The 69,209-nt window shown below is 44.1% G+C and overlaps 4 protein-coding genes across 12 annotated transcripts in view; 1 reads left to right on the plus strand and 3 right to left on the minus strand.

Annotated features, from left to right (window-relative positions):
• LOC112880601 (microfibrillar-associated protein 1-like) overlaps positions 1 to 1,492 on the plus strand; it is a 9,140-nt gene extending 7,648 nt beyond the window's left edge. The window contains exons 4-5 of one of the 3 annotated variants that reach the window (XR_003226368.1): positions 161 to 241; positions 984 to 1,492. The gene's annotated coding sequence lies outside the window, so the exon portion shown is untranslated. Of the gene's footprint in view, positions 1 to 160; positions 242 to 978 lie in introns of all 3 variants that reach the window. The other 2 variants (XM_025945311.1, XM_025945312.1) reach the window with 2 other exon arrangements.
• Positions 1,493 to 17,689: 16,197 nt separating this feature from the next.
• LOC112880561 (18 kDa seed maturation protein-like) lies at positions 17,690 to 18,617 on the minus strand. The gene has a single exon (XM_025945250.1). The coding sequence runs from the start codon at positions 18,434 to 18,436 to the stop codon at positions 18,017 to 18,019; it is 420 nt and encodes a 139-aa protein (XP_025801035.1). The 5' UTR covers positions 18,437 to 18,617; the 3' UTR covers positions 17,690 to 18,016.
• Positions 18,618 to 18,835: 218 nt separating this feature from the next.
• On the minus strand, positions 18,836 to 23,911 carry LOC112880560 (enoyl-[acyl-carrier-protein] reductase [NADH] 2, chloroplastic). 7 transcript variants are annotated; one of them, XM_025945245.1, is made up of 12 exons: positions 23,388 to 23,911; positions 22,749 to 22,999; positions 21,697 to 21,806; positions 21,561 to 21,616; positions 21,237 to 21,444; positions 21,059 to 21,133; positions 20,860 to 20,971; positions 20,139 to 20,190; positions 20,005 to 20,056; positions 19,864 to 19,921; positions 19,523 to 19,621; positions 18,990 to 19,426 (listed from the first exon to the last, which is right to left on the minus strand). In XM_025945245.1, exons 2-12 carry the CDS (start codon positions 22,993 to 22,995, stop codon positions 19,248 to 19,250), a joined length of 1,248 nt encoding a protein of 415 aa, XP_025801030.1. In that variant the 5' UTR covers positions 22,996 to 22,999; positions 23,388 to 23,911; the 3' UTR covers positions 18,990 to 19,247. The 7 variants fall into 7 exon arrangements, with proteins under 7 accessions (XP_025801034.1, XP_025801030.1, XP_025801028.1 ...); XM_025945243.1 differs by having other exon boundaries at positions 22,749 to 23,022; XM_025945244.1 differs by having other exon boundaries at positions 22,749 to 23,038.
• A 22,935-nt stretch (positions 23,912 to 46,846) lies between these two features.
• Positions 46,847 to 49,946, minus strand: LOC112879333 (glucan endo-1,3-beta-glucosidase 5). Its single transcript, XM_025943569.1, has 2 exons — positions 49,382 to 49,946; positions 46,847 to 48,152 (listed from the first exon to the last, which is right to left on the minus strand). Exons 1-2 carry the CDS (start codon positions 49,723 to 49,725, stop codon positions 47,021 to 47,023), a joined length of 1,476 nt encoding a protein of 491 aa, XP_025799354.1. The 5' UTR covers positions 49,726 to 49,946; the 3' UTR covers positions 46,847 to 47,020.
• Between the last annotated feature and the right edge of the window lie 19,263 nt (positions 49,947 to 69,209).

A 69,209-nucleotide genomic window follows, 5' to 3' on the forward strand; every position in this document is an offset into this window, starting at 1 on the left:
TTTCATCATTCCTGTATTGTTCATCAATTCCATTTTCCAAGTTGAAGATGTGAAATCAATTATCATCTCCTCTTGTTGTAATTTAGTATAGAAGAATGAGTTGATAATCAATATTAGAGAGAATTGTGGATGTGAAGTAATGTCGATATATTTTAAGCAGTGTTTCAAAGGCGAGAAGGCGAACCAAGGCGAGCTGGGTATGCCTGGATGCCTAGGCGGCAAGGCATAACCGTTCCCCAAGGTGAGCTGGGTGTGCCCAGATGCCTAGCGTTGAAAACTGATTTTAAGTACAAAAGGAGTACTTCACACAAGACACGCGTACACAGTCACAAGACATTTGTTAGGGCTTCAAACGACTGGTATGCAGCATATTGAATGGAAGGAAAAACACTAACATTTTCATGCCAACTTACAGATGTATACAGCTGTTAGTGTTATAGCCAAATGACGAGAGATGGGGGAGGATAGTGTTTGATTGAAGTGCCTGAGCTGATATAGAACGATATTTCTGTGCTGCCATAATAGACTGAATTGATCAGATTGTGTGTTAATGGGGCTGTATTGAATTCAGTCAGATTCAGATATACATGACAGATGTCATACTCATCTGTGCCTAGGTCTTCAAAAATACTACGGGCCAATTGCATTCTTACCCTACTCTCTATCTCAACTATTTAGCAGACATTGGAATACGAGTAGGCTACTTGCATTGGTCAATGTTTCATATCTGTACTTTTTTTTGGCATAGTAAAGCTGTATCGTTCTACATGGTAGTTAAAACGATATGCGATGCCACTCCATATCTCAGTTGGCTTATGGCAGCCGGATGTCATGGCATTTATGGAATAAACTTGAGGCGAGTCATTTCTTGAGAAATCCTGAGCTAGGTAGCTAGTACAGCAGAGGCACCGGGCATTTGGGGCAACATGTATTTTATTGTTTTTGGATGTTTGTGATTATATGTGTCTTTCTTTGCAGTGCAGATGGTTGTGGTATTATGACTCGCGATGACTGATGTTCTCTTCAAGATCGACCCTGAACTAAATGTGATGGAAAGGACAAGCGATTGAGTTGGAGCTGAAGGAGACTACTTTTGTTGATTTGGAGTTGTAAGTCGATCCTTTCTATGCCTGAACAATGCGACTACGACTGGTGAGTCAAACAATGTGGCGACACGAGAACTTCCCCACATGGGTTTGCCACTGTCAACCTAATTAGGCCCTTTGTATTAAATACTTTACCTTGATCTATCTAGGTTGCTTGCAGCGGAAATATTCGCAGTGTCTGATCGATTCAGTGTTGCCCAGCAGCCGTGCTTTTTTTTTTAATCTTGCTGGGAACAATAGAAATAATGTCCTTAAAAAAATAGTGATACTGAAAGCAACGCTTCATAGTGTTCCTTCGGTGTGTGTTTGTGTGTGTGACTAATCACCAGCACCAGTGGATAACTGCCTTTTCATATGGACGTTCGAATGAAGACATTTTTATTTTTGGTTTTCTGTGCGAAACATGGAAAACTGTGCTCTGTATATCCCGTGTGCTCGTGTAATACGTGAACATGAGCAGTGCCAGTAATCAATGACCTGTCTTCTCGTCGATGAAGAGCTAGGATGTGAGTATTTTTCAGAATGTGTTCATCTATTAATAGGGTTTCTCGAGAATTTTCTAGATTTTTCTGACGATTATTCTTTTTTTAGAGCTAAATCTATTTATTGGAAAGTTCTAAAAATCTATCTTTCGAATTCCAAGGATTTTATTTGGAATCCTCGTGACCCAAATTACCTCCTGAGTTTTTCTCGAAATTTTTAGAATTCCTCTGGATATATTTTTCGTGGTTTAAAAATTTTTTTCTAGACTTTTCTATATTTATTTTAAACTTAAAAATATGTTTTGAAAAATATTTATATTTTGATATCAAATTCTTATTGTAGTCGGATCGAGCTGTATCTTTGTTGCACATCCTTTTAACCTTGTCCACTTCGAATCCTTAAGATGCCCTATCGAGCTCTCGATTCTCTAACCTTTCTCCCCGGTCAAGTCATGCTTGAAAAGATGCCTCGTGGCTCATCCTTAGTGTTTTTCCGACAACGTTTGATCACCGTCAGCTCCAACGACTTGGCCTGATCTCTTCCTTCTCTTTTCGTGCTTTCGAATAACTGAAAGTACGCCTAGAGGGGGGGGTGAATAGGCGTTTGTCGCTTAAAACCTGCACACAAAAATCTCAGCCTGAGGCTGCCTGGCGGACTGTCCGCTGGGCACTTCCAACGTCCGCTGGGAGGTCTCGGGAATCGAATGCAATCTTTCGAAGAATAAAACTTGTATACCAAAATCCACTTGAATAGAAAAACTGTAAAACAAGTGAGAAACACTAAATGCGGAAGAAATCTAGCTCAAAGTAAGTACACAAGTAGATCGGGCAAGAATACTAGATGAAGGTAAGAATAACAAAAACACTAGAATGAAATAAGATAATCAAGAACAAAAGATACAAGATTTTCACCCGAGGTTCGAATCCACTCAAGGATTCTACGTCCCCGTTGAGAAGTCCACAAAGAACCGGGTTCCTCTCAACCCTTTCCTCTCTCAAGCAACCACAAAGGTCAAACTTGAGCTTTTCACTAGCAACAAGGGTAATACAAACTTCTCAATCCAACCACACCACGAGTTGGTTGTTCTTGAGCACCTCTAACCGTCTAGGAGGCAAGCTCCAAGAGTAATAGATGTGGAAAGCGATGGAGAGTGCCAAGAGATGCCCAAGAGAGATGAATCTTTTGGGAAGAACTTGAATCTTGCTTGGATCTTGCTCAAACCCAACCCTAGACCAAAGATTTGGAGTGGGGAAGCTAGGATTTCACTTTGGGGAGCTTTTGAGTGCTTAGAATGTGCTTGAGACTCGGTTTCACAGGTTAGGCAAGAGCTTTTTGCGTTTGGGGGTCGTGGGGTATAAATATCACCTCACTGGAAACTAGCCGTTAGGCTGATTTCTAGTGACCTGGCGGACTGTCCGCCAGGAGCACTCGGGTTTGGGCAGTTTAAGTGACTTGGCGGACTGTCCGCTGTCCGCCAGGCCTGTGGACTGTCCGCCAGGAGCTCTCGGATTTGCATAAATTGCTACAAGGCTTACTCTCCGGATTTGATTTATTGGTGATCTTCCACACACTTTCCACATCCTCTTATAGTACGGTATACCTAAACTCAAGAAAACATAAAACAACTAAATTTCTCCGCTTGCAACTCTTTTCTTGATCCGGTACCGTTCTCCAACTTTGAATAGTCGTCAAGATTCACTCCTTTTCTTTTCTCCTTTTTGGTTTCTTTGACCCCTGCTCATTATACTCAATTGAAACATTAGATACTCATTTAGGTTGTTATTAATCACCAAAATAGGTCATTAGGCCTAGATGCACTTTCAATCTCCCCCTTTTTGGTGATTGATGACAACCCAAATGAACCAATAAAAACAATGAATTCAATAGAGCTTGAGGAAATATATATGTGATGAGCTCCCCCTAAATCCATGCATCCAGAAGATATTCATGAACTCCATTTCATAATGAGCATACCAAATAAAGTTATAGCACCATGATGAGATATAACCAAGATTAGATAAACAAGGATAAGCAATAAGTTCACAATCATAGCATAGCAGAATCCATAAATAAGTTATTACAAACCAACTTAGTTCAAATACGAGATAAGCAATAAACACATAGTCTCACATACATCCAAATATCCAAATAAATTTTTGACGGCACTCAAGCTCACCGTGACTCCAAATAAGTTTTTGACGGCACTCAAGCTCACTGTGACTCTAAGAACACATGCTAGGATACAATCTTTTCTCCCCCTTTGGCATCAAGCACCAAAAAGAGAAAAGACAAATGGAAGCTAGGAGCAGCAATCAATCATCATCCGCATCATCATCATCATCATCATCATCATCATCATCATCATCATCATCATCATCATCATCATGCTCCCACTCAGCTGGAAAGTCCCTAGGAGGAGAAGGTGGAAATGCGGGCCAATCCGTCTCCTCAAAGCCAAGGTGGCGCTCAATCCGATTGATGCTCTGCTGATTTGCCCGAGCGTGAGCGCGAACTACATCATTGGTGTTGCGGCATACTTTGAAGAGAGCTTTCAAGACATGAATAAAAGCATTGCCTTTCTTGCGAGGACGAGTCCTAGAAGAGGAAGGCATCGCTGAAGTGGAGGGCATATCCATAGTGGGCTGGGGTGGAGAGTGAGCAGATGGTGGAGACTCTCCTTCAGGTGGAAATTCTTGCTCCTTGGGAGGCTGTGGACAGTATGGTGCATGGACCGTGTCATATCCAAACTCCATTCCCGTCACGGCATTAATCATCCTTTGGATGTATGGAGCATAGATAACTGGATTACTGCCATGATAGAGCATCTACCGCAACTCCGTCCAGAAAAAGTGAAAGACACTGAAGGGCGGGTAATCAAAATCCATAGCCAAGAGAAGCAACTTGACCGTACCATGAATCTTGGTGCGATCACCCCTCTTGGGAGTCAAGGTCTCCCGGAATATCCTGTTCATGATCTCCATATATGGACGTAGTCCATGAGTCGTCGCTAAATCCAGATCCTCATCCCGATAGAGAGTCATAAGAGCTTCATCCATTGGATTGATTTCATCGTGTCATCTAGAGTGTCATCAAGCTTGAGGATAGTGGCAAATTGCTTGTATGAAACCCAGAAAGCACGCCCTTGAAGATTGAAGTGAATAAAGGAATTCTTGCCCTCACCTTCAAACCAAGCAGTGGAGCAAAATTGAGCAACTAGCTCATTGTTCCAATTTTGATTGAGGGCCAAGAATTCATAGAGGCGTTTCTTCTCCCATTCTCTTATGACCAAGTCAAAGGTTGGATTATTTTTCTCACCCATTTCAACCCAATTGATGTACTTGGAGACGGTGATAGCATTCTTCTTCTCAATAAAGACAGATATGTACCAACCAGCTTGAAATTTGCTCCAAAATCTCCTATCCGTGATGTACTTCTCATAATCATAAAGATTTTCCCTTCTTTCTTTGAAGACTACACCTCCTTGCTTTGTGGTGTAATCAATTCTCTTCACTCCAACCTCACCGAAGTTGATCCTAGTATACTCCGGTCTGTGCATAATGTACTTTCGGTAGGGTTGAAGTGGGGGATAGTCATCAAAAAGAGGAACCGATTCTTGAGGTCCAGCTTCATGTGGAGGAGCAGCCCTTTGACCTCTACGGCTCGATGCCTCATGGCTAGAACCACCCATTTGGCTAGCACGACTAAGCGGAATTTTGCGAGTTGGCTTCTTGGGGCGCTTGGGTGGAGGAACGACTTCCACTTCTTCAATTTCATCCGAATTTGAGTCGGAAACAGGATCATGCATGAATTTGGTCCGCCTCTCATGCACCATCTGGACATGTATAGGAAGCATAGTGCTTGATTAGAAGAAATGAAAGAATAAATGTTAACAAACATAGGAGTAGGCGGGAAAAAACAGAACAGACCCTTCCTGGCGGACTGTCCGCCAGGAGGGTTCGGTTTTGAACCTTCCCGCGAAATCACGCGATGTTAAGCACTAGTTTGTTGAGGCTCATACTTTGTAGGCATGTTCTAGATGATAACGGAAGTCTAGAAACAAATTTTGAACAACTTGGGATGAATAGATTTGGAGATCGGGTTGAATCAAAGTTTTAGGCATGAAATGAGCATGGACAAGTGAACTTTAAACCTAGTCATCCATTCTTCAAGATTTTTAAGGAATATCATGCTCTACCTAGCAGGAATCCATAGCTAAGAACATTCCTCAAGATATGCATCGAGTAGAGAGATCGATGGAAGATTGCATATACCTTGTTCTTGCCCTAGGTTGAACAAAAGAGATTCCAATGGATGGAAATCAAAGGGAGTAGGTCCTTGCAGCTCGTAGAGGAGCTTCCCTTGCCGTGGAGGGGTCGAGGTCTTGGTTCCATGGACAATGGAGGTGGTGTCCGTGGGGAAGAAGAGAGAGTGAGTGAGAGAGAGGAGAAGGTGTTGTGCTGTGTGTATGAGGGTGAGGAGAGAATGAGCAGCCACATAGAGGGAAGAGGACCTCTTGGACTCTCACCCACGGACATGAGGTAGTGGGACCACAAAAAGAGACGTTGGATATTAAGAAATCAGGCCGCCCTGCTGGCTGAGCCCGAAGCCTCCTGGCGGACTGTCCGCTAGGAGCTCTCAGCCAGCGAATTCTCTCCACTCTCACGTAACCTATCCAATTATTCAAATAACCTAGAGAGAGATTGGATGTATATGATTTAAGATATTTGGGATATAATACATGGTTTTTCAAGAGAACATCACATAAAATGACCATGTTAACCAACTCGATCCAAACGATCAAGAAAATACAAGATTTTCACAAACAAGGCATATAATATTTTGAAAATCACTTTTTGTTAAAAGGTTTACCATTAGACAAGCAGGTGTGCAACACTTCATTCCAAATTTCTAGAATTAATGATGTTTAGCTTATTCCTTAATGCATAAAATCTTTTCTCATCTAAGGGTTTGGTGAAGATATCGGCAACTTGGTCGTTTGTTCTCACATGAAAGATCTCTATGTCTCCTTTAAGGTTATGATCTCTCAAGAAATGATGCCGGATATCTATGTGCTTGGTTCTAGAATGCTCACATGGATTTTTGGCTATTTAATGGCGCTCTCATTGTCACATAGGAGAGGAACACGGTTAAAGGTATAACCGTAATCCTTTAGAGTTTGTCGCATCCACAAGAGTTGAGCACAACAATGTGCGGCTGCAACATACTCCGCTTCGGCCGTGGAAAGAGCTACGGAATTTTATTTCTTGGATGCCCATGATACAAGGGACTTACCCAAAAATTGGCAAGTCCCGGATGTGCTTTTCCTATCAATTTTGCATCCGGCATAATCCGCATCAGAATAGCCAACTAGTTTGAAATTTGAACCTTTTGGATACCAAAGACCTAGGTGAGATGTATGAACTAAATATCTCATGATTCTTTTAGCAGCTCTTAAATGGCATTCCTTAGGGTTTGATTGAAATCTTGCACATAAACAAACGTTAAGCATAATATCGGGCCTAGATGCACAAAGGTAAAGCAGTGAGCCAATCATGGATCGATATACCTTTTGATCCACGGATTTACCTCCAATGTCAAGATCAAGGTGTCCATTTGTGCCCATGGGGGTCTTGATTGGCTTTGCATGCTCCATGTTAAACTTGTTGAGTATGTCATGTGTGTACTTGGTTTGGCATAGGAATGTCCCTTCCTTGAGTTGCTTGACTTTAAATCCTAGGAAGAAGTTCAACTCTCCCATCATAGACATCTCAAATCGCTTGATCATTGTTTGACTAAACTCATCACAACAACCTTTGTTAGTAGAACCAAATATAATATCATCGACATATATTTGGAAAACAAATAAATCATCACCGGCTCTTCTAGTGAATAAGGTGGAGTCGGCTTTTCCAATTTTAAAACCATTTTTAGTGAGAAAATCCCTAAGGCATTCATACCATGCTCCAGGAGCTTGCTTAAGTCCATAGAGCGCCTTATGGAGTTTGTAAACATGGTTAGGATATGCTTCTTCCTCAAACCCCGGTGGTTGCTCTACATATACCTCTTCCTTGATTGGGCCATTCAAAAATGCACTTTTGACATCCATTTGATAGAGCTTAAAGTTATGGTGAGTAGCATGAGCAACAAGAATGCGAATTGACTCAAGCCTAGGTATGGGTGCAAAAGTTTGATCAAAATCCAAATCTTTAACTTGTGAATAACCTTTTGCCACAAGCCGTGCTTTGTTTCGTGTCACCACACCATGTTCATCTTGTTTGTTGCGGAACACCCACTTGGTTCCAACAACATTTTGCTTGGGTCGCTCCACCAATGACCACACATCATTTCTTTTGAAGTAGTTGAGTTCCTCTTGCATGGCCATTACCCAATCCGCATCTTGTAGAGCATCTTCCACCTTAAGAGGTTCAAGAAAAAAAACAAAGGAGTAATGTTCACAAAAAGTAGCAACACGAGAATGAGTAGTTACTCCCTTTGCAATGTCACCAAGGATGTTGTCTACGGGGTGATCCCGTTGAACACTTTGGTGCACCCTATGAAGTGGCACTTGATTTCTTGACTCCTCTTGTTCGTCATCCTTTTCTTCTTCATCTTGTTCAACACCTCCCTCTTGATCATTGCCATCTTCTTGATGATCGCTATCTTGAGTTGGAGGAGATGCCTTGTTTGAAAATTGTTGACCTTGATCATTGCTTGATTCTTGAGGACGTACATCTCCAATTGACATGTTCCTTAAGGCTGTACTTGGAGCTTCTTCATCATCTAATTCATCAAGATCAACTTGCTCTCCTTGAGAGCCATTAGTCTCATCAAACACCACATCACATGAGATTTCAACACATCCGGAGATTTTGTTGAATACTCGATATGCATGTGAGTTTGAATCATAACCAAGTAAAAAACTTTCCATAGTTTTAGGAGCAAACTTAGAACTCTTAGCTTTCTTATTGAGAATATAACATTTGCTCCCAAAAATTCTAAAGTATGAAACATTAGGTTTGTTACCGGTGAGAAGCTCATAGGGAGTTTTCTTTAGTAGACGATGAAGATATAGTCGGTTGATGTCATGACAAGCGGTGTTGACCGCTTCCGCCCAAAACCGGTCGGAAGTCTTGTACTCATCAAGCATTATCCTTGCCATCTCAATGAGCGTGCGGTTCTTACTCTCCGCCACCCCATTTTGTTGAGGTGCATAGGGAGCGGAGAACTCATGCTTGATTCCTTCTTCATCCAAGAAGTCATCTACTTGAGTGTTCTTGAACTTGCTCCCGTTGTCGTTTCTAATCTTCTTGATTCTTAAGTTGAACTCATTTTGAGCTCTCCTTAAGAATTTCTTGAGAACCCCTTTAGTTTCACTTTTATCATGCAAAAAGAATACCAAAGTGAAACGTGTATAATCATCAACAATGACTAAGCCATATTTGTTACCGCCGATGCTTATGTAGGCAATAGGACCAAACAAGTCCATATGAAGTAGTTCCAATGGTCTACTTGTTGTCATGATGTTCTTGGCGGGATGGCTTGACCCAACTTACTTTCCCGCTTGACATGCTCCACAAGGCCTATCTTTCTCAAACACAACGTTGGTTAGTCCAATGACATGATCACCTTTTAGGAGCTTGTGAAGATTTTTCATACCAACATGGGCTAGGCGGCGGCGCCACAACCAACCCATTTTGGACTTTGTGATTAAGCATGTATCAAGTTGAGCTTTATCTTTAGTGAAGTCCACTACATAAAGCTTTCCCTTTAATACACCCTTAAATGCAATTGAACCATCACTTCTCCTAGAGACGATCACACCCTCATCAGTAAAAATACAATTATAGCCCATGTTACAAAGTTGTGATACAGATAATAAGTTGTAGTCCAAGGTTTCAACAAGAAAAACTTTTGAAATGAAGTGTTCGGAAGATATAGCAATGTTACCGACACCCAATACTCTTCCTTGGCTGTTGTCGCCAAAGGAGATTAAGTCGGTCGGATCGTCATTCTCTTCATAAGTTGAGAACATGTTTCTCTCTCCGGTCATGTGGTTAGTGCATCCACTATCAATGATCCACTTCGATCCACCGGAGGCATAGCCCTGCAAAACAAATTTAGGCTTTGTTTTTAGGTACCCAAATTTGCTTGGGTCCTCTCACATTAGTCACAAGTGATTTGGGCACCCACACACAAGTCTTTGGACTCTTGCGGTGTGTCCCAACATATTTAGCAAAGACTCTACCAAACTTGTTCCTCATAATTACATATGATGCATTAAACTCATGGAAATGCATAATAGGAAGTTTTGATGTAGTAGAGAAAGTGGGACGGGAGGCCGGAAATCTGCCACCTGAGGGTTCCTGGCGGACTGTCCGCTGGGTCCTGTCGGACTGTCCGCCAGGCACTCTCGGTTGCCTAGTACCGGAAGCAATTTTCCCACTTGTTGCTTCCCTTACAAACTTAGGGAACTCATGCCCATTGATCTTGACTCTTGCATTATGCTTTTCAAAATGTTGAAAACCAATACCATCCTTGATGTTGGGGCGTCTTGAGTTCAAGTATGCACCTCTTGCATATTTGAGTTTTTCCTCCTCAAGATCCTTCTTCTTTTGTTGTGCCTCACCTTCTAAGGATGTGATCTTAACTTTCAAGCTTTCAATCAACTTTACATTAGTAGCACAAGCATCAACATCAATATCCTTGCATCTAATGCATGATTGTGCTATGGTGAGACTAATTGATGGGTCATGTTGAGATATTGAGGTATTGGACAAGAGAGTGTCAAATTGCAATTCAAGGCTTTTGTTTAAGAAAATAAGTTCATCTTGAAGTGCAACATTTGCACTCTTGAGACTAGTGTTAGTCTCCTTGCTTTCCACAAGTTCCTTGTCCAAGGCCTTACATTTTTCTTCTTGCTTAGTTATAAGCTCCTTGAGTTCAAGGTTTCTCTTATTTTCAAGAATGAGCAAGTCCTCTTGTTTCTCAAGGAGGTCATTCTTCTCATTTAACTCTTCCATGAGTTCGTTAAACTTAGCAATGGCATTTTTATCTAAATTCTTGAGCATGGCAATCATATCAATATCATTATCATTTCCACTAGAGCTACTAGATGAACTTTCATCATCACTAGTGGTGTACTTAGGAGAAGAACATGGGATGGTTTTTACCTTTCTTTTACCTCCCCTTGCCATAAGACAAGTCTGAGTGATATTTTTCCCATCCTTGAGGTTGGGGAAGAGAGAACTCTTGTTAAAAGCAAGTGTGGCCACTTCTTCTTTATCCGAGTTGGAGCTCTCATCATCGGAGTCCCACTCCTTGTCAAGATGTGCTTCACCACTTTGTTTCTTCTTGAAGAACTTCTTGTCCTTGGTGAAGTACTTCTTCTTCTTGTTGTCCTTCCTCTTCTCTTCCTTGTCCTCTTTCTTCTCATATGGGCAATTTGCAATGAAGTGCCCACTCTTGGCACAATTATAGCAATTTCTTTTTGTCCTTCTTTTGGAGCTCTCATACCTCTTGTTGCCCTTGTAGTTGCGGTTTCTCATCAATTTGCTGAAGTTCTTCATGAGAAGAGTCAGAAGTTCTTCATGAGAAGAGCCATGTTATCATAATCAAGACTTGAACTATCGCTATCATTGTCACTTGATGAGGATTCTTGCACTACTTTCTTGCTCTTCTCCTTCTTGTTTGCCTTGAGGGCAATATCTTGCCCTCTTGAGGTTGAGGTTCCCTTGGACAAACTCTTCACATATTTGGCTTCACTTTCCATCATCTCATGGTTGATGATCTTGCCAAGTACTTCTTCCGGTGTCATCTTCTTATAGTTAGGACTCTCCCTTATCAAGGTACATAAGGTTATGTTCCTTAGCGAAAAAGCCCTAATCATCCTCTTGACCACTTCATGGTCGGTCCACTTCTTACTTCCAAGACTCCTCACTTGATTGATCATTTTCTTGAGCCTTGTGTACATCTCTTGGGGGGTTTTATCATCCAACATGACAAACCTCCCAAGTTCTCCTTCAATCATCTCAATTCTAGCTTTCCGAATGGTCTTGGTGCCTTCATGTGCCACTTTGAGAGTATCCCATATCTTCTTTGCACTTTGCAATCCATCCACTTTATCAAATTCCTCTCTACTCAAGGATGAAAGGAGGATGGTTGCGGCTTGAGCATTGCGATGGAATAATTGTTGCATAGTTGGTCCAAAGCTTTCATCGTCACTCTCCGGTTGCTCAATACCTATACAAACAAAATCCCAAAGACTAGGGTGAAGAGAAAACAAGTGCCATCTCATGTTAGTCCTCCATTGAGAGTAGTTAGTTCCATCAAAGTGTGGAGGTTTTTCAAGAGAAACGGAAAGAAAATTGTTGTTGGAACTCATGTTATCATAGTTAAAAGGAGTGCGAGAGTAGTTAGAAGTAACCGATTTCTTCTTCTTTCTTCTCTTGATGTAGATGGACCCTTCATCACTACTTGATGTTGAGGATGAGGATGACTCAATCACAATTCTCTTGCTTTTGCTCTTGCTCTTACTCTTTTTCTTGTGATCTCCACTCTTCTTGGAGCAATCAGATAAATCGAACTTGGCGTTGTCATCTTCCTTGTGCATCTCACCTTCTTTGCCCTTGTTCTTCTCAAGACTCTTGTGTGAATCTTCTCCGGCCATGATCTCCTCGAGTTGTTAGACTCAAATTTGAGGAACCAAGCTCTGATACCACTTGAAAGTACGCCTAGAGGGGGGTGTGAATAGGCGTTTGTCGCTTAAAACCTGCACACAAAAATCTCAGCCCGAGGCTGCCTGGCGGACTGTCCGCTGGGAGTGTCCGCTGGGCACTTCCAACGTCCGCTGGGAGGTCTCGGGAATCGAATGCAATCTTTCGAAGAATAAAAGTTGTATACCAAAATCCACTTGAATAGAAAGACTCTAAAACAAGTGAGGAACAATAAATGCGGAAGAAATCTAGCTCAAAATAAGTACACAAGTAGATCGGGCAAGAATACTAGATGAAGGTAAGAATAATAAAAACACTAGAATGAAATAAGATAATCAAGCACAAGAGATACAAGATTTTCACCCGAGGTTCGAATCCACTCAAGGATTCTACGTCCCCGTTGAGGAGTCCACAAAGAACCGGGTTCCTCTCAACCCTTTCCTCTCTCAAGCAACCACAAAGGTCAAACTTGAGCTTTTCACTAGCAACAAGGGTAATACAAACTTCTCAATCCAACCACACCACGAGTTGGTTGTTCTTGAGCACCTCTAACCGTCTAGGAGGCAAGCTCCAAGAGTAATAGATGTGGAAAACGATGGAGAGTGCCAAGAGATGCCCAAGAGAGATGAATCTCTTGGGAAGAACTTGAATCTTGCTTGGATCTTGCTCAAACCCAACCCTAGACCAAAGATTTGGAGTGGGGAAGCTAGGGTTTCACTTTGGGGAGCTTTGGAGTGCTTAGAATGTGCTTGAGACTCGGTTTCACAGGTTAGGCAAGAGCTTTTTGCGTTTGGGGGTCGTGGGGTATAAATATCACCTCACTGGAAACTAGCCGTTAGGCTGATTTCCAGTGACCTGGCGGACTGTCCGCCAGGAGCACTCGGGTTTGGGCAGTTTAAGTGACCTGGCGGACTGTCCGCTGTCCGCCAGGCCTGGCGGACTGTCCGCTAGGAGCTCTCGGATTTGCATAAATTGCTACAAGGCTTACTCTCCGAATTTGATTTATTGGTGATCTTCCACACTTTCCACATCCCCTTATAGTACGGTATACCTAAACTCAAGAAAACATAAAACAAATAAATTTATCCGCTTGCAACTCTTTTCTTGATCCGGTACCATTCTCCAACTTTGAATAGTCGTCAAGATTCACTCCTTTTCTTTTCTCCTTTTTGGTTTCTTTGACCCCTGCTCATTATACTCAATTGAAACATTAGATACTCATTTAGGTTGTTATTAATCACCAAAATAGGTCATTAGGCCTAGATGCACTTTCAATAACCCGTTCATTCGAATAACCCGTTCATGTTCAACCAGCGCTATCAACCCATTTTCATGTTCGGCCCTCACCCGAACCTGTTCGGCCCATAACCGAACTCGCTCGGCTATTCTCGCTTCCTTTTTCCGTTACCTCTTCCTTCCTCTCTTTGCTCGCTAACTTGCGGGGCCTGCTGGTCAGCCCAATCTCATTTCTCCCGTGGGCAATCCGGACTCACGGACGAGTCCCACCTCGATGCGCCTCCTCGTCCCTACTTGCCAAATCCCAGATCTCCGCATTCCTATAAATCCTATGACCTTCCTTTTTCCCTGTTGCCTCCCCCCCCCCCCCCCCCGTGTGCCCCTTGCTTTGGTTGCTGCACATCGCCGGCACTGGCCTCCCCTCGCCTGTGCCCCCTCCTGCTCATGCCTTCCCCCCTCCCCCCTCCCCTCGTAGCCCCTGCTGCTTCCCCCCGCAGCAGAGCACCACCGTCGCGCCCTTCCCCTGCGCTTGCGCCTCCAGCTCGAGTGCCTAGCCCCCTGCGCCCGTTCCCTTGCCGCCGCCACGCCCTGCAGTGCGTCGTCACCACCAGAGCACCGCCACCAGCCTGTCCTTCTGCCGCCGTGTGCTACCAGGAGCATCACGCCCTTCCCCTTGCCCTGCTGCAGCTGCTCCTTCTCTCTACTGTCGTGCCATCCCGGTGCCTGTGCACTGCCACCAGTGCCCCAGCAAAGCCACCGCCGTCGCCTTCCCCTGGCCCCCTGCGCCACACCCTGCACCTCCTCCTGCACCGCCCCTGATGCCCTGCAGGCCGCCGCCACGAACAGAAGTGGAACCGCACGGAACAGAGCCGCTGCCGCGTCTTCTCCGGCGAAATTCGACCACCACAATGCATCCCCGCGGTAAATAAGGTATAGAATCGAATCCACTCATCGTGCTCTTTCATTTGCCCCGCTCCTTGCGACCTCCAGTGCCCTAGAACACCGGAAATTTGGCAAACAGTGGCCGCCAGCCACCATGGGGGCTATTTGAGCGTTTTGCAATTTAGCCCTCGAAGAAATTTGTAATTATCATGTATTTTTTATATCTTGTAAAATTTGCAGAAAATCCCCTGGATCTATTACATCTTTTCAATCCAGCCCACCGTGGAATTTTTCAGATCTAACCCTAAACTTTTCCTAATTTGCAAGCACTATTTTCTATGTCTTGCAATTTATTGCTGCTAGCCCTAGATTCTATAGTTAATTACGTATAGGTTCCTGCAACCTTATTTCATGCGTAGTTTTCGTGTTTTAGATTCGTTTCGATCCGTTCTTTTGCGTTAGTCTTCTAAAACCCTAAGCTATCGTTTTGTAGCGTTGTTGTATCGTAGTTCCTATTTTTAAAATTAAATATAGATTTAATTTTATTAATGTCCTCTCATCTAGTTTTCCCAATTAAAATCCAATTAGATCTATACTCTAGTTTTCTTAATTAATATTAATTTGATTAATATCGACTTAAATGTATTTGTAATTTAATTTGTTTAGTTCAACTCGAACCACAATGTTCGACGTTTAGATGTTCTCACAAGTCTTCTTTGCTAATTATTTATTTAATTAGTGTAATTTATACACAGATAATTATAAATAAAATTGGACTACGTTCTACTTTATCTTTATAAATGCAAATATAATATGAGCTAAATATTTCTTTCAAAATATCATTTACATTAGTTTTCTAAATTAAAATAAATGAAAACGTATAGTTCTTTTATTTATTTTATAATATAAATCTTCCGATAGCTGTTTCTTTTCTATCATAGCTTCGTTTTCCTCGTTTCTTTCATCCTCTTGACCGTAGCAACGAGTCCTATCCTTTTCTACGCTCTTTTAAAGCTTTTCTTTGTTTGGTGTATCTGTTCTTAGTCGTTCGTATTTGTTTGCTTGTATGCTTGGGTCTGATGCTTGTGTGACGTTAGAAGGAGCGTGATCCAAAAAATTTGAAGATTTAGAGTTTCAAGAACAAGAGTTCAAGACTCCGAGCAGTTATTCTCTAAAAGAAAGGCAAGTGTTTCCTTGATCATTCTTTTATCCTAATAATCACAATAAATATAATTTTTTCTATATGCATGCATGTGTCCTAATTTTGATGGATCCTAATTAAGGATATGCCTAGTCATTATGATCATTCCTTGTCAATTTGGGTTTTATCTTTATGTTGGGTAGCTATTGCTTAGTTGCTATAACTAGTTCTAGTTTGGGAATAATATAAAACCATGATGACAACAATGATGATGTTACACCTGTTTTATCCATGTTCATGCTCTTTGTGTTGCTAATCACAAGATCATATGTTTTAATCGGAACATGGAGAACCATCCAGGAAAATAGTGTAACCACAATATTACATGGCTCTGGTCTTGACTAATTAATTAGAAACTTTAGCTTATAATAATCTTACTGAAAGGGCAAAAGGGTTGCATCGTCGGGGTATAACTCGGTCCTCTTGAGGCTTTGATATGTGGTCCTTGGCTAAGCCACTACCTCACTAGGGAGAGTTATGACCGCTTTGACTTTAAACCTTAGTAGATTGTCATAAGTTAGAGAATCTTTGTAAAGGCCTCGTAGTGAATCTCTTGCCACTCACCTCGGAAGTGTTTAAGAGGCTAGCTATCTTGGGCAAATTGGGAGACGAATTATGGGTAAAGTATACAACCTTTGCAGAGTGAAAACTGATATATCAGCCGTGCTCACGGTTAAGAGTGGCTTGGACCCTCACATGATAATTAAACTTGAAGATGAATTAAATCGTGAACCATGTATATAGTTTTGGTTATGCTTGTGCTATATCTCTTCTATTTCTTTTAATATGGGTTTTGGTATGAATTTATACCTTAGTAATCGGGTGCTAATAAAACTTGACCAACTAAAATTGCTTATCCCAGTAAGCCGGTCAGCCTTTCCTTAACTTTGACCTTCATGTCATATAGTTCCCAACATTTACTAAGTACCAACCATAAGTGTACTTACGCTTGTTATAATTGCTGCTCAGAGGAGAAAGTGATGTGAAGTCTTTTGAAGATGATGTTGAGTTCTAGGCCTACGCAACGCCCGGTCGATTGCCTGTGAAGTTTGGAATCTTCATTATCAGAATAAGCTGTATAACTCTGATAATTTTTATAATTCTCTTGTATGACACTGTTACTGATTATTCACTGATAAAATCAAGTATGGACCTTGATCCTGACATACTTGATCCTGACGTACATATAGTTAAGCATTCGGTTTTATCCTTTAAAACCGGGTGTGATAAGTAATAAGAACTCCGTTTTCAAATGAAAAAAGAAAAGAAAATTGAAATATGTGCACAGATCGTTCTCAAAAATAATTTAGTGAATTAGACATTTCATTGACACAGACAGCTCCTGTATTTCCGATGAGTACATCTTTCTTCTCAAATCATGTAAGAAGCGTAATCTGATGTGCCAAGCTCTTAAAGATTAGGAGGATTTCGTTGAGTTGCTGAGCGCTCCCGCAGTGCATGCTCGCCATATGAAGCCAGGCCAAATTCGGGCGGCTGTTTTGCTCGCCCGGCTGATTTTTATGGCCTCTTCATGCTTCCGTTCTTCCAATTGTCGGCCCACGTGGTATTGGCAAGACAACTTTTCGCTCAACATCTTTACAATGGCAGCAAAACTAAAGAACACTTAAATGTTGGGCTCTGGGAATGCGTATCAACTAATAGTCTAATATTGATGTGCTTAGGCTCCCCAAAGATATCCTTAGCTACCTGCACCTGAGAGTGAAGGAGAAGCCGCCGAAAATGAAACTACCAGCTTAGAACAGCTCCAAAAATCCATTGCGGAGAGGTTGAAATCCAAAAGGTTTGTAATTGCTTGGATGATATATGGGAATGCACAAAGGGGGGAGACCAATGGAAACATGGTTCTTGTCACAACTCGTTTCCTAAAAGGAAAAATAAAAAGTGGTATGGTCATCGCCGTCCCTCCCTCCACTCTGCATGGCGGTGTTGAACCTCTCTAATATATATCTAGATTTACTTAAATAATCTACAATTTGGAACAAGACATAAAATACAAGGAATAAAACGAAACAGAAGTCTCCTCGCAAAAAAAAGAAAAAAAAGAAACAGAAAGGAAGTACTAAGACTTTTTGCAACACATAGAGCACTAAGACTTTTTGCAACACGCTGCAGTGAAGGAAGTATCAGTCTCCCCGGTACACGCTCTCACACCAGTGCTAGCAGCTTCAAACGGCGATCTGCTCACGCCACACGATCCACAATAATAGCAGTAGAGAATACACCCACCCACAACAAACGTAGAACATGGCGCACACAGCAACACAGCATGCGAAGGAAATCTCACACGGACTCCTGGGAAATTAAGCACAGCCAATCTGCACAACCACGTGCACACGATCGACCGGCGACGCGCTTCTCATACGTAAATTCCCTCTTCAGGCCGTGCCGCTCGCCGGCGGGACGCCGCCAGTAGCACTATGGCCGCCGTCCGTTGCGCTCGCCGCCGGCGCCGGCGCCGCGGAGGAGCGGTCCAGGACGTGGACGCCGGGCCCCGCGGACACGGGCGGCGCGGCGGTGGCGCTGCCCACGCCGAGCGGCGTCGGGTGGTGCTCGGCCGCGGAGGCGCGCTCCTTGGCGGCGGCGTTGTGGCGCATGGCGTCCTGCTTGGCGGCCTCCACCCCGCGGACGCGCTCCTCCATCCGCGCGTCCGCGGCGGCCTTCGCCGCCGGGTCGCGCGCCCTCGCCTTGGCCACCTTCTCCTCCACCACGGCCTTGGTCTTCTCCTTGCCCGCCCACGCCGACGCGCCCACGTTCGCCGCCGCCTCCACCGCGCTCGAGCTCCTCCCGCCTTGCATCTCCACCGATATTATCGAGTCGCTCGCCGGCCGGCCGGCGTCTGGGAAGCTTGTCACCGGCGATGTGCCGTCGTGGTGACTGGTTGCCCGGCGGCCGGCGGTGGTATTTATGCGTGTGCCGTCTTGTGCTGGAGGCTGTGCGTGTACGTGCACGTGTCCTGGGTCGGCTCGAGCCGCTGTGTACGTGTGCCGGTGTCCAGAAGCGCTGCCGGCGCACGTGGCGCTGGGTGATCCGGACACGGATACAAGATGAATAAAATGACTCTGCCCCTGTTATTGTCCTTTCTGATTGCGATCCGGCTGTTTCACGCTTTCGGAAGGATAAAACAGTCTGAACTCTGCTAAAATATTCAGATCGTGGTGTGCGAATATATGAAAGCGCCCGTTAGGCGCGATTCGTGTGTCAAAGAAACTTTCATCGGATTCAACCTGAAGTCGGGATATTTACCCCATTTGCAATTTTTACCATGGACCACAACTTTTTTCCCCCAGCGAGAGCTCTATCCAGTTCCTTGTTCCAACACATTTTGTGATTCTTCTTTATAAAAAAACATTTACCACAAAGGTCCAGACCTTGGACGATTTACTTGCACGAACGGATGCTGAAGACAGCAAAGATAGCTCAGTTCCCTGAAAAAAATAAACCCTAGCATTACAATGGACCCATAAACTGCATCCTACAATTCTATTCCCGAATGGCAACTGATAGTTCAAATTAATGCAAACAATAAACTCAATTTCCTGCAAAATCTACCATCCTCTAAACTAATTCCAAAGCCTAAACTCAATTTCCTGCAAAATCTACCGTCCTTTAAACTAATTCCAAAGCCGAGGGCCTCTTATGTGGATAAAGTAGGGCTGTCAAGTGCAAGTCCCATTGTGTTGAGCCCATTGTCAACGTAGATAGTCGAGCCAGTGACTGCAGACGCCAACGGAGACACGAGGAATGCTGCTGTGTTCCCAACTTCAGCTGTCGAGTAGGTAATGGCGCTTTCAGAGTATAGAAGGAAAGAAGTAACTGTTCTGTCCACTTGTTTTGAAACAGGCAAAACATATACACTCAAAAGCAAGGACGGGAAATCTGACCTGCCAATAGCTCCTTTTGCAGTGGTGCATTGACATAGGAATACTCTATCATCTTCTCGATGAATCCGATAGCTTTCGCAGCCCGGCTTCCCAGTGGACCTATGGAGATAGATGCGATGCATGACCCCAGACGACAAAAGAATTGCATGACGCAGATGACACAAGTGCTGCTAAGTTAATAATAAAGTTACTGCAAATTACAAATGTTTTATGGATAAACTTATCAATTTGCAGCTACCTGCTAATTTTGAACAGAGGTGATGTTCAAGAATACAGTTTCTATTCTTCAAGATTTCCTAAAGAAGACTTGTTTACTTTCTTTGCAAAAGAAAAGAAGTTACCTGCTGATATTGTGTTTACTCTGATTTTGCCTTTTCGACCTGCTTCGTACGCAAGAACCTGAAATGGGAAATGGATCGGAGTAAATATATACAGCAGAAGCATTATTATACATATGCAAGATCTCATAGAGAAGTGCGTACTCTTGTATCACTCTCGAGTGCTGCTTTTGCTGAACTCATACCACCACCATAGCTATAAAGCAATCACCAAAAACACCATAAGTACTGAGCTGATAAATTAGCTGTGAAAGTGAAATTATGAATAAAATATTGACCCCGGAATTATCCTCTCAGAAGCTATGTAGGTCAAGGAGATACTAGCACCTCCTGCAAATTATGGAAAATAAAAATGAACGATTTTGGAATAAAAGGAGTAAGGTATGTGTCAGAACAAATGGTTTTTGATCCAATGAAAAGAAACAATGATTTTTTACTAAAAACATATTAGAGCACAGTTTTATGAACAAATAGTTCTTTATCCAACAAAAAGAAACAATAATTTTTACCAAAAAAGCACATTAGACCACAGTTTTACCACACCAAGGCACAAGTAACACTAGTAGCAGTGCTGGTGTATTTGCATTATTACCTAACCAAAGCTAACTTTGGTAAACTCAACATGTCTGGTTCTTGGCATAACATGAACATGTGAAAAAGGGTTGCCTCATGGAACGATTTGTAACACACCAGCACGGTACGAAACAAACACTAATTATGCAGGTGGAGGACTGCAATGTGAGTGTGTCAGCCCATGTCAACAAACCTAACAGGTCCTGCAATTCAGAAAGTGCGAAGTATATTTGCTACCGGCAACTCTTTTCAACATACATTTATACTACTTAAACATAGTTTAAAAGGATAGCCTTGCTCACTTCAAAATATAATGCTATCATGAGAAGGTGTGCAGTCATTAAAATAAAACTGAGCCAATAACATAGGAGCCGAAGAGAAAATCAGCAGAGAAACAGAATAGGCACATCATAGAAGAAATATTACCTGGATTCATTATGGGAAGGAAGTGTTGAAGTAAAGAAACAAAGGAATAACTAGATGCTGAAATTGCAGCAAGATATCCTCTCCTTGATGTCTCCAACAGAGGCTTTGTTACCTTTGTGTTGATAAAAGAAAAGGTCAACTAGATGATCCTGATGTGGCAATGACAGTAACTACTATAAAGATTTGATGATAGACTAACTTCGGGACCATTAGCAAGAGAGTGCACGAGGATGTCAATGCTGCCAAAATCATTCTTCACAGTTTCAGCAACTTCCTAGCAGATTTAAAGAACATGGAAACTAAGCACTGGATAGGAAGCATTTCAAAGCACAGAATTGATGCTGCTTGATGGGGGTAAAAGGCACATTATAGCTAACCTTAACAGTCCAGTTTGAAGCTCCAGCATATCTTTTGTTGGTTTTAACCTGCAACATGAACAAAAGGCTCATAAAGCATGAAAGGGAAATGACAACGAAGACATCATAAACGATGAGCATTACATCTTCAGGAACATCCTCAGGAGTGTCATAAACTGCATCCAGTGGATATACTTTAGCGATCTCCATAAGAGATCCATCAGGGAGCCTACATCAAATATATGTAGAAGTCAAAAGAAAAATAAAAGTTTCAGCAAGATTCACTGAAGTAGAATAAAGAAAATTTTAACTATGCTGAAACTGTTGTTAATCAGATGAACGCACTTCCGTGATTCGTCAAACTTTCCACGTCTCAAGCTTGTCTCAAATATGTTCAACGCCTGCAAATTTTTGATAATTCTAAGATAATTTCTCACCAAAACATCCAGTCCAATAAATTTCGAGAATGAGATCGACTTACAGGCACCCATGTACCAACAAGAATCTCAGCACCAGCTGCAGCAAGAGCCTTAGCAATTGCCCAACCATAACCATTATCATCAGCAACTCCAGCAATAAATGCTCTTTTGCCTGATAAAGAAATACAAGATAGCTAATAACTAGAAAACCTGTAGTGACTGAAGATGTGCATTGGGTCAGATCATGTATGCCCACCTTTCAAAAAAAGATCATGCACTTGTAAAACAAAGGAGCTAGTTAATGGTTATATTTCAGTTCCATAGATAGACAGGTCTAGCTATAAGACAATAATCTGTTATATTTCACTTTGAAATGCTCTTACATTTGACAAAGTAGAGTGCTATAATTTGTAGACAGGTCTAATAAGACTGATTTATGGTAACAGAATTTGGTGCAGGCAAAGGAACCTGAGAACCTGTTCTCCTATCTTCACCCAGTCTTTCCTTGATTGAACACATGGAAATTCCATATCTGGTCAAGTAAAACTCACTTCGGCATGCAGCAGTGTGACTAAATAATTTTGACTAGAATGTTTCAGCTTTTAACTATATAGCTTATGTTGCTTTGCTTCCCATTCCAATTTCCAAGTACTCTATTGAATGCTGACTCCAGAATCTATCAACAAGTCTAGAGTCTAAACTGATTCAATTTTAATATTTCTCAAAAAAAAAATTGTTACCAAGGCCATCTTTGACGGAGATGTATTTATTCTTTTTATGTAGTTGTGGAGAGAAACAAATCCATTGATCAAATTTCCATATTATAGTATTCGTCATGGAAAGACCTTTTCCCCAGTTAGATTGAAGTGAAGAGCTTTCTCAGTTGTACATCGTTACATCAGAGACACACACACAAGAAAAAAAGGGGGCAGGGGGTGAAGGCCTTGTGTTTGGCATTAACTTTACAGAAGCATAACGGAAGTGTGCATTAGCAATAATAATGATACAAAAATACAAACAAGAAATAATTTAGAAAAAAAATGCACTGTAAGAAATGTATCAATAACAATGTAACTTGAAAATTTCGAGCGAAGAACATCTATGTTCAGCTTACCTGTGAGATCAATGGGAAGCCCTTGGGAACCTCTCTGAGACATTGCCCTCACAATAACCCTCTTACAATTTGAAGAAGTCATTGGCCCCACTGATGTGGGTTTGGAACAGCTGGCAAAGCCAGTTCTGGTACTAAGTGCCCTTCCAAATGCAGATAGCGCTGATGTCGAACCAAGCACCTGTTTGCAGGCTGGGATGCATGGGCGCACGGCCAGCATCTGCATACCAGTTGCCACGGATGCTCCCATTGTCCTTTATGAAGGAAAAAGGGCCAACTGCAATGAGAACAAACTGAAGACAGTATAATAAACTATTTTAATTGAAAGAGCAGGGTGTGTATATCTTTCAGTGTCTGCACTGTTACAACCAAGGTCGGCCAAACACCAGAAATCAAAAACCAACCCAAAATTTTCCAAGTTAAATATATCAATTGTGGACCAGGACCCATGTGTTAATCATTAACTGTTCAACCCAGGGGCGGAACCAGTACAGGACATTGTACACCCAATAACTGTTGCAAAAAGATCGAATTTAGTAGGTAAAGTCATGGTCAGATCCGAATACAAATACCATATGTTAGGGGTTTGGGTGTTCGATTTCGCGCAGCAGGATGGGAAAGGAGGGGAATAGGCAGGCATACCCCTGTCGGATGTTCGTCGCCGGCGAAGCGCCCGTCGCTCGACGAACAATGGGCAGCGCAACTCGCCCTTTCGTCGCCGCTAGGAAAGGAAGACCGAGGCCGAGAGAAAGAACAGAGAAGCCGTGGGAAGGGAGGGTGCTGCCGCACCAGCCGGACTCGAGCTGCAGCTGGGCAGGGGAGCGTGGAGGGCGGCGCGCGGGCCGACCGCGTGGAGAGCGGCGGGCGCTGGGGGAGCGAAGGGAGGAGATGGGTTGCGGTGCCGAAGGAGCGGGCCTTGTTGCCGTGTGGGCGTGTTGCCCGTCGAGGAGAAGGCACTGCTGCTCCGCCGCCGGCTACCTGCCAGATGGTCGGGCCGTGAGCTGCTAGGGGCGCCCGGCTGAGAGGAACTCGTGCCGACTGAGGCCTGCCCAGCGCATCGCTCGTCAGGCCGTCACCGTCAGACGGGTGGAGGCGCTGGCACGCCTGCACACCGATCTCGCGGGGAGGCGGGGAGGGGAGGGAAGGGGATAAGCCTGGGTATCGACCCGCTCAGCTCGAGCAGGCTGGTTAAGATAACGATCTAGCTTGGCTCGGCTCGCTAAAGTTACATTCGGTTCGGCTCGTTTGCCAGCTCGAGCTGGCTCGTTTAGCTCGTGAACCACCATGAAAATATATCTACGGGTCAATTCTAGGTTGGGGCGGCGCGGGGACCGCAGGCCGCGGTGCGGCTCACCGGTTGTGGTGCAGCGTTCAGGCCGCGGTGCGGAGTTTGAGGGAACACCGCCGCCGAAGAGAGAGACGAGAAGACTGGCGGCTAGGGTATGGATGGATTGGGTGGGGATTTCGGGATGAACGGACCGAAGAGGTTGAGAATAATTTATATAGGTAAATCTGCTTATTGGATTTGGATTGTACGTGCTATTAGGTCTAATAGGGTCTGGATTGTACGTGCTATTAAGCCTAATAGATAGTAGTTCGGTTATTTGGTTGTCCGAGCTCAAGGAAAAGATAGAAGTTAATCGGTTATTTAGATCTGGGAACCGATTTAGGACTGAAAATATCGGTTCGGTCACTTGGATTATGGTCTCGATTATTTCGCTTCAGTTTTCGATTATCAGTTAATTCTACCCACATCTAGTCGTGGGGAGGAAGAAAACACCGTCGCACGAAGGTACGGGCTGAACAAATTCGACCGATTTTATGAGAGAGGGAGGAGGAAGACTCCATAATCTTTGCCTACTTATAAAACGCCGGATCGTTTCTGCCTTGGCTCCGCATCACACCACGCTCATCTCCTCGTTCGTGCGGCTCCGCCTACAGTCCCGTGGTGTAGAAAGCGAATTCAGAGGAGAAAGAATAGATCAGTATTGGAAGGAGAGTCTGCGGAAGATTCATGGGTGGCCGAATGGATCGATGTGATTGTGGGTTACTAACTTACTATTGGAGGGAAGATGGCGGCGGTGACTTTCAAGTTTCAACTCGCACGGACACGAGCGGTAGCCGCGAGGAGAAGCTCAAGCCGGCGTAGAATGTCGCAGGAGGAGGTCATCATTGCGGTCCGTGTGGTTGGGACTTGAATATTGGACCGGTGGCTACTCCACTAAATGACTGGAGCGCGGATGTCAGTGATGCTTTGGGAGGTAGATGCACTTGTGAATTTCATTCTGTCAGGCATGCCGGATCATCTTCTCGTAATCTCATATATGAATGCATGAATGCTCTCTGATCAGCAGTCATTGAGTCGCTAAGAAACCGCTGGAACAAAAAGCTCAAGTTGATTAGGATGCAGGATAGCACGGTTGTTCATTAGTTCAGTCAGGTAGACTAATGATCTGTGCCCACATTGAACCAATACCGTACGTACTTAGTAGCTAACTCGCCTTGTCAGGGAACTGCTACTGCACAAAGTGTCTTCCCCTTCAGTGATGTATGGTAGGCAATCTTCAGGTCCGACGACAAACATCTCCATGACTCGAAAGTCGAAACCAGGGAGCTTTGTAGATGTAATCTTTCTCCCACCATGAGTCCATGAAAATAAACACTGTGACTTGGAGCTTTGGATATTAAATTTTGTGCCTCTAATGAAGTGATCTATCAAACGCAACAGACACCAATAACACCTAATTGGGTAAGCCACCAAAACGAGCCAAGTAGGAAGAAAATGGTAGCATACACAAGCCATGTTTAACTGTATGTCATCTTTACTGGAAACCAGACTTCTTATTGAGGGATGCATAGACAGCAAGATCTTTCTCACTGAACCGCGAAGAGGGGTCAAGAAGTCTGCTAGGCCACAGTGATCTGTTGATCTTCATTTGCTATGGGGATCTCACTAACAAAAAATAATCTTATCCGTTACAATGACAGAAGCAATCTCTTACCCTCCATCAAAGTGTTAAAACACTAATAATCTATCAGGTGTCATAGCAGAATTTGATGTCTTTATTTCTGCCAATACGGTGCCAGATTGATGGATCAAGTGCATACAATTTATACAGCCCAACTGCTTAATTAACAGTAGCATTACTGATGGAAAAACCTGCACACCATCCCTTTACAATCCTACAGAAATCTGAAAAGATCCCATCCAATAATTACAGGTATGTTCTCTATCTTGATTAAGCATTTATATGTCTGAAATGGTGGGAGAGGGTACGGAGGGTGGAGGAGGAAGAGAGAAGAGTTGCTCAGTTAAGAGCAACTCCAAGAAGCTAGCTAAAATGGGCTTACTCAGTAAAATTGAAAAAGTATTGGTAAATTGGGCTTCCAACAGTGTCGCCTTCTACATCGCTTCTCCATCCTGATCGCTATTCCCCCCATCGGCTAGCCAAGTTTTCTGATTGGATTCGCCTTGCCATCTCCCCGTCCCACGCGCTCCTTTCCGATTTGGTGCGTGATTCGCTGCTCCCGCGCGCTCTTGCGCTCCCGCGCCCCCGCCCTCTGCCGCCCTCGCGCCCTCTTCTTCTCCTGCGCGGAGCCTCCGTGTGTCGCTGCCCTAATTCTACGCGCAACCGCCGTGGCTCGCTGCACCAATCCTGCGCGCACACTATAGGAAAATAGTGTAATTTCGTCGGTCAGAAACCGACGAAAATAGTCCTAAAGCCTTCGAAAATAGCTATTTTCGTCGGTCGGCCGACGAAATTAGGCCGACGGAAAAAATAGACGAAAATAAGCGCTTTTTCATCGGTTGCGGACGAAAATAACGCTATTTTCATCGGCCAATGTTCACATCCGGCCGACGAAAATAATGGAAATATTTTCGTCGGCTTTGCTGGCTGACAAAAATAGGTCAAGTCTTTTCGTCGGCTAGCCAAGCCGACGAAAATCATTGTCGTATTTTCGTCAGCTCGCCGAGCCGACGAAAATACTGGAGTGTGTCCAGTATTTTCGTCGGTCAGCTGCTAAAAAAACAGCTACATGTAATAGCAGTTATGAAACGCAATCATCCATAAGCAGTTACTTAACATATCCATAAGCAGAATTATAAAATACATCATCACACAATCATCAAATACATCCAATAAGTACAATCATGAAATCCATAGTCTAAATAACATATATATGTCAACGAAATGCGAAAACACAAATCAAGAAGGGGTAATGTTATGTCCGCTGCCGCAGTCACCTCCAGAAATGTTACGCGCTGTCGATGGTGGCGTGGACGGGCTAGTAGAAACTTCTCAAGGATGAGTACTCGTCGAACTCTGATTATAGACAAAGTTAAATCTATTTAGTATATATATATATAAGAAAATTTGAGCATTGCTAATTATACGAATATAATTACCACTTGTGGAGACGGTAGATGCACATATGGTACAAAAGTCGGCGGTGGAGGAGGAGGCGAAGGAAGAGGTGGCAAATTAAATTGTGAGCCAAGGGTAGCCGCTAGCATTTTCTAAAAACCGATAGTAGATCAAGTATCTTATAGCAATGAAAAGTGCACAAGGACTTAAAAAAATATCAAACTTGCATAGTACTTGAATCTGTCATTGCTGAGCGAAAAAACCTTGTATGTACTCGTATTGTTGCCTTACCCACTCCTCTTGCCTCTGCATCGCCTCTCTATGCTGTCTTATCTCCTCCTGCAGTCGACTTTCCCTTTCACTTTCCCGTTGGTAGCCCCGAGAATTCTGAGAGGGCTAAGAACACCTTACCTCACTCAAAGCACCACTTATATCAATAACACCATTCAACATACTGAACCTGCCATGTTTCTTTCCTCCCTCGCTTGAGTATAAGGCACCGACATCCACATCACTCCTCATCCAATCGTACTACTCCCCATGACGTGCCACCATCTTATCACCATATCTCGCCTACCATTCTGGCAACCAATAATAAGATTAAATTCGAATCATCGCTTAATTGAAATCAAATTATTTTACTAATCAGAGTCTGTGTAGCATTCTCACTGCAAAGCAACACTGACTGTGTAGGATCTGCGCCGTGGTGGCCTCGAATATATGTCTCAATATAGCTTGGGGCCACCCCACTTTGTGCCTCTTGGCAAAGAAGAAATTGTGATATTGCAAGTAAGTACATAATAATCAAATTGAAATAATAAACACCTACCATTCGACGAGCCAAACGAAGGTGTCCATCAACCCCGTATCTTTGTGTAACCCGTAGTCCTGCTTCACGATTAGCTCTCTTCATCCTAGATTTTTCCACAAAGCTAGGTGAAGCCCAGTAAGCAAAAAGTGCTCGCCAAGCATCCGGACACTTTCTCAACCAAGGCAAACCACTAATATTAACTTGAAGGTACTCATCCTCTCGGAGATATATCTCAGAAGCACCCAGTTTCTTGTTTATGTCTTGCAGCTTTATTTTCTTATAGTATAAACAAACGCACTGTATACGAGCATTGGACATCATGTCCCTTACCACCTTCGTCGCTGCCTTGTCGAACACAGAACGAGCCCTATCTTGTAGGCACTGCTCCTCTTCCTCCACCAAACGATACCTCTCCTAAAAAGAAAAATAAATTTGTTAGACAACTTATAAATGAATCAAATAGATAGTAGTTATACAAGTTAGACAAGTTATGATAAAAAAGTACCCAGAACTCATTCCAAACTCTTGCTGCAGTCGTGATGCTCTGATCATCCGATTGCAGCTTATAGTGCTCCCACTTCAATGCAAGCTGAAGCACACCTCCAATTGTGACCATTCCTGGGTAGTGAAATCGACAAAGTGTTCCCAATGTTGCATTCACAGGTTTTAACCTATTTCTTCCCTCCCAAAAAATATCATCCCACTGCCTACAATTAGAACATGATATCCATCATGTTTCTTACTTGAACTATATAATATATTAAATAAAACAATCACAACAATAAAATATATTACTTACCAATCCCCATGTGGTCTAATCTGTCGACGATTTGCCGGATTGGTTACTGTAGGAGTCATCACATTGTTGCCTCTAAATCTAAATGTATTGTATTAGTTAGCTAGCTTATATAAAATTCTTCATGAAATGAAATGGTCATAAGTACCTGAACACAGGTTGTGCAGCAGTATCCTCCTCTTCATCCTCCTCTGCATCTCCATCTCTATCCTCGCACTCTTCTCTATCCTCGCACCCATCTCCCTCTCCACTACCTCCATCTCCATCGCCATCCACATTCGCGACATATTCTTCCTCATCCGCACCCCTACCTTACTCTTCTTGCTGTTCAAAGACAAGTATATATTTATTGTTATTAAAGAAATTAAATTACACATGCAAACTACATATGACTTACTTGCACAGCCTTGTCTAGACATCGCTGAAGTGCACTTCTTCAGCTTAGGTGAGAACTGCTGCCTCTAAAGAGAGAAGGCCTATCTGAAGATGCGGAGCCATATTCTTCTTTGCCTGACTCCTTGGAGATGAGGATACATCCTTCTTTCCCTTTAGAGAGTGCAGAAATGACCTCATCCTGAAAAAATAAAATCTGGTTAGTTAATATCATATAAAGCAATGATAAATAAAAGATAACAAGTTCCATAACAACAATTAGAAAATAAAATACTATTAAGAATTTGCCACCATATTTCAAACGAGAAGCATCTGTATCACCCATGCATATCGAACAACATAGACGGCCGTGCGTGCTCCATCCCGAGAATATTCCATATGCAGGGAAATCATGAATAGACCAAAGAAATGCTATTCGCATATTGAAGTATTCCTTCCAACTGCTATCATACGTCCTAACTCCATTCCACAAGTCATGCAGCTCATCAATCAATGGTTGCATGAACATGTTCAAACATTTACCGGGATTTCAGGGCCAGGTATAATGAGCGTCAAGAACACAAACTCATCTTTCATGCATAATGATGGTGGAAGATTGTATGGAATTGTTATCACTGGCCAACATGAGTAGGGGGTAGCAATTGAGTTAAAAGGGAGTGAAGCCATCAGTGGCCAACCCAACACGCATATTCCGGGGGTCACTTACAAAACTTGGATCATAATGGTCGAGGGCCTTCCAAGCCGTACCATCAGATGGATGGCTCATGCATCCTATATTATTACGAATTCCTCTTTGTGCCATCTCATATATTTTGCAGTCTTCTGAGATAGGTACAACCGTTGAAGCTTTGGTTTCAATGGTAGGTACCGTAACACCTTAACGGGCACACTTGTTATCTGCACACTTCCATCTTTTTTAACCACCTTATTGTATCTGCACTTCTTACAAAACAAACAGTACTTGAGATTTTCATTGTTCTTCCAAAATAACATGCAATTGTTCTTACACAAATAGATTTTTTGATACGGCATCCCTAAACTAGCTAACAGCTTCTTTGAGTAGTAAAAGTCTTTCGGGAACTTGTGAGGTTTCGGAAGCATATCCGAAATTAAGTCAACAAGATCATTGTAACAACTTACTAAAAAGTTATACTTGGACTTTATAGCTATTAACCGTATCACAGCAGCAAGCTGTGATAAAGTAGGGACCCCATGTAATGGTTCTTTTGATAACACAAGCAGACCAAAATATTCCGGTACCTCAGCAGCATTCTCAACCTGTTGGATAAAATCATTCATCATTGCATCCATCCTATCTTCGTTTTCCTCAAAGCTATCAACTAGGTTGTATGGCTCCTGCTCCTGTGACTCCCCATTCTCAACGGGGGCACGGCGTGGGGCCTCAAGGGCTGCGGCGGGGGCCTGCGGGGCGGCAACGGGCCACGGGGGGCACGGCGTGGGGCCTCGGGGGCAGTGGCGGGCCGCGGGGGCACGGCGTGGAGCCTCGGGGGCGGTGGCGGGGGCTTGTGGGGCGGTAGGGGGCCACGGGGCGGCGGCGGGCCTCGGTGCCGCGGCGTGGGACCTCGGGGGTGGCGGCGGGCCTCGGGGCCGCGGCGTGGGACCTCGGGGTGGCGGCGGGGGCCCGTGGGGCGGTGGCGGGCCGCGGGGTGTCGACGGGCCGCTGTGCCGCGGCGTGGGATCTCGCTCGGGGGCGGCGCGGCCTAGGGCCGCGAGGCCGCGGGGCAGACGTGCGCGCGCCCGTGGGGCAGAGGCAGAGCCGCGCGGGGGCCCGCGTGGCAGAGGGGTGCGGGGCGGGGTGGCGGCGGGCCGTGGGGCCATGGCGTGGGCCGCAGGTGGCCATGCGGGGCGGCGGCGGGGGCCCGCGGGGCCGGCGGGGGGGGGGGGGGCTGTGGCAGCGGGGCGCGGGGCTAGGGCGCGGGGGCTGCGAACGAAGTGCTGTGCGTGCGGGCCTAGAACGACATTCAAATCGTCCTATTAGGGTACCTATATTTTCGTCGACCCGAGTGGGCCAACGAAATTGGGTCTATTTTCGTCGGCCTAGCGCATGCCGATGAAAATATAATCTTTGTTTCGTCGGCCAGGGCCTAGCCGACGAAAATATGAATCTTTTTTCGTCGGCCAGAGTCTAGCCGATGAAAACAAGTCCTAATTTTATCGGCTTATGTTGGCCGACGAAATAAGCGAGTTATTTTTGTCGGTTTATTTTTGACCGACGAAATTATGAAATTAAGGGGCTTTGTGCAGTGGCAGCCGCCGTCGCGTCCTGGTCCGCACGCACTCCCTGCTGCCGTCACACCCTTGCTCTGTTTGTCCTCTTCCGCTCCTGCGCCGAGCCGCTGTCGCCTCGTCATGTTTAGGCCACCGCGTCCCTGTTCAACAGCTGTTGTGGAAGGCGGCGTGTGGGATGGATCCGACGGAAGTGTCCCCCTATCCAGCTTGTGGCAGAAAGAGGGGATCAGGAGGGAGATGGTCGCAGCGGCAGCGTCCTCGCGCCCTCGCGTCCAGGCGCGGCGTCCTCGCGCCGGCGTCCAGGTCACGGACACGCGGCGGTGTCAGCAAGGTCACGGCCTCGCGGCGGCGTCAGCCAGGCATCGGTCACACCTGTGCGGCAGCCAGGACGTGCGCCAGGCCCTGTGCGGCGGCAGCCAGGACCTTGTGCGGCGGCCGTGGGCAAAAGGACGGGAAAAAAATTGATGACAAGGTGGATCCGACGTGGACCTTTATTTGAATACGGAGAGTCTGATTTGCAGCGTCCGTTGGTTTCCCACCATTTAGAAAATTTTGTATTTTCTTAAGTCCTCCTAAAACTCTAAATTTAACTAGGATTATATCTAAACTCTTAGAGATACTCTAATAGTCTCTATTCCAGTATAATCTTCAATCCTAATTTTGGAAATAAATGGTGTGGGTGTTTTAGGCCATTTTATTGGGATAAGCTAAGAATATTGTGTGATGATTTTTTTTCTCCCGAATGCATGAGCATATTTGCTAGTCTAAACTAAATTAATATTTTAACGTAACAAATTTAACAACTTTAAAAAATCAGACTAACATTCGAAAATAACATAATCAACATTCTTCAAAATATATATCAATATTTTCTAGCATAATCAATATTTTCTATAGGCTATATATGAGTACAATAGATTCAACATTTTCCAAAACAAATATCAAAATTTTAAGATGCTAGTTTTTTTATTTATTCTTCTTTCCCAAAGTCGGTAGCTGTAGGGCCACCGTGGCAAGCACTAGCAGCATGCAGCGGAGATAGGTGGCGATATTAATTGGCCATAGAGATGGACGCGGTGGGGATGAGCGCTTGCAACGAGCACGGGAAGCCACGGCGGGGACGTTATGCATGAGGCATCGCAACAAACACGGGTGGTGCATGGCGGGTGCAATAAGGATGGGACGTGCAAAGAGCACAAACGGTCCAAATCTGATAGAAATATTTAGCCTTTTATCTTTTTTAAAGTATTACCTTAACATAATATGTTGGTTTTCACCTCTAAAACTCTTTATCTTGTAAACAATATTTTTAGAATATTATTAAAATCATAGATATATACTTCTTTTAAGATAATATGAAAACAATATCTCGCTGTCCAACCAAGCAACCGGCCTCAAAAGCTGGGCAATGATGGTCCAAGCGAACCCATCAGCAGCTCGCCACTTTAGCCCGGCACCAAAGCTACCGCACAGCATGACACCGAAGCTGCAGGCAAGGTTGGCTGCGCGATGTCTCAAGTGTGTCGCGCCCGTGAATGCACGATTTACCTTCGCATGAACGAGAATGTGGGCACCGGTCGCTCGCGTCGGTGTTAACATTGTCACCCTGATCAGCCCGCGAACCTTGAGCCCGGCCTACTTTGGCCCATGTGCAAATCACGCCCACAAGGCTGCCTGTTCTGGGCCCAGATCATTTTTCCACCTATATTCTAGGTCTGCATGTCCCTTTCTCAGTATATGCAAACATGCATTGCACGTACCACCTCCGCCCGAGTGCTGGTTGCCCAGGCAACACCTGAGCTAATCTCCGCGCAAATTTTAGCGCCCGAAGTCAAAGTCGTACAGACCCATGATCAAAGCTATCCTTGCCCTACCAAACTGCTGGCGGAGTGAACCTTCGCGGCAAGCGACGAGCTTCGCTAGAAGAGCTGAACCCTGTCTATCACCTCTAACCCTCGCGGCAAGGCCGACCATGGACAGCGTGCACCGAGGTGGCTGCACAAAAACACAGCTGCATCACGCGCTACGCCATACACAACTAAGATCGAAGGCTCTAGGCAGGATCATGGGCATCATCTTGTCATCCTGTAACCCTCGCGAAGTAAATTCGCTGCATCACCATCGCACCATGCATCGACACTACGGGAGAAGCCTCATTTGCCGAGTGTCTGACACACTCGGCAAAACAACATAAGCACTCGACAAAATCTTTACCGAGTGTTGCACTCGGCAAAAAGGAAATGACAAAGAAAGGGTCGGCAAAGGCCTCTTTGCCGAGTGTTCTTTGCCGGGCCTAATCCTGCTCTCGGCAAAAAAAATGGACGTGACGGCGGAAGAAACGGTGACGGACGTTTGCCGAGTGACTGAGAGAAGCACTCGGCAAAGTGTATGCTTTTTGCAGAGTGTCCTAGGTCAGCACTCGGCAAAGCGTATGCTCTTTGCTGAGTGCTAGTGGAGTGACACTCGGCAAAGAGATTTATTTGCCGAGTGCCGCGTGAGAGGCACTCGGCAAAGGTATAAATTTTTTTTTTGGAAACACCTATTTTCTCTCCCTCCCCGGTTGGGAAGCCTCGCACAATAGTTTTACAAGTTTACAATAGCTACACAGATGCATCAAACAAGCTGATCGACCACAAGTTTTACAAGAGTTTAACGACGAAGTTAACAAGCAATGCAAAATAGTTTTACAAGAGTTCAACGGACAAATTCACAAAGTTCACAAACAGTTCTCAAAACTACTGATTACAACAAGTTCACAACAAAGGATCATTTGACTGATTTCGAGAACCATCACCAAGTTGGCCAATTAGACTGATTGGAGAAACATGAGGATCATTTGAGGCCGCCGATTGATTCTGCACAAAGTAGAAGAGATTACATGTGTGAGATAAGAAAAATGACGATCATACATGACTAAAACTTATCCATACTCACAGGAGTAGAAAACGGATCAGGAGGTGGAGGTGAAGGTCGAGGTGGAGAAAACAACGAAGCTGGAGGAGCAGCACCCGTTGCGGCGCCAAGGCTCTCCATGTAAGCAAGAATCTCCCTCATCCTCTACTGCTCGGCCAGCCGCTCGGCCTCACGCTCGGCCCTCATCCTCACCTCCAAGTCCACACGTAGCCTCCTCTCTTCTTCTAGCTGGCCCTGCAAAATTTTCACCCCAATATTAAAATAATGCAAAGAAAAGATCTATAATAATCAATAAACGACATATAAAGATAATGTGAAGTGTCCTGCCGAGGTTGTATGGCTGGGCTCGCACTGGTGCTCCTTACTCTAATCTGAGATAGAGTAGGAGTAGAGGATGAGTCGATTGCGCCGTCGGTAATCCAGTACCGCCCATGCTTCTTACCAGCTCCGACCCTCATGACGACTTCACCGTCAAGGTCCTCGGTGGTCGGATCATAATCTGGACCATGGACCTCCCTTGCCATCGATGTGTACTCATTGAGACGTCTGTGGGCGGTCGCGTTGCTGTGTGCCTCAGGCCCGTCCTCCAGGTTGTAGTTGACATCGGATGTCGCCTTGCCCTTGTGGGTCATAGCAAATGCCTTGAAGAGAGAGCAAGGGTGGCCACCATGTGACAACGACTGCGAGAAAACCAGCAAGACAATTAGAAATCATGCATACTTGAGTGTTGGATTAAATAAATGAATTCGTGTACCTATGCTTCTGCATATCCGCTGAGGCTGCGGCTGCCTTGATGGTGTGGTACACCAGGCATCATCAAACGCCGCTCCCGGCAAGCGTTGTGCGACTCTTCCCACTCGTTGGAGCACTACTTTTGCACCATCTGTTGCCAACACTCGGCATGCGCAGCGCACCAATAAGGAATCATCTACAGGACAATAAGTACATGACATAGTAGAAGATGAAATTAATCATACTTAATGTAAAAAGGAATGAATACTTAATATAAAAAGAATAAACATTAATATTCTATATTTACCTGCAAGTCACCTCAGTCAACGATATGGTTCTTGCGTCCGTTTTGGTGACCTTCTCTCCAAGGACGGTGGCATGGAAACTTATAATGGCCTGGAGACGCGCCTTATTGTGCAAGTCCACGACTAGTTTCTTACAGCATCTGGTAGCCACCACATCAGCCATGGCCTCAAACCCATCCTAGCATCTGAAGAAATCCTGCATGCAAACACGATGTATACCATTCATTATTTCAAGAATGTGCAATGAATGCGATGTATTTAGCACTTACCCATAGCTCCTGCTTCACCCGCTCCGCCTTATTGTTGAATACCCTGCCATCCCGATCTTCAGTATCGGGGGCGGCGGCGTACTGGTCGAACGTATAGGCTGGCCCCACAACTCCAGCGTACTCAACCAGGCCAGGGAAGTATTCCTTGCACAGAAGACCGCGGATGCCATTGACGGAGCGTCTGTGAGCAGCACCTGCACTCTCCACAATCCTCCAAGACCTGCACAAATGATTAGCCATCACTTTTAGTTTCTACTTTGAATTTGAACATATAACATAAAGAAGCAATGAAAATATAAAAATTTACTTACTTTTCCCCCTCGGGTTGAATCAACGGGCGTTTCTCACGAGGTATCGGCCGCTTAGGCAGACTCGCGGGACCTGCACAAGTGATTAAGAAAAATTATTAGTTTCTAATTCAAATTTGAACATATAACATGAAGAAGCAATAAAAACATATAAAGTTAATTACCTCGCAAGTAGACGCTCGACGAACCAGAGGCCGCGGAACCAGAGGTGGTCTGCTGCGCCTCGTCCTCCTCCTGCGCCACATGTGCCACCTCCTCCGTGTCGTCCTGCGAGGCCACCTGCGCCTCCTCCTCCGTGGCCTCCTGCAGGGGCATCTGCGTCGTCCCCCTCCTCCTCCCCCTCCTACTCTCAGACGACCCAGCTTCAGCGGACCTAACCCTCTGGTAAAACGACCTAATGCTCCTCATCCCACTGCCCACCATCTTTGTTCAATCACCTGCAATTAAGAAGAGTAAAGTAATAAGTACAGATAAACAAGACATACTTAGAAAGAGATGCAAAATAAATAAAATATAATTACATAATAATATAGTATTACATTGATTAAAAATAATCTTCATAATCGAGAGCAGCTGGATCATAAGTCTCATCATCACTATCAACCATGTCATAATCAACACTATCTGAAAAATCAATGTCGTCATTGGCATTGTCTAAATGTAATCGTTGTAGTATTGTAAGTCCTTCGCATTTTGCACCTCATCCTCCTCCTCCTCATCAACAACCGTTTCAACTTTAATTCCGTCCGCTTCGGTTAAGTCTATCTCAAATCGTCCTTCTAACCCCTCTTCTTGAAAGAACTCTCCGTCATATGTGTTAGGGTCTAAGTTATAATCTTCATTGTTTGGAACAGGTACTTTACTGTGCGGTGATACCTTGTGCACAGCATACCAACTCTTAAGATGCTCTTTGGTTTGGCATGCATATAGGAGATAATAAACTTGTATGGCCTGTTGGGCCACAATATAGACATCGTCTCATGGTAAGACGGAATCCTATCGAATTTCGACTAGCCCAAGATTAGAATATGTCCATCTCGTTACTTCAGAATCAAACCAATGATATTTGAATATGATAGGATTAAGAGATTTGGAACCATAAAAACTGAGTTCGTATATTTCTTCAATTCTTCCATAATACTCGACCCCATCAAGGCCAGAAGTAAAAACTCCAGTATTTGTGGTCTTTCGATTGGGTCGACTTGCCTCGTAGCTTGTTGTACAAAAACGATATCCATTCACGTCATAAACAGAATATGACCTGACCCTATAGGCAAAGCCATCGGCAACCTGTCTCAACTTGGCACTCATCCTATGGCCCTGCTGCTTGAACCAAGAAATAAAATCGAGCAATCCATTTCCCGCACCCTGTCTAAGAAGGGTATCACATTCCTGTTGGGTAGGATCCCTTGATCGACGCCAAAATTTATGAACAAATTGCTCCACGTACGGCACCACCTCGTCAAGGTTGGTCAACACATATAGCATGATCTGGTGCCACTCTTGATGTCTCAATGTCTTGGTGGTCGAACCACTTGCACATCCGAGTTGCCCTCGGAAAAGGCTAAGGTTCGATTCATTTTCGCTAGCATTGTAACGAGGGGGTGGATTATGCATGCTAGGGAGGTTGTCACTATAGTATGTTGTTGTGAAGTTTGACACCTCCTCCAGAATGTATGCCTCTGCAATGGAAGCCTCAATTTTGCATTTATTTTCACATTTTTTCGAAGAACCTTTAGACATCTCTCGATTGGATAGCACCAATGACCCTGCACGGGACCCCCCATTCATGCCTCATATGGGAGGTGCAAAATCATATGCTCCATCGGATTGAAGAAGCCGGGTGGAAAGATCTTCTCCAACTTACAGAGCAACACCGGTGCAATTATTTCCAAGTCTGCAATCACGGTCCGAGATAACTCCTTGGTATAAAGCTGGCGGAAGAAATAGCTCAACTCTGCAAGCACTAGCCAGACATTCTCAGGGACATACCCTCGAACCATCGCTAGAAGAAGCCGCTCAATCCATATGTGGTAGTGATGACTCTTCATCCCTACGACTCGCATAGTAGATAAGTTGACCCCCGTACTCAGATTAGCTGCATACCCATCAGGGAACATCAACGTCTTGATCCATTCTAGTACTTCCCTCGTTTGGGGCTTGGTCAAGACGAAATCAGCCTTAGGCTTTTTCCATGTCTTACCGCGACTAGGAGGCTTCATCTCTAGGTTTGGTCTATCACACAACGTTGCCAGATCCACTCTAGCCTTAACGTTGTCCTTTGTCTTACCGGGAATGTCCATGATTGTTGCCCAAAGTGCCTCAGCGACATTCTTTTCAGTGTGTATCACATCAATGTTGTGTGGAAGGAGAAGATCATCATAATAGGGGAGCCGAGTCAAGCCTGACTTATGAGTCCACATATGGTGCTAGTTATATCCCACAAAGCCACCTTCTGGATTGACCACGAGACCATCTATCTGCTGACGGACTGCGGCACTAGTCTTCATCAGAGGTGCAAGGTCTGTCACCGTGACACCTTTCATGAAGTTCTTTTGGTCTCGTTTGAATGCATGGTCACGAGGGAGGAATTGCCGATATTTGTTGAACGCCGAATACTTTCCACCCTTCTACAACCAAATGAACCTAAGACCTTCCTTGCATACTGGGCATGGGAACCTCCTGTGAAAACACCAGGCACTGAATATCCCATACGCCAGCAAGTCATGCAGGGAGTATTGGTACCAAACATGCATTTTGAAGTTTGTCTTCGTGGCCCGGTCGTACGTCCATACCCCTTCCTCCCAAGCACGGACCAATTCATCAATTAGAGGCTCTATGAACACACCCATATTATTCCTCAGATATTCAGGAATAATCAATGACAATAATATGTTCTGTCGTTGAAAGCATACGCCTGGTGGAAGATTGAGGGGGATAACGTAGACGGGCCAACATGTGTACGTGGCAGCCATCATTTCATAAGGATTGAACCCATCTGTTACGAACGCAACGCGTACATTACGAGTCTCTCTGGCTTTCTCATGATGAAAGCTATCAAAGTGGGTCCATGCTTAACCATCGGATGCAATGTGCCAAACTTGCATACGTAGTTCAAGGTAATCTAGAATCACAACAAAAAAAAGTTTAGGTGGAAAAAGGAAAAAAAATAAATATGTTTTGCCGAGTACCCTGAAAAAGCGCTAGGCAAATCACACATTTGCAGAGTGTCCGCGATACCGACACTCGGCAAAGCTAACGGCCGTTTGCTGTCATTCGCAGCTGACGGAGCTTTGCCGAGTGTCTGTCTTTGCCTAGTGTAGGGTACTAGGCAAAATAGATTTTGCCAAGTGTTATTGTTTGCCGAGCGCTTGATATTCGGCAAATCTATTGTTCACCGAGTGTTTCTTTTTGCCAAGTGCGGCACTCGGTAAAAGTTCTATTCGCCGAGTGCCCGACGAAATACTCTTGGTAAAAATTTTTGCACTCGGCAAAAGTGCCGTCTCCGGTAGTGAGCTGCTCACCACCTCCGCTTGAGGATGGTTGGCTGCCCGTCGTCCGGCCGCGCACCGCGCGCTCGTGACCTCCACACGTAATTAGCTGTTTCGATTGATTTTTATTAACTAACCTGGTTTCTCATGCAAGCCATGGACTCTTGCCACCTTCGATCGTTCATGCAGCCATGGGCCTCTCGTTGCCACCTTCACGTATCCGAGCTGAGAAGCCATGCAAGAAATCATGGTCGCCACTTTCGCAGAGCCGCGAGGCTGGTAAGGAACCTCCGTGTGAGGAGCAAAAGCAAGGCCTCCACCTTCGGCAACCCATGTCGTTGACCCCCACGGCGAGCTCGGAAACTCCGCAACAAGCACCGAACTTCACCTCGAACTCGAACCTCCGCTGCAAGCAGCAACTTTCGCTGCGAGCCCGACATTACTGACAAGTTAAACATACTTCAAGCAAGCACCCATGCAAAACAATTGCTGCATCCAAACACCAAACGAAGGAATATAAAGGAAGCTACTAATTAAAGGAGAAGTTCACTGTTCGCCTCCTCTCGCTAAGTCGAGCGGAGGTGGCATACGGTCTTAACCTTTAGCCCCGAGCAAAGGACAAGCCTGCAGCGGAGCTCCGCAGCCTCAGGCGGCCATCGGTTGTCCAGATAAGCAACCTGGTTACCTCAATAGAATTTCGTAAAAATTATGTTGATATGGGACTGGATCCTAGTACCAACCTCTTCGAAGGTTATACACTTTACGAACTGACCTACTGTGATCTCACCAGAAGCTTCGAATTTGTAGTTCATTTGGTCATTATCGCGTACCATATGCTTTTTGTTGAACCTCGTGTGCAGCTCGAAGGTCCTGCAGGTCATTTCCAAGTTGTTGTTTTTCTCAAAAAGAATAAATAAATAACCTGTTATAGGTAGGAACAAAGTCAGAGGCCTTAGAGTGAAAGAGCAAAACCCTTTGCTAACTCGGCTACTACAATTTTGTGGAGCTTTAGTTTCTTCTTATACATGCAATTTATACAGAACCTACGTGCATGTGGATTTATGGCTAGTAATCTCAAACCTCCATATTTGCAGGGTGTATCCTTTAAAGAACTTGCTTATTACTTATTCTTTATTTTACACGCATGCTCTAGCCTCTTTTTAAGCTTATTGTTCTACAACTAAGTTTGTTCAACATAGTAAAATTAACTCAGTAACCCCTTTTGAGGATAATTTCTTTTTAAAAAATGCAGAATTATCATACTTGGCTTTGTGGAGAAGGTTATAACGAAGGCTATGATCTTATTGGTTTTCTACCCTTATTGACCTCGAGAGAAGGTCAAAACTCTTGGAGAAAGTTATGACGAAGGTCGTCACCTTATTGGCTTTCTACCCTTATTGACCTACAGAGAAGGTCCAGAGAAGTTCCAGAAAAGGTTAGAGCTTTTGGAGAAGGTTATATTAAAGGTTATGACCTTATTGGTTTTGAACCTCTATTGACCCTCGGAGAAGGTTATAATCTTATTGGTTTTCTACCTTCATTGATCTATTGAGAAGGTCAGGGGCTTTTGGAGAAGGTTAGATCAAATATTATGATCTTATTGGTTTTCAACCTCTATTGACCCTCAGAGAAGGTTATAACCTTATTAGTTTTCTACCTTCATTAACCTATTGAGAAGGTCAAGGCTTTCGGAGAAGGTTATATCGAAGGCTATGACCTCATTGGTTTTCAACCTCTATTAATCCTCGGAGAAGGTTATAGCGAAGGTACCACACCAAGAGATGCTTATCTACCTTGCGATGCTTAACTGCTTTTGTCTAAGTGCTTCAGCTTATCTTGGGTCGAAGCAACAAAGAGTTGCAAACATCGACCACGCATCTTGAATGCTCCAATTATGTAAGTTAGCAAAGTTCGCATGCCTCGCAAACTTTGCATACTTATCTAAAAGTGCAACAAGCACTCGAATGGCAAGGGGCTTTTGGACCTAAGGATCTTGAAGCCAAAAATCTTATGACCTCCAATCCAGACTTCACCCAAAACACTCAGCCAGAGAAACTGTTTTTGAGGGATATACATTTATTATACAATGAAATTTGTCTTCACTAACATGCAGATTTTCTTCAAGGTAAGCATTCCTTCTCCGGCTTAGGCTAACCCCTTTATGCTAGACCATTATTTTCTTTTCGCAGGAATATTGATTCTCATCCTAAACCTAAGTGCCTGATACATTGGTTTTCACAGTATATGGGTTTTCATCAAGAGATATTTCTTATTAACCTTCTGCTCTTACCGACTATTGGATTAGTTTCTTTTGGTATTCATCAATCATTGATTTCAATTATAATGATATTCATCAACAGTTAGATTCCACCTTAACAATGGCAATTCATCCGCTCCGGTATTCAAGAGCACTGTCTTGACCTTCGGTCTTTATCAGCTTTAAGGATCTGGAATTGGCAAACCACGCCATATCTATGCAATTGCATCCATCTCTGTTCATATGCATCAAAAGCATACATCAAATCATCTCATTGCATGAACACATCATCATGCATGGCAAAGAAAGAATAGCTTCGAGGAGCTAAGAGGCTTATGACCTCAATAACGAAGTCGAGTATCGCTTCCTAAATGAAAGGATGAATACCTCACAAAAGAAAGCCAAGGGGCTATCAATCCTAAGGGATGCGAAGCCAAAACACCTTCGGCTAAGAAAAAGAAAAGTGCAATAAGCACAAAAAAGCCAAGGGGCTATGGATCCTAAGGGATACGAAGCCAAAACTCCTTCAGCCAAGAAAAAGAAAAGTGCAAACAGCACTTATGTTTATGGATAACTTCAAAAAATGGTCGCCGAACCATTCTATACCCGTTGCAAATACATCACCTCTTTTAGGTACAAAATTGTCGAATCAACTTCACTTAAGTTGAAGTTTCAACAAAGCTTGGCGCTCAAAGCTTCGCCGTCACCTTTGGCATCGCCTCTGACTTTGGCTCGAGAGGCTCGCCTTCAGCTTCACCATCACTGTCACCTTCGACTCGAAGGGCTCGCCATCATCTTCGGTATCGCCCACGACTTCGCCTCCGCTGCTATGTCGGCTCGAGAGGCTCGCCAGGACCTTCGGCATAGCCTCAGGCCGTCCCCTTCGGCATCGCCTCCAACTTCAGCTCGTGAAAGATATCTAGGCCACTTAGTGGGTTTTGGTGGTAGATGACAAAGCACATATATATCTAATCATGTTATCAAGCATGTGTGTAGGGGCTAAGAGTGATGAAGCAAAGCGTATTACAAAAACATGACCCCTCAAAAGGGAAATGAAAAGTGGTGTTTCAAATTTACTTGAAGAATTAGATTTTATTTTAAAATTGAGTATAGGAACGCCGTACTATCAAGAGGGACTTTGATCCCCAGGTGTTGATGTGGTAGTTGTGCTCAAGAGAACCTACAAAAATCATGAGAATCAAACCTACCACTAAAAACAGCCTTCTTGTAAAATTCCATGTTATATCCGGATTGTCCGGTTCATAGTCCGGAATGTCCGGACATAGTGCTTCAGAATATTCGGACAAACACCAGGAGTTTCCGGGTAACTGTTCCCCATCCGAAGTTTTTCTGAGTCCGGAGTCTCCGGACATACACCCGGAGTATCCGGGTATCCTTTACCCAACGGCTAGTTTTCTATGAGAGGGGGTATAAATACCCCCATACCCCTTCATTCATCTCTCTCTTGCTTATTTCAACCAGAAAACACCTGCAAGCAAAAGGAGAGCTCTCTCACTTCCCCTCTTTCATTCTTGAGTGATTTTCTTTAGGGATTCAAGTGAGATTGTTGCAAGAGCAAAGATTTATGTTAGTAAACTTCCATTCCATCTCTTGAGCACAACACCCTTTGTCTAGCCGGTGGATTCAAGTTTATTACTCTTGGAGCTTCAAGCTCCTAGACGGCTAGGCGTCGCTTGTGAGTGTTCAAGCAAGTTGTGAGCACCATAAGAAGTTTGTAATCTTCTTTCCTCTCGAAGGAACACATAGTAAGTAATCTTGGATTTGAGCGTTGGTCTCACCCTTGGAAGAGGAGCATAGGGGTTCTTGAGCACCGTCTCTTGAATCCTTCCTCAACGGAGACGTAGCTCCTTTGGTAGTGAACTTCGGGAAACAAATTCTATCTCTCTTTTGTGCTCCTTACTAGTTTTATTAGATATTTGCTTGTGAGACTAACTTTCTAGGGTTTGAGGCCGATCTACAATTATACTAGTCTCTAGAGCAAGACAACTGGTAAGAAACGCTCTTAAGATACTACTAGCTTGCCTGAATTTACTCAATCTAAATTGCAGCATCAATATCTTGTTAGTGTGTATATTATTTCATACCTGGACTCTCTGGATAATATTTCCGGAAACTACGGACACAAAACCCGGAGTATCCGGACATATATCCAGAGAATCCGGACATTTGTGTTACTGACAGTGTTTAAAGTGTTTTAAGTTTCAGATTAGCCTATTCACCCCTCCTCTAGGCATCTTGAGATCCTTTCAGCTCGAGAGGCTCGCTGGGACCTTCGGCTTCGCCCTAGACTTTGTTGTCACCGCTATGTCGGCTCGAGAGGCTCGTCAGGACCTTCAGCTTCACCCCCGATGTCGCCCTCACCGTCACCTTTGACTCGAGAGGCTCATCGTCACCTTCGGCATCGCCTCGGACTTCGGCTTGATAGGCTCGCCGTCATCGTCAGCATCATCAATGACTTCGTTGTCACCTTCAGCTTCACCCTTGACTTCGTCGTCGCCACTATGTCGACTCGAAGGCTCGCCAGGACCTTCGGCTTCACCCTCAACTTACCCTCACCGCTACGTCGGCTCGAGGGGTTCGCCGGTGATCTTTGACACGGTTGTCAACTTTGTCGTCGCCACTACTTCAGCTCGAGGCTTCGGCCTTCACCACAACCTTCGCCTCAATCATCACTTCGGCTTCAAGGGCTCGCGGTCACCTTCAACTACATCGTCACAACCTTCAACATTGCCACCAACCTCGCCTCCACCGCCAATTCAGCTCAAGAGCTCGCTGGCTCGCCATCAACTTCAATGGCTCGTGTCCTCAACAACGGCAGAACCTTCGACCGCTACTTCAACCTCTACGTCATCTACGTCGACTACTTCAAGTACATGCGAAGCTTATCTCATGAGCACCAGCCAAGAGGGGCTAGGGGTGTACTGGAGGACCAGTTCATCTCGGAAGATGGAGTCTTGCCCGACGCTCGTGAGATAAGACTTGAAGATGTTGAGGCAACCTTAGGCCATGGCTAGTCCCACAACATCGGCTCTTGGAGCAAAGCCTACTGTCCGAAGCTCGGAAGAGGAGCTGCTCGCTAATGGAAGCTTAGGAGCGAAGCTTTCCACAAAATTGAAGCTCCTTAGGGTTAAAAGTTGGCACTCGAGTAAACCAAAGCATGTGCGTGCTCTTTTCTCCATTCCCTTTTTTCCACTGGATTTTTAGGATGGAGTTTTTAATGAGGCGTACATGTGTAAGTTGTAAAGGACATTCCTTGAAACCGGAGTCTGAATTGTAAATATGTTTTTTTGACATGGTCAGCTACTCAGTCTTGTTGTGCCAGCCGAGACCTAATAGCTGAGGGGTTTCTGTTGGGGGTGCACCTTAGGCCGCCACCTAAGGCTAGGGACCCTCTTTGTGTAAAAGAGGCTGAGTTAGGGGTCCAAGGGTATATTTGAGAATGTCTAGGGACTTAGTTGCAGTGTCTAGGGACCTGTTTGTAAGTTTTAGGGGATCTTTTATAAGTTTCGGGTATCTACTTGTAATATTCGACCCCACCAAATGAAATAAATATAAACAACCGTCTCCTCCACCCTATAAAAAGAACCGCCTCCTCCACCCTATAAAAAGAGCCCTAGGGCTTGGAGGAGGGAACTCTTGGCCATTTACTCACTTGCTCACTTGATTGGTTCTCTCTCACTTTATCACTTTAAGGTTATTAAGTTGTGCTTTGGCCCCTCGTTACCTTTTCTACTTGGTTTCGGCTCGTCCGAACCCAACACTGCCGTTCAACTTCAGTTGTGAGGATAGGTTGATGCAGACTTTGAGCACCATGCAGTGTTGGATAAGTTCATTTGATGACATGAGAAATTAAAATATTAGTAGTGTGATCAGCTTGAACTCATGTGATCCAATTAATGTAATTTTGGTCAATTTTGACCGATCTTTTCGTTCGAGTACATCTTGCCAAGTTTTTCTGGTAACAGTTTATAGGTAAGTACAGGTAAAATCATTGGTAAAAAACTCAAGCAAATTCAGGATGAAAACTTTCCGAGTTGCAGTGAGCTGCCAATACTGTTTCAAAATTTAGGCAGATGATGGGTAAATTATGGCGGATTCAAGTAGCTAAATTTAAAATCTAATTTATAAATGTAAAATCTCAGATAGTATAAAGTCTAGATTTGCTGTTTCCAGCGACATCCAATCTCGGTCTTTGTAAACTTATATGACTGGTTATTCGAAGTAGTTTGGTACAAACATTACTATAGATCAAAAGAAACTGAACGTCAGCTAGAAAAAAGTTTATGAAAACCACCATCTCAAGAGTCAACAGTGTCAGATCTAGATGATGTAGTCTAACAACTACACTTTTTTGCGAGGATAACAACTACACTAGTATCTGAAAAGTCCAAGTCCAGTAAAGCGGCGCATCTTATCGAAAATTCTAGTTTGTGGCACATCAACAATTGCGTAGACCACCTGGAGGCTGGAGCCCTATGTATACGTAGCCCACTACCATCTTTGCTGCTCACAACAAGAAATCTGAAGATTCAAAAGATTAGGAGGCATGAAGACAAACATTGTCCTCGCCCTTGCGGCATGGTTGATGCTGCTTGCATTCTTCATCACAACGGAGACTGCCTCACTGCGTAAGTCGTGAAAAACACTTTGTTCGCTATTACAATATTACTTGATTCATTCCTTGGTGTTCCTGGAACCTTGACATGCCAACAAGATGCTGTTTAGTTATTCTTATTAGTATAGTAACTGACAGCCTTGTAGTTAGATCATCAGCCATGTTCCTCTGCTGTTGGCATGTAGCATGTTGGCATCAACCCATGGCCTTTTCCTGATCCTGGTCTTGGATCCATTTCATTTCAGCGTGCCAGCGCTGGTGGCTGGTACATCAGCCGACGGTGACATGCGGCCACGCTTGCTGCGGCGACAACTGCTGCCCGCCCGCCTCGCCGCCTCCAGCACGATGAAAGAACATCTTGGCTTCCTGAGGCCTGTTCATAGATCATGAACAATATGATGATATCAAATAAAATAAAACTGGGATGTTGTTGTTGTTCTTTTGTGAACATACGGTGTATGTTACATGCTGCCAATAAAAAAAACATCTCTTGGTTCTTGAGGTGTTGAGAGCGCATCTTTACTTTGACCTTGAAATTGATGGCCAGCATAGATCATAGTTGCAAAGGAGGTATTTCAACAATAAATTAAATTTCATATATATGACCCAAGCGTGTCCTTTCCTAATCTCACAACAATCTAGTAATCATATATGGCGACAGTGCCTTTCTTTCCTAGTTCTAGAAGTAAAAAATACAATCTATCTAACATGGGCACTAGCATCACGCCCCAGCAGATCAGTTTGGCATTAGGCCAAATCCATCATTCTAAGGTACATGAAAACCCAGAAAGCTAACACCCACAGCCCACAACAGACCCCGCAGCATCCAGTGCCACAGGAGGCAGCTGAAGAACTCTTATTGTCATCAACACCAACAAGAAAGCGGCATTCGCCCATCGATGGATCGAGGTAGGTTATCATACCAAGCCCACCAAAATCACAGCTGTTCGGGTCTTGTTTTTGCTGCTGATAATAGCTGTTGAAAGCATATGAAACGTTGCCCTTCTGGCCAATGCCGTAACATGAACCTCCATAGTACAGAGTGGTGCAATCAGCCATGCTGCAAGCAAGCTTCATGTGATCAGACACGCTGTCGAGATTTCGAGCAGGGTTTGCCACACACCACCGTGATGGAAGGTAAGGAACCTCTTTAGCATTCTTCAATACAGAATTGCCCAGCCCAAGATTCAGTGGGTACTTGGCTTGTCCATCAAAGGAGAAGATCCCCCAATGTCGCTCAAAATTTCCTGGCAGTATGCTCTTCTGCTCCTCATCGAGGAGGCTGAAAAGATAGACATCAGCTGGAGGGACACCTGGTCGGAGTGGAGTTCCCTTGTTGCTTGTAATACGATTGATAAGCCCTTGATTGAATGCCCTGGCTGCAGTTAAGTTTGCACTTGGTGCTCCCTCAGTTGGCCAACCTATCTCACCAATTGCGATCGGTAAGTTCCCATAGCCGATTTTACCAAGAGCAGAAACTAATGTGTCAAAGTTCCCGTCAAATGCATTGTAATACACATTCGGTCCATCTACTAGTGGGTGAGTAGATCCCTCAAAGAAGGCATAATCTTGTGGGAAATCTGAATTTTGATAAAGACTGAGGAACGGGTAGATATTGACGATGAATGGAGCCCCACTAGAACTCAGAAAAGCAGCCAACTGGGTCATTATCTGAGTCAATTCAGCCCTGAATACTCCTTGGGATGGAACAGAAGCACTCTCATACGCATCTGCATTGCAGGGGACTACTAGCTTTACGTAACTAGCAAGATTAGCTTTCACCAGTGATTGCTGAATATTTGTCATTGCTGGAATGATATATGATTCAAATTGACCCTGGTAGCTTGTCAGGAAAGGCTCATTGCCCACAGCAATATATCTGTGAAAAAAAAGGCAGAATTGTTAGCCATGAACACAATCAATCATTTAGGAGTCAATCCTGGCTCTTATTGCAAGTGAAATTTGATGAAAAATAAAGTAAACTTTGTAAAGAATGGACAAAACTAATCACTTGCACGCTCTAAGCATTGTTAACCCGAACCAACTATAACTTTCATTGAGCAGTGCATTCTGCATTGCTCCCAGAACAAACCATTAATCATGTGCACATTGCTCTTAACCTCTCACTGGTACTTGTGATTACTAATTAACGTGGTCAGTTTCACTTTCTGCAAAGAATAAAATAGAAAATGATTTGTGTTAGCCTGTTAGGTGACTCAAAGATCTCAGTATAATTTTCCTTTTACATACTTATGTGATATGAATAACGATTCAGTGATTGCTTGCTTCAAAGTAATAGCAGATCAGGGTCATCAATCAACAAAATGAAATAAAATTTTACAGTCGACATACAATACAGCATAATTAGACACATTTTTTTACTAAACAATATTTCTAAGGGAAGCATTGACAAGAGACAATCAGAAAGAAAGCTTAAGTAGAAGAGAGATATCCTAAATCGAATTCTATGATTAAACAAAATTACTGGGCCATTGACAAAGCAAGAGGATACGACAAACAGATAGTAAATGACCCATGGATAACTACTAAATTTAGAATAAACGAAACCAGATATCGCACTGCAAATTAAAACAACTAGAGTGTATCTTAGCAATGGCACTGAACTAAACAGCTGATGAGCAAATGAACCAGCTTCCTCTCATATTCGAATAACATAACCCCAAATCCAAGCAACCACATTAAGAAGAAAATCATCTTTTGCACCAAAGCAATCAGCTATAGGCTCAAATATGAGGAAAAACATTCCACTAAAGCTAAATAGACTAAAGTACTACATCTGAAATATGGTTTATCTTCATGCCTATTTTAAATAGGAATTACCTGAAACAGCTCATCTTCATGTCAACGAAACAAGCAACATACAAAAGGTTCATCCTCGGCTCCAGAAGAATCAAAGGAGTTCAGAACAAAGCAAACACGCTCCACTAAAAGCTAAAAGGTACTACAACCTTAGATACCAAACTCAACTAAATCTACTACATAAATCCTAGATTTCCCAACCGAACACCAACAATGTGGAAAGCAAGAATGAAAAGGCTGCACTAAAATGCTGCAACGCTAGAGATCCAGAAAAAGGACTGGGCTCACCGGATGTCCACGCCGCCGCGGCCGACGTACCGCGACACGTTCTGCGCGACCCAGGCATCGGCGGCCGCCTGCGACCCCGCGATGCTTGCGAGCTCGCCGTTGGTGACGCCGACCATGACCTGGATGCCGCTGCCGGCGAGCGCGCGCAGCACGCCCGGGTCAGCGTCGAAGAGCTTGACCTTGCTGATCCGGTTCGCGCGCATCAGGTCCACCACCACGCCCGGCGGCGAGCGGTGCGACGAGACGGTGCCCCAGTTCACCCCGATCGCCGCGTCGGCCCGCCGCGCGGCGCCGAGGCCCCCCAGGAGGATGGCAGCAAGCAGTGCGGCGGCACGGGCGGCCATTGCCGGGGGCCCAAATCGGGGATCTTTGACGGATTGGGAGGTTTTTCTTGGATGAAAATGGGATCTTTGGGGAATTGGGGTGAGATTGGGGAGTTGGTGGGACAACCGAGAAGAGGACGAAGAAGAGAGTGAACTGATGATGCTGTGAGGAGGGAGAGCTAGCTAGTGTGAGCTTGAAGCTTCACTAGGGGGAAAGGGCAATTTTATAACTATTACAGATACCCCGCAAATGAAGGTGAAGGTACTAGTCGGTAGACCTGTGACCTCTGGTCAAAAAGCACCCTGCAGCGGCACGACTGCGCGGAAAAGATCCGTTGGCTGGGAGTACCGAGGACTCTGGTCGCAGGGGGACCGTGACACAAATAGTTTTGTTTTCTTAAAAAAGAAACTATTTACGAGAATAAATTCTATTTATATCATCAAAAACTATGCTAAGGACATATAACCAAGAGATAGTATCTCAAATTCTGGATTCAACTTCCCGTTGGAGCAAATATTTTAGAATTTAATGGTGTTATGCTTTCAGTAGTAGGCGATGTTCTCATCGACTGCGAGATATCTATGGTGACTTCGTTAATATTGAGGATTTGACGGCTCAATCATTGAAGATGTTCATAGGGGTAGGGTTTGTGTACGTGCGTTTACAGAGGTGAGTGTGTATGTTGCGAGTGTCTGAGTTGTTCTGTGTAATTGAAAAAAATATCATGAAAAACTATTGCTTCGCATTATGCTGTTAGTTCTAACTTTCATACTCTATGCCACTACTGTCACTTATCTGTTAAGTTTCTATTAGTTGGTATCGCAAACGGCTAGTTTACCTCCTCTAGCAGGGGCAGATCTAGAGGTGCAGTGATGAGGACATCACTCCTATGGATATATAAGAGGTTCCTCCGCTGGACATTTAAATCATTCAACGTCCAATCACAAGAGCTCGCGCGTGACAATTAAATTTAGAGGTGAGCTCGCTCCTAAGCGTTTCTATTAATAATTGTAAGAATAGTTTGCTACCTAATTTTTTCAATGTGATTAGGAACCAAGGAGAGGTCCAGAGAACACATGGAGAGGAGCATAGAGGTGTGGAGGAACAGCAAGGGCCGCCAAGCCACATAGAGGCACAATCCAATTTAACTTCGAGTTCACCTCGGAGTCCAGGAGCAGCCTGACGTAAATTGGATGCCCAGGCCACATTCGAAGTCCGAATTCGACGATCCACATATGGACGGAAAGCTAATTTCATGGAGCTTCTATTGGCATTGGTTTCAGGCCCAAACTCATTCTGAGTCGTCGAGAATTGTCTGAGGAAGTTGGCATCCAGAATCTGTCCCGGTGCTGCGACATCGTAATTTGGCCTTTGGGCTGTGTATCTTCGTTGAGCCCATTAGGGGCGCGTCCAGGGGGAAGCCACGCCCCTATTCCCTATATCTCAGTAGCTACCGCACTCATTAGGGTTCGGGTTTTGCTTTAGATCAATCTGTCTTTGAACAGTCGCCGTCTTTCGGTTTGTAGAACCCCAACTTTCGAGCTTAATCATTCATCTGCAGTTGTCACTTCAATTTGAGTGCTGCGTTTCTTTCGATTTCTTGCTTGTGTTCTTCGTTTCGCAGGCAGGCATTAGCCTTCTCGGCGAGGTCAACCGGATTGTGACTACGGTTGATAACCAGAGGAGTTGTGGTGCTAAGATTGCGGGGTTCGAGTTGCTGACTTGAAGCCGGATCGGTGTGTCGCATTCCGACCAAAACAAGTTATCCTTCACCTGACGGAAGATCGGGCACCTCCGTTCATATCAAGTGATAATCAGAGACTTAGGTATTACCGTCAGGCTTACCCTAGTTTAGTTTGTTCCATTGTCCTATAACTCCAGAAAATTGCCATACAAAAAAAATTCCGCTGTCCTAGAACCCTTGTTTAGCCTTGCAATTTCGTTTTCAGACTCGCTTTGTTCAGTTTGTGTCCGTGGTCGAGTCGAGTTGCTGGTTTAGGGTTTGTCTTCGTCGTAGTTCAACCGCACCGTCGTTGTGTTTTTGTTTCCGCCGCTATCCCATCCACCATTATCCAGATCCCAAGTCGATCCACCCCATTAATCGACTTGCCCTCGCTAGCCGCCTTGTGTGAACTCTCGCCGCCAGCCCTAGATAGGTTGCGAGCGGCCTTGTGCTCTCCGCCTTGCACCGCAGCCCCCCTTGGATACATCTGGTGATTACCCATTGCGCATACCAGGGAGAATTTGTGCCCTAGCCGCTGCTGATCTATCTGCCGAGTTGTGCCTTCGAAAAAAAACATAACTTGAGATATCTTCCATAAAATAGGCATAACTTTTCGCTCGGTTCTCCGTTTTGGTTTAAATTTTTATAGAAGATTGGCAACGAAAAGTTGCACATACGATTCACCTGGCTTTGCCGGTCAGGCCGATCTCAAAAAATTCAAAAAAAAATCAGGAAGATAATTAAAAAATTCAGTTTCTGTCCAGCACGCTTTTCAGCATACCTGTTTGATTTTTTGTAGACGACATCTGCTCTCTGTTTCAGGTGAAACTTGGTGTGGTTCCTATTCTGGTGTTGCTTGTGCTGAGAAAAATATCAAAAAAAATCATTGAAAAAAGAAAATCAAAATCAACTAGGTTTTGCACTAGTGCCTTTTTGGCATTGCTAGTATAATATTTACGGTACTGCCATTCTGATTGTTTTGTGAGTTTTTTTTCAATGTTCTTTGTTCCAACTTGTTGTGCTACGCCTAGGACATGTCTTAGCTAGCAATTGTGACTTGTACTTTGGATAGTTATTGAACTTTGCTCATCTGCACTCGATTTTGTTCCACATACATATACATATTGTGCCTGTCCTACAGCTCCACATACATACACTTCATCTCAGTGCAGTGAAGGACCCTTGCAATCTTGGTACCCTCTTCTCACAGGTTTTCACCATCCACCGGTTGTACCATCCCACTGCTTGTGTTGGTAAGAACTTGGTAAGACGTGTGTGAGGGTGTGATTCAACCAACAAACCCACCTATTTCATAGGGTTTTTTTATTTCACTAACCATGCCGGACGACAAGCCTGTTTTGTCTAGTGAATTGCAGGCCATGAAGGACGAACTCAAGGAGTTTTTCACTAAGGAGATAAACAAGGTGGCGCAAGACGTCCAAGGGGCCAATCATACGATTGAGGGTGTGAACAAACGCCTCTCTACACTGACGATACAGGGTTCAACATCTTGAAGTCAACCCTTCCAAGAACAAAGACGACGATGATCATTATCAAGATGCAACGCCATAATTTGTTCCAGATTTTATTTGTGATCCACGATCGGCGTGCACGTGTCATCATTGATGGAGGCAGCTACAACAATCTGGTTAGTGCTGATTTGGTCCAGAAGTTGGGTTTAGCCACACGTCTTCATAAACATCCTTACCATGTTCAGTGGCTAAACGACTCGGGTAAGGTTAAGGTAAATCAAACTGCACGGGTGCATTTTTCTCTTGGTCCATATTCTGATTATGCAGATTGTGATGTGGTACCCATGGACGCATGTTCGCTTTTGTTGGGTCGTCCATGGGAATTTGATAATGATGCTGTCCACCATGGTAGAAGTAACACATACACACTTATGTATAAGGGCCAGAAAATCACTTTGCACCCAATGACCCCTGCTGAAATTGTACAAGCTGATAAAGAACGACTTGCTTCACCTGATGTTGCTGCCCCAGTTGCAACCCAGGCCGCTATTAAATTGAAAAATCATAATATGCTTGTAACCAAATCTGATCTATATGATATGGATGTTTCTACTGTGTGCTATGCTTTGATATGTAAGGATGCTTTATTTCCTATTTGTGATATAGCTAGCACTTTGCCTCCTGCGCTCGCTAACATTTTGCAGGCATATGAGGATGTGTTTCCAAATGAGCTCCCACCGGGGTTGCCACCTTTGAGAGGTATTGAGCACCAAATTGATTTGATTCCAGGAGCGTCTTTGCCCAACCGAGCAGCATACAGGACCAATCCCGAGAAGACTAAAGAGATTCAGCGACAAGTCCAAGAGCTTTTGGACCGTGGGTATGTGCGTGAGAGCCTTAGTCCTTGTTCTGTACCTGTGCTTTTGGTTCCTAAGAAAGATGGTACATGGCGCATGTGTGTAGATTGTAGAGCCATTAACAATATAACTATTCGATACCGTCATCCTATACCTCAGTTAGATGATATGCTTGATGAGTTAAGTGGCGCTATAATTTTTACAAAGATTGATTTGCGTAGTGGATACCACCAGATTCGCATGAAGTTGGGTGATGAATGGAAAACTGCTTTTAAGACAAAATTTGGTTTATATGAGTGGTTAGTGATGCCTTTTGGTTTAACTAATGCACCTAACACTTTCATGTGTTTGATGAATGAGGTTTTACGTGCTTTCATTGGTAAATTTGTGGTGGTTTATTTTGATGATATCTTGATATATAGCAAGTCACATGAGAAATATTTGGATCATCTATGTGCTGTTTTTGATGCCTTGAGAGCGGCGAGCTTGTATGCTAACCTTGAGAAGTGCATTTTTTGCACCGATCGAGTTGCTTTTCTTGGCTATGTTGTGACTCCTCAGGGCATTGAAGTGGATGGTGCAAAGATTGATGCCATTAGGAGCTGGCCTACTCCTCAGACTATTTCACAGGTGCGAAGTCTTCTTGGTATTGCAGGGTTCTATCAGCGTTTTGTGAGAGATTTCAGCACCATTGCCGCCCCACTACATGAGTTGACGGAGAAAGGTGTTTCTTTCCATTGGGGCCCGGCACAAGATCAAGCTTTTGATACTTTGAAAGCGCGGCTTACTTCGGCACCTTTGCTGCAACTTCCTGACTTTGGTAAGACTTTTGAGCTTGAATGTGATGCCAGTGGCGTTGGCATTGGTGGCTTATTGATGCAAGGAGGTAAATCTGTTGCTTATTTTAGTGAGAAATTGAATGGGACTACTCTGAATTATTCCACGTATGATAAAAAAATTTATGCTCTTGTTCGTTCTCTAGAGACGTGGCAACATTATTTATGGCCTAAGGAATTCATTATTCATTCTGATCATGAATCACTTAAGTACCTTCGCATGCAAAATAAACTGAACCGTAGACATGCCAAGTGGGTTGAATTTATTGAATCTTTTCCATACATCATTAAACACAAGAAAGGGAAAGATAATGTTATTGCTGATGCCTTGTCTCGTCGTTACACCATGTTGTCTCAACTTGATTGTCGCATTTTTGGACTTGAGTCGATTAAGGGACAGTATGAACTTGATGATGCTTTTAAAGATGTGATCCTGAATTGTAAAGAGGGTCGTGCTTGGAATAAATATGTGCTGAATGATGGGTATTTGTTTAGAGCTAACCGCCTATGCATTCCAGTTGGATCCGTTCGTCTTCTCTTGTTGCAGGAAGCACATGGTGGAGGTTTGATGGGCCACTTTGGGGCCACAAAGACGTTGGATGTGTTGGCCAACCATTTATTTTGGCCACAGATGAGGCGAGATGTTCAGAGGTTTGTGAGTCACTGCACTACATGTCAAAAGGCTAAGTCACACTTGAATCCATATGGTTTGTATATGTCTCTTCCTGTTCCTTCTATTCCTTAGCGGATATTTCTACGAATTTTGTGTTAGGATTGCCTAGGACTAAGAGGAGGAGAGATAACGTGTTTGTTGTGGTGGATCGGTTTTCTAAAATAGCACATTTTATACCATGTCATAAAAGTGATGATGCTGTTCATATTGCTGACCTCTTTTTCCAAGAGATTGTACGCTTGTATGGTATGCCTTCTACTATTGTTTCAGATCATGATGCGAAGTTTTTGAGTTACTTCTGGCGTACTTTGTGGAACAACTTGGGTACAAAATTGTTATTTTCTATCACTTGTCATCCGCAAACTGATGGACAAACGGAGGTGGTGAACCGTACCTTGGGGACCATGTTGAGGGCTGTTTTACAGAAGAATTTGAAGATATGGGAAGAATGTTTGCCTCATGTGGAGTTTGCATACAATCGGGCAACACATTCTACCATCAAGGTAAGTCCTTTTCAGGTAGTGTATGGTTTTAACCCCCGTGCTCCTATTGATATTTTACCTTTGCCTACTAGTGAGCGAATTCATAGTGAGGCTAAAGAACGTGCTGAATTTATATTAAAAATACATGAAACAACTAAGCAAAATATTGAAAAGATGACTGAAAAATAAAGAGTTGCTGGTAGCAAAGGTAAGAAAGAATTAAAACTTGAACCGGATGATCTAGTGTGGTTGCACTTGAGAAAAGAACGTTTTCCAGATTTGAGGAAGTCTAAGTTAATGTCAAGAGCTGATGGTTCATTCAAAATACTTGAGAAAATTAATGATAATGCATACAAACTTGAGTTGCCTCCGAGTTCAGGGATAGTCCCACCTTTAACATTTTAGATTTGAATCCTTACTTGGGAGAAGAGGATGTGCTTGAGTCGAGGACGAATCTGATTTAAGAGGGGAAGGATGATGAGGATATCACTTCTATGGATATACAAGAGGTTCCTCCGCTGGATATTCAAACCATTCAAGGTCCAATCACAAGAGCTCGCGCGCGACAATTAAATTTAGAGGTGAGCTCGCTCCTAAGTGTTTCTATTAATAATTGTGAGATGGTTTGCTACCTAATTTTTACAATGTGATTAGGAACCAAAGAGAGGTCCAGGGAACACATGGAGAGGAGCATAGAGGTGTGGAGGAACAGCAAGGGCCGCCAAGCCACATGGAGGCCCAATCCAATTTAACTTCGAGTCCACCTCGGAGTCCAGGAGCAGTCTGACGTAAATTGGACGCCCAGGCCACATCCGAAGTCCGAATTCAACGATCCACATATGGACGGAAAGCTAATTTCATGGAGCTTCTATTGGCGTTGGTTTCAGGCTTAAACGCATTCTGAGTCGTCAGGAATTGTCCGAGGAAGTTGGCATCCAGAATCTATCCCGGTGCTGCGACATCGTAATTTGGCCTTTGGGCCGTGTATCTTCGTTGAGCCCATTAGGGGCGTGTCCAGGGGGAAGCCACGCCCCTATTCCCTATATCTCAGTAGCCGCCACCCTCATTAGGGTTCGGGTTTTGCTTTAGATCAATCTGTCTTTGAACAGTTGCCGTCTTTCGGTTCGTAGAACCCCAACTTTCGACGTTAATCATTCATCTGCAGTTGTCACTTCAATTTGAGTGCTACGTTTCTTTCGAGTTCTTGCTTGTGTTCTTCGTTTCGTAGGCACGGATTAGCCTTCTCGGCGAGGTGAACCGGATTGTGACTACGGTTGATAACCAGAGGAGTTGTGGTGATAAGATTGCGGGGTTCGAGTTGCTGACTTGAAGCCGGATCGGTGTGTCGCATTCCGACCAAAACGAGTTATCCTTCACCTGACAGAAGATCGGGCACCCCCGTTCATATCATGCAAGGGCTCGGAGCCCCTACAAATTTTGAGGAGGAAGAAGGAATGAAAAAATTTTGAGAAGGAAGAAGAAGGAAGGAGAGGAGGAGGAAGAAGGAAAGGAGGGCACCTCCTAACCTTCAATGCTACCTCCGCTACTATCCTCTAGACTATTACTCCTGTAAGAATAATGTATGAGAATATAAGTTAACACAATACTGTATAATTGCCTTTGAATTCCTACTGCGTCAACTTTTTCAATTTTTTCAGCAAACTAAAGGTTGCTTTTTCTAAACGACGGTTGGCCGTAGACCAGTGTTATCTCGTGGAGTTCTGATGGCGGATCAAGAAGCGCTAGTGGCGTTGGCTAGAGGCCCTGCCCATCGCTATAGCCTCATGACCGGCGTGTGTGTATGCACATGCCAACCTACGCGTGCCCTTCATGATGGACGAGTGGCAAGAGAAAAACGGATGATAACACTAAGGAAGAAGTCCTATTGATCTTCATAGATTGTAAGATAAATCCTTATTTCCACCTTAGACTTAAAAACCATACCTTCTAACTTCTTATAATTATAAAACCGAGTACGCGACCTCCTCAACCCGAATCCACCCTAGTTTCGTCGAATCTGGCACCACATCATCCTTTCTATGTGACAACTTGCGGAGATTCGATAAAAGTCTTTAGAAACTTTAGAGAAACTAAGCTCCTATAAATCGACGATTCATTCAAACATCAACCGAAAGTAGATCAAACAAATTTGCCAGCTTGGTAGTTCTGTTTCCGACCTATTTCACTAGGCAACTGCACTCAAAACTCTTACAACAAATAGATTGAGAGTAAAACCTAAAATTTCAACTAAGAATGAGAAATGCAATCAAATTACAAGTCAAGCACAAGGGCACAATGATTTGTTTACCGAAATTCAACTCCACACATGGAACCTAACCTACATCTCTATTGAGGGGCTTCCAAAACTGGATCTCTTTCAATCTTTTTCCTGCCCTTAGTGATCCTAAGGTCTAGCTAAGGCCACTTACTCAAATGCCGGGGTTGTACAAATATTCTGGTGCACAACACAAACTTGGGTGTTCAACGGACGACGTTTATCCGGCTAGGAGCTTGAAGCAAGAAGAGTAACAAACACGAAATCCACCAGCTTGACGAAGAACGAGGTGCTCAAGAGATAGGAAATCAGCTCACTAAGACTCTTACTTGCTCTCCCTTTAATCCCTCTTCAATCCCATCACTAAATCTCACTTAGAGGTCAAAGGAGTAGTAAAGAGGAACTTTGAATGTGTTTGGATTAGCACAGGTCAGGTTTGGTCGCAGAGAGTAAATATGGGTGGGCGTGAGGGGTATTTATACCTCTTCACCTAAAATTATTTGTTATACTTTTAAATTTTGAAAACTTTTGCACTCCCAAAATACAGAGCCTCTGGATACAACCAAAAGTTTCAGAGATTCCGCAAATTTTTACGGAAACTCTGGACAGTTAGCAGCTCCACCAAGTTAATTTGAATCCTATGTATTGTGCACGTGTAATGATGCATCTCATAGATTTATTAGATCATCTTGAGTGCCTGTTGTGCAAGTGTAATGGTGTATCTTATAAGTTTAATAGATCATCTTAAGTGTCTTTTTCTATTGCAAGATAAGTAAATTTTATATCTCTCTTGATAGTGTAGCGTTTCTATACTCAAATTTAAAAATAAAACAGTTTAATCTTCATAAGCTGTTGTCTTTTCCATTTCTTTTCGTTTTTGTGACATTCTTTTCTTGTAGATCTCTAGTCGTCAATAATACCTGCTTATTAGTCTTAGCAAAGGTATTAGTTCCGCAAGTATATATCATAAATCAACCAAAATCTAGTAAAGGGTCTAGATGCTCTTTCACTGACTAACTCGCTATGGGATCCCTCGGCTACACTTACATTCACCGCTAGAACACGACGTTCGAGTTCCATCCCATAAAGAAGTGGGCCATCGAGCCTCCTCGCCATGCCTAGGATTCACCGGCAGCTGCTCCTGCTGGTACAGCTCAGTCCGAAAGGGGCGGGGAGCACAACTACTGTTTCGAGTAGCTGTCCGGGGTTTGAGTGCGCTATTTGGGAATTGAGAACTGACAACTGAGTAGAGCAAGAGCACCTTTTTGAAAGGCGGTAGTAGAAGAAATCGCTAGATATTTCAACCACCATCTTCTGTGCAGAAATGGTCCTGGTCGCTTGTTAGATTTGCTTGTGACACATGAGTAGCTCATTAACACAGTAATAGACTTGAGTTCACAATCAACCTTATTAATGTGGAATTGGACAGGTAGATCGTATACCACTGTTAGTGCCCTTTGGCAGGCTCCCGCTGCGGAGCCGGAGCTGAAGCAGGTGGAGCTCGGTTTTCTTTGGCCCCACCGGCTCCACCTGTGTTCGCCGTTGCAAACTGCTCCGACTCTCCTAACTGGCGGGGGAGAAGTGCTCCACCAGCACGTACATTTGGGAGTACTTCTATTGGAGCTGTCGGCGGAGCCGCTGCGGGAGCTCTCCCAAACGGACTCTTAGTAACCATCATGGAAGCCTCCTGGGATATTTAGGATGTAGGTATAGGTGTCGCAAACGTGATGCAATTCATCAATTCAGGAGCAAGTGCTCTTGATTGGTGAAGCAGTGGGTGTGCCAAGAAGCGGCTGTATTCTGGATGCCAATGGTACTTGCCTATATGGGATCTCAAGCTTCTTCACCTTTCCAGCGCTCTTGACGGTATAGATGGGATTGGCAGTTTTAGGTTTTCTCATGAGTTTTTCCATTGCCTACCTCTTAGTTATATAGCATTGTGAAAGTAGGGTCAAATCCTAGTCTGTCACATCAGAGTGTCTCGTGGTCAACATCACGGAATTTTAACACACTTGTTATTCGAGATGATTGATAAAAAAAAATCCAACATCACCTGACCCACCTGCCAGCGACTACCTGAAAGAGATACAGGCCAGAGGCCCTCAATTTTCGTCCATTACAGCACCTTTAGTAGAGTAGTCCAAGTAAGTCGCATGGTGTCTCACGATCAACAGCACAGGAAAACGAGTTAAAACTCGAGAAAATTTCCTATTTGACTCTGGTAAAGTTAATTTTTTTATTTGACATTAAAAATTTTCAAACTTCCCTCGGTTGAACTTTCATTCCCTATTCGATACTTCCGTCTATTCCGTGAAACTCACACCAACTCGTGGACTCTCCCCTCTTTTTTCTCGACTAAAATGACTATCAAGTCATCTCCAAAATCTATAATTTTTTAGGGATATAAAAAATGGAGATGGATACATTTTGCATAAAGACACATATGGAACATTTAAAATCTTAAAATTTGAATTCACTTAATTAGGCTACCTTTGAAGATTATATGAATTTTTAGAGCACAAAAATACTTTCCAACAATTATGGAAAGAAATATCTTATATTCCTATAGTGGGATGAAAGAATTTATAAAATAACCTTACATCATAAATTACAAAGAAACTTCGAACTTCTTTAACAAAAACAAAATTTAAAGTTGTTTCATAAAAATAAAATTTTGAAATAACTTTAAGATCCTCTAAGAAACTTATGATTGCAAATAATTTTGCAAATTATTTCATCCCATGATAGGATTATTAAGTATACTTTTATAATTTTTGAAAAGTAATGTTGTTCCAAAAAAATTAGATAATCTTCAAAAGTAGCCTATCTCGGTGAATTTTAATTTTAAGATTTTAAATGTTGTATATGTGTTTTTGTGCAAAATAGGTTCATGTCATTCTTTTATATCCTATGATTTTTTTAAAAATTTTAGAGGTGATTTGATAGTTTTCTGAATCCAGTAAAAAGAGGGTGTGCCCACATGTTACTCTTCGGGTGAAATAACGAGCGAAACAGACGGAAGTGTCGATTAGAGAATGAAAGTTCAACTCAATATAAATTAAATAAGTAATTATCAACTTTACCGGTGTTAAATAGAGAATTTTTTCTTAAAACCCTCGGTTGTTATTCGAGATGTTTGATCAGGAAAATCCAACATTGCTGACCCACATGCTAGCCACTACCTGAAGCAACTACAGATGCCAGAGGCCCTCAGCATTTACCGATTCGAGCAGCTTTAGTACAGAGCAGTTGTTGATCAGGCTGCAATCAGTTGAATGCTGTTATCTTTTTGGTTTTTTCCTCTGTCTTGTGTTAGTGGGCCAAAGGTTCCTTTTGTTTAGTACGATTCTGGTTTGTTTTTTGGTGGACGATCCATTTGTGGTAGGTCAAGGATTTAGCAGAAATTAAACAATTGGCAGAAGTTAACCTTGCAAGAACATTTCATTTGTTGGGTTCGTAGATCTGATAAAGAAATTAACCTATAAAAAAATTTTATGGAGCAAACTAACTTGTTTCAGGTAAAAAAAAATTTATAAAAAGAAATTTAATTTGACTCGGCTCAAATTTGAAGTGAGCAAGATGGTTCTGATGCTTGTGTGGGTCCGGTACTTCAAAGGCGAGGATGTGTACATGTAAAAGGATATCTTGTGAAAAAAATTGGTCCGGTAAAGCATCAAAATATTTAGTTCTTACTGCTTAGATAGAGCACCTAAACATCACTTTAGTGAGCATCAAAATATTTAGTTGTGTTCATAGATCTGATAAAGAAGAAGATAGAGCACTAAAATTGGGCTGGGTGTCAGTGTCACAGCCGCCTCAGGAAATTGTGGAAGGGTTGCACGCTTCTTGATAGAGGCGCGGCAAGCTGTAGCGAGCTTAATTTGGTCAAGAACCAAACGGAGCCACAACAGGTCAACATTCACACAACCTGCAAAATCGCACCACTGCACGTAAAACATTCCAAGACGTGCGGTTAACTCCAGCATGAGCCAGAACTGTCAGCAAAATAGAAACCAACTAGGCAACTACGTTGACGTGAAAAGTAATCGGCCGGTATTCTCTGTATTTCTTTCGTGCACTCTAAAAACAAGGCAACTGTGTAGCTCCAGTAGCATCGTTAAGAGCCTTGCTCGTGAAAAAAAGTTGGTGGTGTGACCTGCAATCTGCACTCGTAGGGCACAAAAGTGATAGTGTCTAACATAATCATCTTTGGTGTGCTTTGTCAAAACGCCAACCAACAACCTTGCTGCACAAGAAAGCAACTTTTAATTTCCAACCCATTGAGCACAACGGCCCAAAGTTCTCGCCGTATGTTTTTTGGTTCATGATTTCTGCATTTTACCGGATATTAACATCATCTCGGCAGTTCTTTTGCTTGCTGATTATAGTTGTGCCATATTCTGGAGCATCACCTCTGACACAATATATATGGGTGCTGATCGATCTTTAATTTTGTGATCCACAGACTACAGATGAAACTAATATCATATTTTTTTTTCATTCTAAGATGTTTGCCCATCTTTTGGGGTCGGACAATAATAGGGCTAACAAACTTTCTTGCACATAAGAACAGTGATTATTCTCAACACTTAATAACAATCTGTATATATTCCCCCAACATTTGAGAATAATCCACAATTCGCTACAAGGAATTATTGGGGAAGAAAAAAATATGTCTGCCGTGCTATCATGAATCTTTATCTTTAGGTGCGAATAAACCATATTTGTGTTATATTATTGCACTTGGGTGACAAACGGGCACTAGTACAGAATCATTGATTTGTCCCGGTTGGGAAACTGTTGTTGTTCCGGTTTTCCAACTAGAACCGCCAATCCGGGGGATAAATGGGGACTTTTAGTCCTGGCGTGGAGGGCTCCCTCTTTGCCAGCCCTCCCATTTGGTGTTACCGGTCGGGACTAAAGGTAACTTTTTATTTTCCTTGTTTTTCTTTTCCATTCATTTCTTTTCATTTCGATTATATTATTGTATTGGTATTCAAGCAGAGCATGAACTCCACTAACATATATATAGAAATTCATTTATATAATATTTGTTCTTAATATTTTCCATATTTATAGGAATTTACATATACATGTACATGTACATGTATATGTGAATTCCTATGTATATGGAAAATACTAGAAAAAATATTATACAAATGAATCTCAATATATATATATATATATGAAAAATCCATTCTACACGCACTTGTAGCTACTCCTACATGTGTATCTCATGACGTAGGACATATTTGACCTAATAGAGAGCATGTACGTGAAGTATGTGATCATACTAGAACATCTATGATGGTATATACGTTGGATATGTGACCATACATACCGTATGTGGATATACTAATTTTTATATACTAGTACTAAGGCATAATTATAATATATTTAAAAAATAGAGATGTTTTTGAAATTTTTTGTATATATACTTTTGAAATATCTTAAAATTAGTATATGAACATACTCAAAATGATAAATGAGTATGCGGACATACGCACGGTGGTATACTGATGGTGAGAGTAGCTACACGCAAGTGTAGATAAAACTCGTCATATATATATATATATATATATGTTATTGGAGTTCCTATATTTACATACACATACATATATATACATATAGTTAATTATATAGAAAGTAGATTACATCATATATATATACACACATATATACCACACTCGCTTGTAACTACTCTCACTATTAATATACCACCATGCATATGTCCACGTACTCATTTATCACTTTGAGTATATTCAAATACTAATTCTAATATACTTCAAACTGGTATGTACGAAAAATTTCAAAAGCATCCTTATTTTTTAAATATATCATGATTATATATTAGTACTAGTATATAAAAATGAGTATGTCCATATACTCCATGTATGGTCACATACTTAAATTATATACCATCATAGATGGTTTAGTATGATCACATACACCTCGTACATATCTTTCGTTTGGTCAGATACACCCTACGTCATGAGATACATATGTGGGAGTAGCTGCAAGCTCGTGTAGAATAGAATTTTCCGTATATATATACAAATACTTAATTACATACAAAGTGCAATAAAGTTTTAGTAAATATCATCATATTTACTCCTAGGATCTATGTTGGAGATGCCATCATAGTAGAATTAGCTCTCTTTGCCGATGAACTGCTCATAAATAAATCCACACAGGGCATCTTGAACCGCTAAAATCCTTTCCTTATGAGCTGATCTCTCATCCTATCGATCTATGGAAAAGCGAAATTATTAATTATGATAATTTACAAAACGAGTTGAAACATTGATAAATGTTTTTACTTACTTCTAGCTCCCAAGCAGTATACGACTTGGAAGGACCTACTAGACCATGGAGGTTCTCTCAAACATAGTATGCACATAAATTATTGCTCTGGGCCAGCCTCATACATTTTAAGAGAAAAGAAGTCATCAGGTATCCATATGAATATATAACAAAATAAATGAAACGTGCAGAGCTGCATCCAGTACGTATCGGAAAATTTGTCTTCAATTTAAGTTCGGCGCTGAAATTATTATATGGATGCTTTTGAATAAACTTTTTCCAAACCCTGCGCATGATCGAGAATGAATAAATATATTTATTATAGCATGATTTCAAAGTAATGGTGATGGAGGCGGTATGACCGGAATTACTTTTTCAACATGTGAGTCATGTTTTTTTTATAATTGTGGATTTTCCTCAACGAGTCCATAACTATCGCTAAGCTCATATCCGGAATTATCACAATTAGTATCCAGTGATTTCTGCAAGATTATATGGAGCCACTTGTTGTTAGGGTTAAAAAAATCAATTATACAAAAGTAAAAGGGTTACACGATAGAAAACACTCATTGAAAGTTGCGAGAAAATAATATGTTCTGCTTGTAGTGCTGAATGTCTAAGAACTATAAGTTTGTAAATGTTTCTTTAGGTTTCTCATGTAGATTAATGCAATTCACAACCGATGGGTCGACGAAGCCCACATGGAAGTATCCTTTCTTCCTGCAAGTTTGAATATCCATTCTACATGATACGAAATAAACAGGGAATTAATGGACTGAGGGCATGTAATAAGATTAGTTACTTATACATGTTAATCAATATTAAAGAACACCACTTACAGAATCCAAAAGCTGAGAGAGATGTCAAGGTAGTCTTGATGGTATAGTTGGTACAATTCTTCCCAATTCAACCATATCACGCCGTCTCCACAAAACAAATCGTCATCTTTAAACTTTGTGGCCTGCATGAACTCGCCACGGGAAACCACATCCATGTACCATTGATGTAGGCGGCGCATTTGTGTTGGAAGCTCAGGCATGACCTTAGGGGGAACAAGGCTCTTACCCTCCTCATACGGCCATCTAGCAACCACTTGGGCTTTTAGAACTTCTTGACACCCTGCAACCTCAGCCGGTCTGAGACCCGACTCTTTTATAAAAGCAATTGGCCCTTGTTGTTCAGCTGGTAGCACTACGAGCGGTGGTATTGATTGCTTCTTTTGGGCTCCAAGATGTGGAACATCATACGACAACCCCGATTTCTTCTTCTCGAATTACTTTGTAATCGAGCGGTCATAGTCTGAAAGAGGAATGAATCTCTTCCTATTTGCATCGGTCATTCCAATAAAAAAGGCGGACTGGCTTGGATCTATTGGTTGCCTCTTCTCTTCAACCTCGGCCTTCTTGCATTCTTCGTAAGATTTGTCCCACGGTTTCGTAGGAAACGCCTTAGCTTTCTTTGGAGGCTGCTTCTTTTTCTTCGGAGGCTCTTTAACTGGTGCATACTTCTTTGGCGGTTGCTTTTGCTTCTTTGCCTGCGACGGAGGAGGTGAAGTAGGAGACGCCGGTGAAGCAGGAGCCGGCGGCTGCCTAGGAGATGATGGTGAAGGAGAATATTGTGGTGCAGCAGGCGGAGACGACTGTGGACTCATGGTAGGTGCCCTTGCAGGAGACACCGGCCTTGATGCCTGATCAGAAGTCTTGAGGATGATGTACCACTTATCCCATAGGATGAAACCATGAATGGACTCTGCTAGTATCTTCTCCCCATCACCTCCAGGAATATCTAGCTCGAGCGTCTCATAATCTTTGCACACCTCCTCCATGCCAACTTTAGTGTATCCAGCCGGAATCCGCTATCCATGGTAGACGTCGCCTGGCTGGGGATACTAGAGGCAACTGTGAAGATTATGTTCTTATGCCGACTTTGCAGCTCACAAGGTGTCCGCTGAGTGATGTCATCGACTAGATAGTGCTGCATCATTTCAACCGCGGGGATTGCCATTTCGATAGGGAGGCTCGTGGAAGCGCAGTTGCTTTTCCGTAGAGACAGATCCGCGCCGACATTAGGCTTTGGAGCCGCTTTGGTTGCTGCTACTGGCTCATTGCTAAGGCCACTTGCTGTTAAACCTCATCCGCCATTCTTGCATCCTGTGATAATAGCTGTTCCTCAATCCTTCGCAAGTGCTCTCGCTACTCGTCCTTCCTTCTTTGCCGACTTCTATAGGACTCAATGTATTCGCTAAGCCCATATTTCCTTCTATAGGACTTCTATAGGACTCGATTCCGACTAGTTTTCAAGTCGAGATGAGTAATTGATGTAGTCGTTGCTGTGAGGCTCACTAGTTTCTAGTCGAGACGAGTAGTCGAAGTAGTTGTCGGTGGGCCGCCGATCGTCCTCGCGAAATCGAAGTGATCACCGGCGGGCCGCCGACCTTCTTGCGAAGTCGAAGTAGTCTCTGGCGGGCCGTCGAGCCTCCTCGTGAAGTCAAAGTAGTCGAACTCATCGCTGCTGTGCGCGGACATTGCGGAACAAGCCGAAGTTGAACCGGGTCGTCGAGGTCGGCGGCCGCGGTGCATCGACGTTGCAGCACGAGGTGAAGTCGAGCCGAGTAGTCGAGGTCGATGTAGCCGTTCGCTGAAGGATCCGATCTCGAACTCGATAAATCTATTCGCTGATGCATATGTACGAAGTAGCAATCCACCACCTTGAGTGGATTGATGTTGATGAAGAGGTCCTTCAAATTCGCCCAATGATCGCGACGATCAGCCCCACGGTGGGCGCCAGCTGTCGGTGTTTTTACCATTGGCCTAACTAGGGATACCCTAAGGTAGGTGATTATTTGGTGAGGGATGGCCGGATCTGGAACTTGAAGGTGCAAGCAACACAAGGTTTAGACAAGTTCGGGCTGCTAGAGTAGCGTAATACCCTACGTCCTATTTTGGGGTGTTGTATATTGCGCCCTGCGCTTGGGTGTTGAGTTGCCTGTTGGCTGCTCTCTATTGGTTCTCTGCCTTTCTAGGTATCCCTGCTGTCGGTACACACAGATAGGGGTACCTCCTGCTAGGGTGTCCAGGCCCTTGGCTTCTCATAATCCATAAACACCCCCTCACCTCTGAGTCACGTGGTATACGGCCACCGGGCCTGACAGCTGGGACCGCGGTCCCCGGACCCTCCCCCGAGCTCCACGAGGCCCGGGGTCTCTGCACACCCAGGTGAGCGGGAGAGCTCTCGGGTAGCCCCTGCGGACCCGGCCTCCCCTGGGAGGTCCGGGGCCGCCACGTGTGATGGCCGGACCATCACAGACCAGCCCGTTCCAACCGGTCTCGGCGGCCCCGGGCCCCCCTTTCCCTGATTAGGGGTCCGGCGCCACCACGTGTTGCCCAGCGGGAGGAGCGGGGCTGGCCCCGCCGCGTGCCTGCGGCCTGAGGCCCCTTACGGGTCGCCTCCTCACCTACCCGCATTCAATGCGGTAGCTGAGTCGGGCGCGCCAAAGTCAAAAGGTGCGGCCTGCCACTGACACACGGGGCAGGTAAGCTGACACCACGGTAAGCCCGTCTGTTTCCAAGGCGGCGCGTCGTATCACCACGCACAGTACGCGGACTGTGTGCAGCCCCGTCACGGCGCTGCGCGCGTGATGATGGCCTGTAATAGGCGAGCCAAGGCGTGCGCTGTAACAGTGCGCGCGCCGCGGGACAGCTCCTTCTCGCCCTCTGACCGAAGGTCCCATCCCAACAGTGACAGCACGGCTTCACTGTTGGGTAACGCTGACGCCGGACACTGTACAAGACAAGGCTGTACACGGTCATATCCTGGCTGTAGATACGCACATCAACTTCTCGATCGAGAGGACTATGGAGAGGAGCTCGAGGAGATGACCTCTATATCTCTCGTAGAACAGCTCCTATTGGCCGGGCCCACCTGTCGGGGTCCCGCACGCTGTAAGCACTCCCCTTGCACTATAAAAGGGAGAGTGTACTCGTTAGAATACAAGGTTCAACAATCAGAAACACAGCCAATACAACACCAAAGTGGACGTAGGGTATTACGCTCCGGCGGCCCGAACCACTCTAAATCTTCGTGTCCTTCCTGTGTTCATCTGTCCACCGATCGAGCGCTCCTAAGTCTCCTCCAAACCCATCCTTAACTAGGATTAGGCGGGTGCTTTCCGCCACCCGGCTGGAGAATTCCTCCGACATTTGGCGCGCCAGGTAGGGGGCTTTAGGTTTGGATTGCGCTTGGTCGACCTTCACGACCTCAATGGCGCAGGAAAATGGCCACCATGACCTCCTGATCGGTGAAGAAGTGGCGTCAACGGCGCCACACGCCTCGCGCCATCCCGCCTCCAGAGTGGCCCCGCGTGCTGCTCCACCGTGTGCAGCGGAGCGGGCCTCTGTGGCCCAATCGGTGCTCCCACCGAGCGGGCCCCTCATGGCAGCCAGGGAGTTGCTCCGCAACCCCCCGGGCGAGGCAGCGTCGCCAGACGCGCACAGACAATGGCGTGACGACGTCGACCGTCTCCTCAACCTGGCACAGGCTTCCCCAGGCTCTGCGGGGGGGTCTGTTTCCAGGCAGCGCCGTCGCCAGGGTGGTGCATCCGGTTCTGTGCACTCACCATCCGTGAGGAGTGCACGGACCGAAGACCTCCGGGCGGAGGTCAACCGCAGGCATGCGGGAGAGGACGCCAGGGTCTCCATCGAGCGGGCGCGCAACCGACGACTCAATATTGAGGGTCGGAACCTTGCGCCCGAGCTCGATGCGGCAGCGGCCAGGTCGCAGGGACTCCCCCAGGCACCGGTGTCGGGCGTGGGCTGCGCAGCGCTCGCAGGCCACCTCCGCGCAGTCGCCTGGCCGTCCAAGTTTCGGCCTCACCTGCCGGAAAA

The sequence above is a fragment of the Panicum hallii genome, chromosome 2, assembly GCF_002211085.1.
Source record: "Panicum hallii strain FIL2 chromosome 2, PHallii_v3.1, whole genome shotgun sequence".
Lineage (NCBI taxonomy): Eukaryota > Viridiplantae > Streptophyta > Magnoliopsida > Poales > Poaceae > Panicum > Panicum hallii.

Coding starts and splice junctions, on each gene's coding strand:
- LOC112880561 (XM_025945250.1), bottom strand. CDS start 18,436: ATGCAAGGCGGGAGGAGCTCGAGCGCGGTGGAGGCGGCGGCGAACGTG.
- LOC112879333 (XM_025943569.1), bottom strand. CDS start 49,725: ATGGCCGCCCGTGCCGCCGCACTGCTTGCTGCCATCCTCCTGGGGGGC. Junction 48,153..49,381: donor CGCGGCGGCGTGGACATCCG/GTGAGCCCAGTC, acceptor TTTTTTTCACAG/ATATATTGCTGTGGGCAATG.
- LOC112880560 (XM_025945245.1), bottom strand. CDS start 22,995: ATGGGAGCATCCGTGGCAACTGGTATGCAGATGCTGGCCGTGCGCCCA. Junction 21,445..21,560: donor AAGTTTGACGAATCACGGAA/GTGCGTTCATCT, acceptor TATTTGATGTAG/GCTCCCTGATGGATCTCTTA. Junction 19,427..19,522: donor GCAAAAGGAGCTATTGGCAG/GTCAGATTTCCC, acceptor ATACTCTGAAAG/CGCCATTACCTACTCGACAG.